Consider the following 72,089-nt stretch of genomic DNA (forward strand, 5'->3'; position numbering starts at 1 on the left):
GGATCTTAGGATGGGAAGATAACTCTGAACTACAGGAGAGGGTCTGATGGAACCACAACAGTTGAGATGAGGAGACAGGGGAGTCAGGGGTGGGAAAGAAACATGATTGAAGAAGCAGACGAGCAGGGGTGATAGGAATGTCAAAGCCGGAGCCAGAGAGCACAGGTGTCCCCTAGACACTGGAAAAAGCTAGAAAGCACATTCTCTTTTCTGGCCTCCTGGATGAGCACTGTTGTGTTTGTAAAACGATAAAGAGAGGGGATATATATTCTATGGAGGTGTGATGAGGTGTGGGGGAACCCATGTTGAGGCATCCCTTCCTCCTGAGGGAGAGAGGGAGAGAGAGAAGGAGGAGGAGGAGGAGGAGGAGGAGGAGGAGGAGGAGAGGCTAGTCCTGAGCATACAGAGAGGGGGGGAATAGTGAGAGAGCAGGGGCAAGAAGGCAAGAGCAAGAGAGGAGCAAGAGAGAAAGAGGAGGAGGCAAGCAGCCCCTTTTATAGTGTCAGGCCTACCTGGCTGTTGCCAAGTAACTGTGGGGTGGAGCTTAGACAGATTGCTAAGGAGCACAGTTCTGCCAATCCATTTGAGGCTGCTAACTCCCCAAACTGTAGAAGGATAAATTGTGTAGCTCGGGTGGCAAGACTCATGGCAGCTTGACAGATCAGCAACAGGAAACCCCCATGGTCTGTCATGAGCCTTCTTCTGGTTCACATGTACACTTCTCCTAGACTCAAGTATGTTCTCACAACCGACTGTCCCTCTCCTGGCTTTACTCCATTTCCCACGGACCTAGATAGCACGGTTTAAAACTTTAGCACCTCACTTCTCAGGGTGTTAAGGGTCTGACCGTTTGCCATTTTCTTTATCTATTATAAAAATCTCAACATGACAACATGCTCCAATCCTGTTCGCTTCTCTCCTACATTGAGGGATCTGAGGAGAGAACAAGAGAACAACATATATTAAAGCAATGACAGACTCATGACTGGTGACCTTGGCTAGTGCCTCTAAGCCTCTGTCTTTAGTGTGAATTCCATTCCTTCCTGTTTTCCAGCAACAACTCTACAGCAATCCCCGCCCCCTTGGCTCACCTTCACCATCATCAGAATTTTCTCCTTTGCCTTCTGTTTTTATTTTTGTTCCTGTTTTTGTTTCAGGCACCAGTGATTGAATTCAAGGCCTTGAAGAAGCTCAACCGAGTTCAACGGCTGAACTACAGTCCTAGGCTTGTGTCATGTATTTCTTTATTTTCTGAACAAATAAAGTTCGAGTAAGTTGTTCAGGCTGCCCTTGAGCTCACAATGTAGTCCAGACAGATCTTTCAACCCACCCGCTCAAGGCTTCCAAGTATCTTTGTAATACAGCCCACAACACCAAGCCTGCCTTATCTTCTGTTTTGATGTTATTGTTGTTTTATTTTTTTTCAAAAGAATCTGAGGCCTGCTAGGGACTTGTTCCAATATGGCCTCTTGTCACAGTGCCTTTTTTTCTCATTGTGCCTGAAAGATCATCGCCCTTCTGCTCCTATTTTTCCTAGTCTATATTTCTCTAAAATACACTCCTTTTTCTGTTTGCAAATGTAAGAGTGAGCATCTACGAACCATCCTAGTCCCTAGGTCACTGCCTATCCTTTGTGATGGTGTTTTATTGCACCGTCTTCTACTACAGGCATCATGGCAGCTCATATTAGTAAACATGACATCATGCTTAAATGCATAACTCTTTTCGTGTGTCTCTCGTTTGATTAGACTGAAAATACCTTTAGGCGAATTGGTGACTTTCGTCTTCTTTGCCGCGACACTCTAGCAGTATGCCTTTAACATTCTGAGAAATAGCAAGTGGGAAGGTGACAGAGGTCTCTTGAGAGGTCTCTTGAGAGGGGAGTGACCGGTCAGCCTCCCCTGACCACAGGCACACTATTCTATACCAGGCATGACTCTCACTTCCTCCCGATGATTAATGTTTGGCACTAAGCTCCACCCTAGGTCCCCAGGCAGAAGCTCACAGCCGTGCAGATGACAAATGCACTGGCATGTCCATCAACTGTGCTTCAGATCAGGAAGATGCTCTTGGCTACCTCTCTGCTCCAGACCATCTGGTCAGGTGGCACAATGCCCGCTTACAAGGTCAGTTCGCTGCTACCCTGCACTTTCCGTCTCCTGATGCCTGGGAACTTCTTCCTCTGAGCTGCAAAGCAAAGTCTTAAGTGGCACCAGTAGTTCCTCAGCCATTTCATCCTCTGCTGTAAGTGGGAGGCAGGGATATTTACTTCCCCAAGGCGTTACTGTCAGGTAACTGTTCCCAGGAACAACAGGACCAGGACAGACAGTTCAGGAGGACTGCAGTTCGAAGGTCTCACCTCCCTTTCAACTGGGAGGAGGGCTCCAGTGAAATGATGTTCACCATGGAAACATGGACTAGGGATTTTGAACTTCAGAGATCCCTTACCTGCTTAGTAGACACTTTGATCCTAAATTAGACTGTTAGCCTTAGACTGCTAGTTGTCAACTGCATCCACGTGTACATTATGGTTTCTTTTTTATTCAAATGAAGTCATTATCTCAACACCAGCAGTGGGGTGGAAAAGGCAGCTATAATATCTCTCTTGCTGGTACAGGGTTATTTCATTTTGCTTGTTTGGGGAGGATGTGGTTTTTATTGTTGTTGTTAGGGTTTTTTTGTTTGTTTGTTTTGCTTTGTTTTGTTTTCTGAATTTATCTAAATCCTTCAAGACTACCAGCAGAGGACAGTCTGATAAGGAATTATGCAAATCCCATTCATTTGTGCCTAAATAAAAAGGAATGCCAGGCTGAGTCCCTAAGAATCAAGGTGGAGACTTATATAGGTGTCACACAAAGAAGGCATAAATGCTTGTACACATAGCCGGTGTCGCTTCCAGATGCTGACTCTATTTGAATGGGACTCTTTTTTGAGTAGACAACTAGCAGATGTATTCAAAGCCGAACACAGGCAGAGGCATATTCCAAACCAAATGTGTTAGAGGGTGACCTAGAAACTACATCTCCAACTCTTCCTTGCATGCCTATGTACTTGGGAAGAAAGGGAAGCCAGCAGACAGAAAACTCTTCAAGATTCAGCACAAAGGGTACCTTCTTAACCGGATCCTTTTAACTATTGCGTTTCACTAAAATCATTCCCGAACACACTTAAGATTTTGCAATTCACTACAGCTTATACGGACTCGACTTTACTGAAAAGCTGAATTGCGTCAAATAAACGCATGCTGCCAATTAGCTTCAAGAGCTACGAGGACCCTTGAGGACTAAACATAGGAAATAGTCTCTAAAAACCTGCCGCCACATCATAATACTTATCTTTTACTACTCCGGAAGACAAATGAGGTGAACCGTGAATTAAGGAGAGTTGGTGGGGTTGGCGATAGGGTGGGGGTGGAGGCGGGATGTTCTGGAAGAAGCAAGGAGAATGTTAAAAATCCATCATCCATCGAGCTCCTGAAAGTATGTCTCCCAGGGAATTAAAACAAAGTTCATTACTGAAAGTTTCCCTAAAGGCTAGAGAAATTTACAAACAACACTTTATAGGGCCTGGGCGAGTTGCTCAAGACCTCCTATCCATTTGGGCGCTGGTGAGTACCGGTTCTGGGCTCTCAGGTTGGCAAAGAGGAGGGCGCACCAGCCGGCACCACTGCTCCTTACCACCAGGGGGCGCCGGTGGCGCTGATCCACCGGGCCGCTCTCCCAGAGTACCCCGCTCCCGCCGGCCGCGACCCGGAAGCTGTCGCCGGCTGCCAGCCGGCCGGCGGCTCTGTCTGCTCTGGAGTTGTGAAGTGTAGTAGCCTGGGCTGCCTGAGCTTGCTGTGGCTGCTGGCCGCGGCGGTCGGAAGGAACCCCCAATGAGTTCGTTCCCAGGGGCGCAGTCCTGGCACGCGTCCCCCGGCGACTTGTGACCCGATCTGCTGGCTGCTGCTTCGGAGTTCGTAAGTGTCCGTGGTCCACGCAGGGCTGCGAAGAGACTCTCCGCCTGGGCCATGATGAAGGCCTCAAAGTTTTCCTCATCTCGGTTGGAAGAGAATAGTTGATGGGCTCTGGTGACAGAAGCGAGCAGGAGAAGCAGGGCTTTCTCTGTCGCTTTGCAGTGCCAGCAGTGTCGAGAGTCCAGAGTTCACTCATTAGCATCCGGACTTGTTCTTTTCCGGGACGGTTCATGACACTCCTGACACCAAAATAAGATAGGAGGCTGTCACCTGTGGAAACCCACCTGTCCATGAAGGCCATGAAGGCACAAACAGTGTCCCCTACCCAGGGGAATATCCCCGAGTCCAGTTATGTCTACAGCAATCTATGGAGTAGCCGGAAGCTCATGGTCATGGGGGTCTTGCTGGGCTGGCTACTGGTCATCCACCTTCTGGTCAACATGTGGCTTCTGATCCTTCTGTGTGCATCGTTGATGGTGCTGGGAGGATGGCTGGGTTCCACTGCCATTGTAGGGGCTTCAGGTCAATTGCACCTGGAACGGTTCATTACAATTGCCACCTGTCCTCCATGTCCGGAGGCAGAAAGGCAGCTGGAACAGGAGATTAACCGCACCATACAGATGATTATCCGAGACTTCGTGTTATCCTGGTATCGCTCAGTGAGCCACGAGCCAGCATTCGAGGAAGAGATGGAGGCAGCCATGAAAGGGTTGGTTCAGGAGCTTCGAAGGCGGATGAGCATAGTGGACAGCCATGCTCTTACCCAGAGGGTTCTGACTCTCTGTGGTTGTCACCTGCAGAGCTATATTCAGGCCAAGGAGGCTACTGCAAAGGAGCAGAGCTGTCCAGTTCAGCCCTCCCAGTTGTGGGATGCTTACTGCCAGGTCACTGCTCCCCATCCTGCCATGAGCTGTCCCACCACTGAGGTCACTTATGCACGTGGCATTGTGAATTTGATCCTAACAGAGTTAGTGCCCAAGCCCCACCTGGAGACTAGGACTGGACGCCATGTTGTAGTCGAACTCATTACTTGCAATGTAATCTTACCACTGATCAGCAAGCTATCAGATCCTGATTGGATCCACCTTATACTTGTGAGTATCTTTTCCAAGTACAGACATGATGCAGCACAAGGAACTAAAGCCCCCTGCTCACCCTGTGTCCTAGAGCAGCCCTCAGTGCCCACATCTCTGCCACTGATTGTTGAAGTAGACAGTCTGCCAGCAGGAAATACATCTTCTCCATTAGTGCCTCCGGCACACTTATCCTCCAGTGAGCCAGCCCCCTCCCCAGAGATTGAAGAAGGCCACGAAGCTGTAGAGGGTGATTTACCTGGGCTGCTTGAAGAAAGAAAAGTAGGAACTAATTCATCCCATTTTCTACAGCCAGATATCCGAGGCCCCTTGTTTTTATGCGAAGACTCGGAACTGGAGTCACCACTGTCTGAACTGGGCAAAGAAACCATATTGCTAATGACCCCAGGCAACTTCCTTTCAGACAGGATTCAAGATGCTCTGTGTGCCCTCGACGATTCCCAGGTTCTGGAACCTAAGGATGGTGAGGGAGCTGAATGCACGGAAAGAGAAGAAGCTGAGGAAGCTCCGGGAGCAGAAACAGAGACAGGCATGCTGGTCTCCGTGCTCAACTGCCCAGAGATCCAGATCGACACAGCAGACAAGGAGCCAGAGCGAGGAGATGACGCCCCTCTTCCAGCCTTGCTGGAGGAACCAGAACAAACCTGTCCCCTACGACCTTCATGCTTAGACAAAGATCTCACCAGTGGTGTGTGTTCCCTTGAGCCTGCTGGGCCTCCAGTGCCGCTTTCCTCCTCCCCACCTGGCCCTCTCAACTCAGCCACCTTCAGCTTTGAGTCCCTGAGCAGTCCAGATGGCCCAGTTGTCATCCAGAACCTTCGAATCACTGGCACCATCACTGCCCGAGAGCACAGTGGTACCGGATCACACCCATACACGCTGTACACCGTGAAGGTAACAGATGAAGGCTGAGGTCGCTCGCTCCGGGGTGGGGTTTAGAAAGTGGAGTTAGAAAACAGAATGTTGCAAGAGCAGATAAGAGTCTCCCGAGTTACTTAAACAAAGATGTGAGTGGTGTGTAGCTCGCTTGGAAAGGGTAGAACCACACAAACAGCCCCAGAAGCTCAGAGTTACAGTACTGAGGGGTCAAAGTGTTCATTGGTTCTCAAACCTGCTTCCACCTCAGAATCACATGGGCTGCTTTTTAAATATACTGATTCGGACAGACAGACTCTGGATAAGAATTTCTAAGAATGCATCCCAAGGTTCTACATTTTTAGGAAATAACTTATTTATTGTTAAGTGTATATTTTGCCTGCATGTATGTAAGGGCATTGTATGCCTGATGCTTGTGGAGGCCGGAAGAGGGTTCTAGATCCTGTGAATCTGGAGTTTAAAAATGTTGTAAGCTGCCATGGGAACCAAACATTGGCTCTCTGCAGGAACATCAAGTGTTCTTAACTGCTGAGCCATTTCTCCACCCGCCCCACACACATGTGCTTTTTAAATGAAACCTTCCAGTTATTTCATCAGTCTGCAGCCTGGCCTGAGGGGAGATCTGCTACTCTAACCAATTCTCTCCTTATCGTCTCTGCGTAGTCATCCACAAGTCTGTGCGTAAACGCCTCAAGGAGTAAGGAACTTGCCACCTTCTGATGTAAATCTAAGTATTCTACCTTCCTAAAATAAAATAAAAATTTTTTAAAAAGATACTATTTTTAAAGAAATGAGGAAGAAGTTCAGAAAGAGGATTCCTTGGCAGGACCCTCTCTGTTGAATGTGCCCTACCTTGTGGAATTTCTGTGACTATCAGTCTGAAAACCATCACCAGTACAAGGCTAGGCACGCTACTCCTCCTATCCAAGTCCAAACCAAGGGGAAGTGGCCCGATGCGACTTCAAGGTGACCTGGCACTTCAAAAGTCACATGACATTTGAAGTTAAAACAGTTTTAGAGCTTGAAATCTCTCGTGAATTCTGTCTCTTTTCTGCTCAGTCCTTGTCCAGGAGACTTCTTTGCTCTCTCCTCAGCTCATAGTGACCACGTCTTCCTCTCCAGCTCTACAGATGTTCTAGCACCAGCCCCTGTAGAAGTAATAGAGTTACTAGCGGAGTTAGAAGCACCTGTGCACTCACAGGCACGCCTACACTCAGTCACATGGTCTTTATAAAACTGGCATTTTTCCAAAGCATAGACGTGGTCATGAGTAACCGGCACCTGTCAAACAGCATGAACTCGAGCAGTTTGCCTGCTTGGTGTTTGGATTCTAGGTGTCCCTCTGGTGTGCCCTGTGCTCACACATGCCAGGTTCTGGCTCTTTCATCTTCTACTTGTGATACGTTTTTCTATCTTATTACCAGAAAAATGAAGTTGTCGCTCAAGGGGCAGGGCAGACTATTCCACAGAAAGCATCCCAGCTCCCAAGTGCTCCAAGCTCAGAGCTCTCTCCCGAATTCTGCCTGTCTCTTTCCTTATCAGAGAGACATCTTTGCCTACCTCAGCACTTAGTGACTGTTTCTTCTTCTATAATTCTAGAAATGTTCAAACACTAGCTCAAGTTCTTTCAACAAGGAGATTTTTTTTTAGAGTCACTTGTTGCTTTATAATATCTCAGCCAAAGAATAACCAATTTCTGACAAGAGCAAGCACATGCAAAGTTGGTGGCAGCATCTTTGTATCTCACACTTCTTTATCAGAAGGTCTTCCCCTCCGTGGTCATCGTTTCCATGGTGTTCAGGGAGCTCACTTTTCTAGGAGTGCAGCCGGTCATCTCTCCCACATACTGACCCTTTAGGCAGCAGATTGACCTTGGAGAACGTTTCCAGTCATTATGAGACATCTAGTGATATAGATAATATATGCGTAGTACAAACAATTTCAGTTTAGTTTCCAGAGTAACAGTTAAAAAGATTAATATTCTTAAAGCAGCAACAACAACAAAGGAAGGAAGGAACAAAGAAACAAAGGGAGGGAGGGAGGGAGGGAAGAAAGAAAGAATTATTCAGGCAAAGTCATAATTTATGCTTATTTGCTGTTTGGAATTTTTCTTTTAAAAACTAGTATAGATTGTTAGTGACAAGAAGTCTTGGGAAAATGAATTTTCTCCAGATGAGCTCTCTCCTGTAATTTAGTAGTGGTCACTTTTGTACATATAATGTCTTCTGCTCTATGTCTTTAGGATTTGAAAATGTTACATAGCTACTTTTGGGGGTGGGAACTTCTGGATAGAAGCAATCATAAGAATCGGTGGAAAGTCTTTCCGACTGAGCAGGGGTAGCAGGAAGTACAGCTCATTCAGCCTTGGAGTCAGTCACAACTCAGGATGACCGTCTGACACAGTGGGTTCTGCAGCACAATTGAAACTTTCCCCTTTTTCTGTACTCTACTGTGACCATTGAACAACTCATTAACCCCAGAATAGATTCCCTAAACCTCACTGGTTCCATCAATAACTCTGTTTCTTTTCACAGTACGAGACAGCCCTTAATGGTGAGAATAGCAGTGGCCTACAGCAGCTGGCCTATCACACCGTGAACCGACGCTACCGGGAGTTCTTGAATCTGCAGACCCGCCTGGAGGAGAAACCAGATCTACGAAAGTTTATCAAAAGTCAGATGTTCCCCAAGCTCCAAATGCCAGCTTGCAAATCACATCTAGCTGCTCTAATCTGCATGCTTGGTGGCCTGTGGGTTTGTGGGGAGGAGAAAGCAGCACGGACAGTGTCCCATCCCCAAGTTTTCTTGAGAAGCCTGGGGTCTAGAGTTGGACAGCTGTGATGAAATCCCTCGTGAGGTTGTCTTGGGTGACGTGTTGCTCCAGTGTCCCCACATAGTTTACACTTAAAAAGAAATAGACACATTTCTACCTGTGCCCATAGAATAACTTGAGGAGCTAAATTAGTGTTTCCAGGTCTGTGGATTATCCATTTTAAATAATCTAGAAATCCCTGACTTTAACAATCAAGCCTCTGTGTACTGTTTGACACACCCCTAACACACAATGAAGAGTTTAAACTGTAATAAAACAAGTAAGCTAGGAACTGGTTATGTTGTTTTGGTTGTTGGTTTTAGATGGTAATGATAAATAAATGTTCAACATAAATTATGTTTTCTTACTTAATTTCATAGCTAATATTAGACAAGCTTTAAAACTGTGCCTGGTTCCCTTTTCCACACTTTACATGAGTTAGCTCTTGTAATCCTCTGAGAGCCTAGGGATATATAGCATCATTCCTTATAGAAAAGCAACAGTTACAGATCATGCTGCTTGCCTAAGGTCATTCTTATAGGAGGGACTGGAGCCCAGACTTAACCTTGGGCCATTGGTCTTATGAGGGCTTACGTAGGTAACTGCTGCACTGTGTCTTCTCTTCACATTGAGGAGAGTAGATCATTGCATCACAGCCCCAAGAACAGTTGGAAATCCTGAAGTTAACAAAAACCCAAAGCCAAAGCCTATTGAAATATAATCAGTGATTCTGTTTGTGTTCCAGGCAATGTCTGTGTGGACGCTAGGTGGATGAATTTGCTCTATTTTGTTTTGCTTTGCTTTGTAGATGTGAAGGGTCCAAAAAAGCTTTTTCCAGACCTTCCGTTTGGAAACATGGATAGTGACAGAGTAGAAGCCCGGAAGAGCCTCCTGGAGTCATTCCTGAAGGTCAGCATCTTCTCTTCCTGCTTTGCTCACATCCTCACCCCACACATCCAACCCAAGGCTCTGAGATCAGGGGCCTGGGATTTCTTCCAAAATGTTTTTCTTTTGCAGCAACTCTGTGCCATTCCTGAGATTGCCAACAGTGAGGAGGTGCAGGAGTTTCTTGCTTTGAACACAGATGCTCGGATTGCCTTTGTCAAGAAACCGTTCATGGTCTCTAGGATCGACAAGGTAACAATAGAGCCACTGTGCTCAACTTTGCTCACGTCTGCAAGTGTGAGGTGTGCCTTAGAGTGGAGACTGCTGAGGAAATCAGACGGGCTTAGTAAGAGGGAGCCCAGAGAAAGAGTCAATAGAACATGGACTAAAATTTTTAAGAACTGTTGCTAAATATTGGCTGGATCATCAACTTGCTGAATCATGGTGAGCAGCTGTTAGAAGACAATGGCCACATGATATATAGACAGAGATAGAGATAGAGATGGATAGATATAGATAGATACAAACACACACACATACACTTATCTATGTGTATATATACAACAATATGATACTGTTCTAATGGAAGCATGTAAGGCTAGAAGTGGGCCTCATCTTAGCTAGAAATTCACATGACGGGGCTGGAGAGATGACTCAGTGTTTAAGAGCACTGACTTCTCTTCCAGAGGTCCTGAGTTCAATTCCCAGCACCCACATGGTGGCTCACAACCATCTGTAATGGGATCAGATGCCCTCTTCTGGTGTGTCTGAAGAGAGTGATAGTGTACTCAAGTACATTAAATAAATATTTAAAAAATAAAACAAACAAACAAACAAAAAAGAAATTCCACATGATAAGTATTAGGACGTATCTATCCTTCATGGGGAAGAATCCAAACTAGAAAGATATTAACTAGGTAAAAGCCCCACAGTCCTGAGTAGATGTGTCCTTCCGTTCTCTCTTCGTTTTCTTATTGGGAACTTCGTTATTGCCTGGTTCTTTGCTTTTGGCTTTTTGATCTCATTAGAGCCTAGTCTGGCCTGGAAACTAACAATAGTTCCAGCTGCTCTCAAACTCATCATCATCCTCAGCCTCTCAAATGCTGGATTACAGGCAGGTGCCATTACATTCAGCTATTTTGAGCAAGGCACTGTACTAATTTCCAGTAAGGCCAATATGGAAGGCACAGACAAAGGCCCTCCCATCAATTATAATCCTTGAGGCTGGAAAGAAAGTTGTCTTACATGTGTCTGCTTGTGTGACTAGTGCATTTACCCATACATGTATGTGGAGAACATAGGACATCTTCCATTGCTCCTAGTTTTTGAGACAAGGTTTTTCACTAAACCTGAAGTTCTCTGGTATTGGCTAGACTGGCCAGCCAGCAAGCTCCTGAGATCTACTCTGGCCCCAGGAGTGTGGAAGTTACAGATGTATCACAGAGTTGCAGATGTGTGTCACAGAGTTACAGATGTGTATCACAGAGTTACAGGTCTGTATTACAGAGTTGCAGGTATATATTACAGAGTTGCATGTGTGTATCACAGAGTTATAAGTGTGTATCACAGAGTTGCAGGTGTGTATCACAGAGTTACAGATGTGTGTCACAGAGTTACAGATGTGTATCACAGAGTTACAGGTCTGTATTACAGAGTTGCAGGTATATATTTCAGAGTTGCATGTGTGTATCACAGAGTTATAAGTGTGTATCACAGAGTTGCAGATGTTTATCACATAGTTGTAGGTGTATATCACAGAGTTATAAGTGTGTATCAGAGTTGCAGGTTTGTATCACAGAGTTGCAGGTGTGTATCACAGAGTTGCAGGTGTGTATCACAGAGTTCCAGATGTGTGTCACAGAGTTGCAGGTATGTATCAGGGAGGTCTAAGTGTGTATCACAGAGTTGCAGATGTATATCACAGAGTTGCAGATGTATATCACAGAGTTGCAGGTGTGTATCACAGAGTTATAAGTGTGTATCACAGAGTTGCAGATGTATATCACAGAGTTGCAGATGTGTATCACAGAGTTGCAGGTGTGTGCCACAGTTACAGATGTGTATCACAGAGTTGCAGATGTGTATCACAGAGTTGCAGATGTGTATCACAGAGTTGCAGGTGTGTATCACAGAGTTGCAGATGTATATCACAGAGTTCTAAGTGTGTATCACGGAGTTGCAGGTGTGTATCATGGAGTTGCAGGTGTGTATCATGACACCAATTTTTGCACAGGTGCTAGGAATCACTAGGGCTTTGCCCAAGGAACCTTCTCTCTAGCCTGCAAAGTGCATGTTCTAAGCTGCATTATTTATTTTTGTGCCTTTCTGTCCTGTGTTCCCTTCCTGATTTGTTTTCCTAGTGTCCCTGTGTTCTTACTGGCTGTTCAGTGTGTCTTGGCTGTACCAGCTGTGCTCCTGAGAGGGATTACCAGCTACAGCAGGCCTGGTGCTACTCTGAACCAGCAGCCTTCATTTATATTTACCTCCATCTCCTTGAGTCTTTGATTTTGTACATTTCCCTTTATAGCAAATATATGAATACCACTTTCACGTGCTGAAAAAATATAGGTGATTCTTGTTTTTTACAGATTTTTTTTCCTTATAGCAGTTCCAGATAGCTTGATCACAGGCTGGGGGACTTTCTTTCTGCTTCTTGTCCCTTGGTGTTGTTTGTCTTACTCTGTGGAGAAGATTGTTCTAGACACAGAGGCAATGTATTGATATCATTGGCAGGTGTCTGGTTTTCTCAGAGCTACAGCTCTTTTCATCCTGTAGTAAAGCACAGAGAGAGGACTGTTCTCTCTGTCACTGCCCATCAGGGACGTGCATAACCATACTGATCCTGCACCTCCAACCCTGCAGATGGTGGTGAGTGCGATCGTGGACACCTTGAAGACAGCCTTTCCTCGCTCTGAACCCCAGAGTCCCACAGAGGAGCTGAGCGAAGCTGAGAATGAAAGCAAGCCCCAGACAGAAGGCAAGAAGGCTAGCAAGTGAGATGCCCTTCAGTGGCCCAGGGCTCAGCCAGAGCCCTTTTTTGTCCTTAAGCCCTAGAAGAGAGAAGGTGCATGCAAAGCCAGTGGCTGGGTTGCACAGTGCTCTGCCTAAGGAGTCTTGAGGTGCTGGGAAGGCAGCACTGCTGAGCACTTGCTCCACCCACGAAACCCTGGGCCAGGATCACTGGGAATTTTTGACTGGACGGGAAAACCATAGAGCCTGGATACTCTCCTTTTTGTAGAAATTGAGATGATTCTTTCCTACTAAGAACCAAGGCTTGTGATTTATGTGTTTGTCATAATTTCTGGAAATTTTGACTCAGACAGTACTTATCCAAGCACTTAAACAGGAAAGGGCTAGGACGGAAACCTGCAGACTGTATTTTAGAAACTTTGATGGCTGGCTGCTCTCTGCCACATTCACGTCCCAGCTGGCCCCTGGAAGCACTTCACACCAGCATGTGGAAGGCAAGGACAGGACATGTCCCCTTCCTGAAAATATTGTGTAAATGTGCCCGTTGAGGAGAGAGAGAGAGAGCACCATGACAGACTAACCACCATTTTACCTGACAAAAGTCCTTTCATAAGTACCCTATAGACACAGTAAAATCCGACACTGCCTTTGAAGAATTGAGAAGTATATGTAGTTTGGGGAGATTTCATCTTGTATGTAGTTCTTCTGAGCACACTAAGCCTCACTCCCACCCCAGAATAAGCTTGGATGTTTCTGTTTTAATATGTCGTCATTACTTGCCAGCCTCTTTAGGGAACAAGATTGTGAATTGCATTCTGTTCTGCCTTCATTTCTGTGTCAGGTCCAGACTGAGGTTTTCATCCAGTAAAATTGCCCCTGCACTGAGTATTTCTGAGGCACAGGACAAGATTCTATACTGCTTCCAGGAAGGCAATTCGGTAAGAGCCCAAACCCAGAGAACTACTACAATATCAGTCTGAGGTTTTGATCCTGAGGTATAGTAAGTAGAGGGCTTCTTTAAAGTCAGAAAGGAATCTGGTGCCCTGGTCCAGGATTTAGCTAATATATGGGTCTTAACATTTTATGCTAAAAGTATTTCCTCTGGGTGTTTTAGAATTTTACCGGGTGTGGATTGGCAGGTTGGCTTCTTAAGGTAATGGGTTTGAGATAATACTAATAACAGGATAAAAGGGGGAGGGGTTTCTAGATGAGGACAGATGATCTCTATAAAAGAGATTATCCCAGAGCAGGCTAGGGAGTGGTCTTTCCTGAGGTGGTCATGAGTTAGTGGGCTCTGTGCACATGGAACTTTTTCAGGTGACAGACAAATGGGAAACTCAGATGCTACCTTTATTTCAACTTCCGCATCCTTGGTGAGCTTTGCTTCTTCCTACTTCTTCAGGAGTCAGAGATTCTGTCCATGTCTGGGATGGAATCTTTCATTGAAAAGCAGACAAAGTTACTGAAAATGCAGCCAGCAGACGTCCCATATAAAGATCTCCAGCAAGTCCCCAAAGAATGTGTGGATAGTGGTTTGCTGAATAAAGCTGAAGTAGCCCAAGAGCCCAACAAGAGTGACCCAGGTGAGTGACAAGACCTTTGTCTCCAAAGCAAAGAGCTAAGGAGAAGTCCACTGGGACCCAGGGTAGGTGGACTGTGTAGTGCTGACCTCTGCTTGGCAGAGAGATCCATGTGTTGAAGTACTCCAGAGTGGAGGTGCTGTGATCCAGACATGGGGATGGCCTTTGATCCAGTCAGGCAGCAGGGAAAATCTGTATGGATATCAGTGTGTTATTGTTGGCATGGGGCTATTCTTTTTCTAGACAGCTTCCTTCGTCAACGTCTGGGGCACCACTTTCCTGATGTTTCTCTCTCCCTCTCAGCTTTTCTCTCTCTCTCATCCTCTCCATCCCCTCTCTTTGCTTCTGGCTCTCTCAGTCCCCTTGGGGTTCACTTAAATCATTCTTGAAGTATGGTTTGCGTTGTGTTCTTATTCTGGACCCTTCGAGTGCACACTTCTGGACTGTCAGCTTTGCATGTATACCAGTGCTGCCTCACTACCGAATTGCATGCCCACATCTTTACATGGATGGACCACAGAACCAGAGAAACACAGCATCATCACATGCATTCATCTTCTCCCAGATCTGCCCTGCTTTACTTTCTCCCATTGCAGATGGAGCTTTCTGGTTCCCCAGGGCAAACAGGCAGAAAAGAGGTGAATGGTCTGACTCTCACTTCTAAGCATTTTCTTCCCAAGAGAAGGTCAGATATTTCCTACAGAGGGAAGATTCTAAAATGCTTAGTGACGTAGAACTTTAAAAGAAGAAAGTTTTACTGATCCAAACAAGGGCCCGCTAAGACTAAGTGATGGCAGCATCTTGAGGGAAGATTGTGTGGGATTAAGAAAAGAAACTCATTTCACATTTATTCCCAGATGCTCAAAAGCAAATCACCTGGTCTCTGCTATATGAACCTCAATTTAAGTATGTGACACAATGGGACTTCCAGTTAGCTATAATTGTCAACATGACACAGCCTAGAGTCAGATGGAAACCTCAGTTGGTTGAGGAATCGCCTAAGTCAGATGGCCTGTAGAGATTCGGTCTTGATTACTAAAGTCTTTGTGTTGTGGAGTTTTCTTCAGAAGGACTTTGTGATTCCATTTGCTTTACTTTTACTGCAATGACTACGTGTTACCACAGGGTGGCAGCTGCAGGCATGCTAATCTGAGGAACTGGCCGCACTGAGGAGGCTGTTTCCTGAGGGAGGAGTAGCACACCTTTGAGCAAAGAACTAGAAAACGACTCATATTTTCCAGACATGGCATTCACCAATTTCTTTCCCATTTGAAAGACTTGAGGGGCTACAAATAAGCTCATGTTTATGCTGGGCTTGAACATCTATTCACTGGGAAGAAGCATCTTTTCACATGCATACATACCTATGTACGTACATACATACATACATACATACAACATAGAAAAAAATATATACTGGGCCAAGTCTGCAGTGAGATTCGGTGTTAACAGATCTATCCAATCCCAAAGTGATTTGTGTTCTAAAACACCCTTGGAAGAGGAAAGTGGTGCAGGCTGTCCAGAGAAGGCCCATTGAGCCTAGACTAGCAGAGCATTGATGATGATAATGATAACAGTAATCACAGCAGAAATGCCAGATTCACATAATCACCGTGGAACATCAGCATACTCCTGGGACACTGACATGAGGTGGCAGTCCCAGCAGTTTTAGAGAATAGACGCTTCTTTCCAGGGAATGGATGTTCAAGATCCTTCAGCCCAGCAGCAACATGAGCTCATCTGTGGCTCCTCAAGTCTTCCAAATGGGAAAGAAATCAGTAAATGTCATGGCATTTTAGCAGAGGTGTGGTGCTCTTCCTAGAACCACATGTTATCTCCAAGTCAGACTCCAGCCTCATGGGCCCCACCCCACAGCTCTGTGTAATGGAGGTGGTTCTGTAGGAGAATGAATCCCAGTTCTTTCCCTTGATCAGGCCATTCCTTTCCATTATCCACTGTGGGGGCGAGTGGAAGGCACAGGGCCTTGCCAATTCCAGTTAGTCAGCAGTTGTGAGCCCCTACTTGGAATAAAATGGAGTCAGCTTCCTGAAGAAATATAGGGGAGACCAATGCCAGATAGGTAAAATAATTATGTATAAAACCTGTTAATATGATTTTAAAAACCTGTCGTGACAGAACATCAGAAACAAAAACAGGTGTAAAAATATACAAAGCCCGTCACTGAGTGATAGATACAGCATTTCTTGATTTATATTGTGGAATGGGATCTCAAAACTCTAGGATAACTGACAAGAAGCTAGAGAAGAAGACCTGCTGCCACCAAAGCTCTGAAAGAGGAGAGGTCTCTTCCTGAGTTACCTATGATGCTTTGTCCCTAGGAACAGAGACAGAGTTAGCCGACACGGCCTTTGATTTGATCCTCCTGCTGTTAATGGAGCAGTGGAAATGGCTGGGTACTGAAGGCATGCAGAAGTTCCTCCATCTCATCTTTGGAACTCTAGTTCAGAGGTAAGATTGCTGAGCACTTTGTCACTTTGGAGCATCAATTTGCAAAGAGATTGGACTTGAAACTTGTTTCTGTACATCTACTATAGCATTTAAAGAGCCTGCGACCTCAGCATTCTAGGAATGTGGGGAAGCAGGACCTGTCAGAAACTTTTGTATAACCATGTTCTCTAGAGTTTGAATGTCTCTAATTCTCTGAGGTTTCTGACATAAGTACCACACTGAATTACAGACATTGCCTCTGTTCCTAGAGTACTTTAAGTCAGTCTGCCAACTCTAGTTACATCAATTTAACATATCAGAGTTTTCTCATACAATGCACCAAAATGTGTCAACTTAAAAACATTGGTGGTTATCTCAGTCACCATTGTGCATGGGTGTGACATTAGGAAAAAAAATCAAAGCACTTCCCCTTGGGGTCAGTTAATCAAAAGTGAGTCCAAGTCTCTCTACAGCTTATGGTTTCTGGCCTATCTGAATCTGTCTGTTTTATGTGTTTGAATCTGGATCCCTATGCTTGTCTGAATGCTGTGTCTTATCTGCGAGTCCATAACAAAAGAATTCTGCTCTGACTTGATCGAAGCAGAGAAAGCATCACTGGGGAAGGAACAAAGCTTTACAGAAACCTTTAACAGAGTTCTTCAGGGATTAAGTCACTCCAACTGACCCCCAATAATACACTAATGAGTTGTCCAGCAACACACAGAGGCTGCTTCCAGTGTTTATGGTGGATAGTTGTTTTATAAGATGGCTTTTAATCTAATTTCTGTTTTCAGCATTTGTTACCATTAACACTCATACACACATGAGCTACTTGTGGGTCAGGGCATGAAAGAATACATAAGATTAACGTTATGCATTATCTCAGGCTGTAAACCTCGATTACATGGGAAATCCAAGGCAAGTAAGTTTGGTTGTTGCATTGTTCACTTAAATACAAGTTATAAAGGTAGAGAACATATAGTTTTAAGTCTTATGTGACCTCTATTTATTAACTCAGCTGCAAGGACCAGCAAAAGTTCCAGTGTCTTAGAATGTAAGAGATAATCTCATAATAATGAGGTACCATGCTCTGAGATCAGGTTCCCACTTTTACATCCCTAAGCCCTTGTCTTTCTTTCATTTCTGAGCAGTGGACATTTCTCTTGATAGTACATAGTGCTTACAGGATGGTTAAGCAGAGAGAGAAACATGGACTTGCAGTTTAGCTTTATCTGGGTCTTAGAGATATCGTCAAAGATTCATGAATAGATGGAAGTTTCTACACCTGTTTCTTATCCATCCTTATGACCTTCCCAATTCTCATGCTTGACATAATAATAAACACTTCTTTGGACCCTAAAGACCAGATTTCATTCAGTTTTTTAATGCCATTTTCTGAATTAAGGAGGAAAGTGTGTTCCACTCACTTGTGTGGACAGTGATACTTATGTTATTAGCCAGGTTCGCCAACATTGTGATTCACAGTAGGTTCTCTTGTTCCTAGGAGACATTTAGCAACATGGGAGGAGGTTTGAGTTGTCACACAGAGAAAGGGGGTTGCAATGCCCTTGGAAGGTATCTGATGGGTAGAGATCATGGATGCTGCTTGCCTTCTTTGTTACACAGAATATCCCCTACTGTACTCCCCCACCCCACCCCACTACACACACAGTGATGACATAGTCTTCCCACAATGCCTCTAGTGCTAAGATTGAGAAATTGCTCCTTCACTGTTAGCTTAAGGACCATGAGGACCTGCATAGGTGCTGGGCCTGGTACAGCCTCTTGAAATACTTGGCCGAATAAACATTGTCCTTCTTGATATTTTTTACAGTTGTAACTCTAGTTCTGTTACCTGTGAGTGTTGCTAACTGGGCTTTTATTTCTCTTCACCCTCTACTGATCTTAATGCGTGCAAGAGTGAAAAGACCCTCAGTAATGGAATCTGAAGTCTGGTGGTGTATGGCTAAATGACATCTAGTAATATGCGAGCACTGGGGGCTCCTCTCCCATGTACTTGGTGAGTTGCCCTACAAACTCAAGAAGCTCTCCAGTAAGAACAAAACAGCATAGAAACATTAGGAGAAATTGGGGGGAAAAGGTTGAGATCCATAATTTAGAAGCTGGAAGAAGTTAAGTTGCACTGTGAACAGCCTAGAATATTAAAGGACTTGGGCCAAGCCAGACATAGAACACAGACCTTTATCTAGATCCAGGGAGACCACTAAAGAACTGGTACTTCACAGGGAAGTTTGATCCACAGGAGGCACAGCCCCAGGGATATGGACACAGAAAAGGCCAGCCTCACATCAGGATTCAAGGCAGTGCAGTACCTCAGCTGGGTAAGTAGAGGAAAAGTGATGACTGTGCTGTCTCAGCTTCCTCTTGGCTCAATGGTAGAAGTGTCTACGTCGTCTTGTGACATTCATTCAACTCTGCTTTAAATACTGTCTTACTGTCCAGCTGGGGATTGATTTCAGTCGTCTGTCTAAAGTCATTGTTTTAAATATTACTAATGGTTGGTCCATAATGTACGAAAAAGACATGGGGCGTAGTGTTTTCAGTTTCAGTGTAATGAAGATGAGCACAGAGACCCGGGCGTCGCCTTTGGTTGAAAGCCAGTGGGCAGTGGAGCCAGCATTCAGCCCAGCTGGTCTGAACCTGGTCTGCTCCTCTACAGGCTTCTCCCCATGTTTTACACTCCCAGCTTGGTTTCCTCATCTGGAGAAGGGGATTAATGCTATTTTGTCTTTATATATGCTACAAAGTATCCAGAAAATGATATTTGTTCCTCAGAGTAGGAAATGATTTTTTAAAAATGTCTTATATTTCTAATGGCTCCAAATTAGTTCCACTCTATATATTTAAGATCTCCACCTCACAGGAGTCTACAGTTGCCACCTACAGTCATCCCTTTTGTGCCTGACTGGCCACACAGATTAGTTTCCGAACAACAGAGGCTCCATGAGGCCTTTGAAGCTGATTTATGCCAGTGGGTTCTTTTGTTAAAACAGCAACCAGGAAAGTTCCAGACTTAACTCAGAAGCACAGTACCTGTGACCTGGTCCAAGACATACAAACATATACTGTACTCAGTTCAGTCATGTTTTCTAGATTTCTAGGGTAGGGAGGGCTTCTGAACCTGTTCCTGATGAAAGAGTGTGGGAGTCAAGCTACCTTGTCTTTCTGTCCCTCAACCTGGACACTTCTTTTAGCCCAGCTACCCAGGCAGACAGCTTTCTGATAATGCACAGTAGTGAATCCCATAAGTGACTCTAGCTGTAATGGAACCAGAGAGGATGCATCTCCAAGTGCCCTGAGTCCTCAGTTTTTCACTTTTTGTTCTCCAGGATTTTGTTGTTTGCTTCTGTTTTGTTTTATGAGGTGGAGACACTATTTGGAAAAGCAGGAACATTGCCATGTGTCTGATGACTGTAAATGGCCAGAACAAAAAAGTCTTGTGGCTTCCTTAGAAAAATCTGTAACTCTTCTCAGTACTGCTTGTTTGTGCCTGTGTTCCAGGCTTTGTTGTTGTCGGTGTTCTTTGGGTAGCTTCTGCCAAGAAGGTCTCCTTTACATCCACCCACTTTCTTCTTGGCCATTTTACTGTCTGTTAGAGCAAGGTTTAGAACTGTGGAGGTTGGCACTCATAGGCTGAACTGAAATGAGGACCACCTCCTTCCCTGTTCAAGATCTCTCTTTCCTTACAAATGATTTTCCCCACTTTTATAGTGTTTTTTTTTATTTGTTTCTCAGAGTACATTCTAGCTTTAAAATGGTCTGAGTGCTTTTTGAATAGGAGGAAGAAGAGGGGGAAGTCATGGTCTGTGAAGTATGAACCATTCCCCTCTATCCAAAGGCTTCATGGATTTGACTCTCATGGCCCTCAGTCTTCCATTATCCCCCACACATGTAATCACCTGAAGAAAACAGGGCTCACTTTAGAAGTTAGTATTTCAATGGATAATTGTATTGGCCTATATGACACTATGCAGCAAGTGTCTATTGAGAGATTAATTCATGCAGACATTAAATGTAACACTTTGAGCATATTTTATAGTTTAATCCTTTAAAGAACTCTTTGAAAGGAGTATTATGGTCCCCACTTCTAACATGAGGAATCTATAGTTTATAAGGAATTGGGGTTCCTAAATCAAACCATAAAGTTCATAAAGAACACATGTAGAAGCAAGACCACACTCTCCACTTTTCATTTCTACTGATTCTCTTAACTTTCAGGATCAGACCTTTGCTCCATGGCTTCAAGGGATAAGAGCCAACCTGACTATCACTGCTCTGAGTAGCAAACATTGCCTATGAGGAGATGATCACAGTCTATAGACTCCAAACTGCATGTCCTTTCCTACAAGGAGCAAGGAGAGCTCCCCTGACCTCTGATGTTAGCTTCCATGACTGTCCCATGAGCATACTGTAGTCATTATTTTTAAAAAGGTGTTTGTGTGGTAAGCAAAGAAGCTGGGAATTTGATCTCTCCAGGAGCTGCAAGATACACACACCCAACACACTTACCCTGACCCCACTACAAGGAATGTCATATAAGGTCTCAGTATCCCTATAACTGTCACCCACATTTCTGTCTGAAACCTTAAGTACTGGAGCCATATCCTTTTGCAAGGCACTCGGGCTCCTGCCCTTTATGTGCTTAAGAAACACGATGGCCGTTACTGGCCACAGATGGCTGCTGTTGCTGCTTTACTTTTCCTGAGCACTGTGCAGTCTTGGTGTCAGGAGGAGATAGCCACCTAGATGTAGGTGCTATGCCCCTTAAAATGTCCTCACTTCCCACCACCATGCAGACATGTTCACTTCTGCTGCTTCCAGCTTCCTTCCCGCCCTGCTCCCTTAAAAGACCTATATACAGAACTGCCTTGGACTCCAGGGACTCCTGCCAGATTGTAAGCACACTCTCTCTAGCTGCAAAGGCGGGGCAGGGGGAGACAGAGTAAATTCAACCTCATGACCCCTCCTTCTAAGCCAACATTGGAGGAGTTCTGGTCAGTGCCAGGCTTATAAATCTCCCTTGATTGTTGATGGTGTGGAGAGAGTGGGGGAGGGAAGCTCAAGAGAAGTTAGATGCCCAAAAAAGGCATCGTTAAGTCAAAGGCAAGTGTTGCACGCATGCGTGGCTGACCTCAAGTCAGCTTCCGTGTTGGGAACATCCAATTATGTAACAAGGAGAACTCCTTATTTGGGAGGAAAGGGGAGTGAGGCTAGCAGTCTAAGCCAGGGAACGAATGAATCCAGCTCGTGCAAACATCTTGTGTCTGAAAACAGAAGAAATTTTACAGTTCCCTGTATGCATCAGCATTGGATTTAGGAAACTGGAAAAGTACTCAGAACTAGTCTGGGTTGGAGGGAAGGTGAGATGTACTGTGCCCCATTGATGGTAGAAGGCTTGGGGCAGGAAGACCCAGCCAAGGTAAGGGGTAAAATTATTTTGGAGCCCTGATGTAGAGAGTAAAGGAATGAGAAGAAGCTGGACCAGCTCCCTGCCTAGATGCCCAGAGCCATGCCATGATAAAAATAGGAGCCAGGCCAGCCTCAGAGTACGTGAATGCCATGTCCATGGCTCTGCCCTCCCCACGGCCCCAAAGATGGCATCAGACCCTATGTCAAAAGGGCAGCAGACACATTCCTGGCATCTTTGTCTACATTTCTTAAAGTGTGAGTGAGAGAGAAAATGAGTGTGTGTTTGTGGGTTGGGGACATATGGAGATGAAATTTCCTGACATGGTAGAAAACAAAGTTTCGGTGACCTGGGAGTAGAGTAAAAATTACATAGAGTCACTAAGTATAGTGAGAGAAAAAAAGAACATGAAGGCTGAAGAAATCCAACAAGCAGTAAACCGAGGAGACACTTAAATATTAAATGGCAATTTCTAGGACCTATGCTAGGTAATGGAGTCCTTTTAAGAAAGGTATTGTTCAACAAGCTATCTCTCAAGAAAGTGGTTGCAGAGGTAGAACCACTGGAGAGTGTGGGCTGCCCAGTGAGATACCCATGTGTGTCTCCCAAGGGCAATAGCCAGTGGCTGACATGAACACTGGTGCTGTTCTTCTCTTAAGTCACTCTGGAGTCATAGGTGTTCTCTAGGAAGAACTTTGCTCCAGCTGACTCTCTTGGTGTGAGTATAACAGCCTGAGGGGCCTTTGGGATGTTGGTTACTTATTGAGGGAAACTCAAGGCCTATCACCCAAAGGTCACAAGCAGTCACAATAGGAAAGGACCAGATATTTATTACATACACTGCATGTGCTGATGTGCAGTTCTACCAGATAGGCATCCTGCTTCACTGCCTCAACAGTTCTGTCCACTCATACCATCTGCCTCCCTTCTGTACAAGCTTCCTCACAAAACACCACCTACTAAAATATGCCTCACTAAGCTTCGGGGTCTTAGTCCTGTCTAGTGTTTAGTTTTCTCCAGAATGGTCTCTGGGTCAGATGCCTCTGATGGTACTGCATACATCCGTTTCCATCAGTAGGTTCTGACTGTCTTAAGCACTCCTGGGCCAGAGGTTAGTCTTTCCCAGTGTTTCCTCTCTACGCCCTGTCCACAACTAGAGAAAGAATATCAAAACAATTCAGAGTCACCAGGAGGCAAGTTCTGTGTCTCTTTAAGACCTCATTCCTTTCCCTTGAGCTCCAGTGCCATGCTTTGTCTCACACCTGACTTCTTCCTGTGACAGCTTCTCTTGAAAGAGCCTGTGCTTTTGCTAAAGCACCAGATCCTATGATTCAAGTAAGTCTTCAGTTTCTTGTATTAGGTTATTTCTAGCCCACAAGTATCACTGACTTGGGCTGATTTTAAAAGTGCTGAAATTAGGAGTTCTGTGCAGTGATGGTTTCCTTCAAATTGTATTGTGTCTCCTTGGTTGGGGGGAATGTGCCATGCCATGCCATGCCCACTAGGCATGCCAAAGAGAAGCCCCTCTGTGGCTGGGCCAGGAAGGACCCTAGCAGTTCTGTCTACCACATAAATTGCCTTGCTTTTTGGGTGTCACTTGCTTTAAATTCATATTATGATAAAGGCACCATGCCCTATTCTATTAAATGAGAATCTCCACTTAATGTGGTGATAAATAATATTACAATGTAATATAACATTGTAATAGATGTGTGGTAACTGAGTATCTGCTGCTTATGAATTGTGTGTTTGTCCTTTTGTATATTTTATAATGTTCTTATATTTCAGTGGAAGTACAGCACTAGTCATTATAAAATGAAGTGAGAAAACCAGAATATTGGGACATTGAAACCCAAAGAGACTGTCATTTCTTAATCCACATTATTGGTACTTGTAGCCTACCTGCAACTACAAATAGGAACGTGAGAGTCTGGGGTTTTGGCAGCAGCGTTATTAGGCTGTGTAAGATTCTTGAGGGCAAAGACTCTGCTGATTCAGAGCTGTGTCCTGAATGCCTCCTCTGACACACAGAAGACACTGGCTGAAATTATGTGATCTGAGCAGATGTTCAGTATCACATGCAATTCCATTTGTCTCCGTATGTCTCCTCACTACTGAGAACTCCAAGCATCCGCAGCAGTGCCAGGGGACAAGAGGCATGCAAAGAAAACAAAATCCCCCTAGGCTTTTCCCATAGAATGTCCCAGTTGATAAAGTGGGCATCTCCAGTACCCAGAACTATGGTTGTACCTACTCACAGGCTTTCCTTTTAGGCATCTACACAACAGTACCATTTTACTTTGCAAGATAGCACAGTGTCCTTGAGCATCTTGGCCCCACTGTGAGGACCCACTGATGTTATGTTCTTTGGAAGCTGACTATGTCCACTCCCTACCCCTTCTCCACATAGAAAGAATATGGCCATTGAAATCAGACAGACCTGCCTCACTCTGTGTGACTGAGGGAGCAAGTCTTACTGAATGGAGGTTATTTAGAAGAAAGCTAATGTGGAATAAATTTTAGGAAGAAGAAGGTTATGTTTGGAGCTGGACCTTATAAGACAGGTATTGTTTAAGCTAATTAGTATTTCAAATGGTGCAGTATGTGTAAGTGGAATGCATTGCTTTTACTTTTAAATAGAAAATAACTCATTAATTTTGAATGATTTTAATCTAGTTCTCTGAATGGTACATGTCTGTGGCTTGGAAAATGAGCACCAAAGTTCTCCCTGTAAGCAGCAGGTGGCGCTGCAGGTTAAAAAGTACCATTCACCTTCTGTAAGATTTATTTCACCCCAGTGATAATGCCTAAGCGTTGCTCCATAATTCATAAGCCACTCCATGGTGCCGGTAACATAAACAGGCTGAGTGTCTTTCATCTTTCACATCTCCTGTCCTCTCTGATCTAGTGGGTCCCCATCACACTGTTCTCTAGTCAGTTTTTTCAGAGATGGCCTTTTGAGTGGCTTCCATCCCTTAAGAGGTTAGTGCTGGAAATGATGCATTCAGAACAGAATGAACTAGAGGTCTGCGGTAATAATGAGTTTGTCAGACATTTGAATTGGGAGAATTTTTGTCAGGCTCTTTGAGATGGCCTATATTTAGGCCCTTTGGACCCCAAAACCTTAGATATGCATGATGGTATATCTTTGAAAAGTAGAGACCATCAGGGCCCTGGTACCAGGAGTCTTAGGAACCGATACAGTCATGGGTAATTCCTGTTTCTTTGAGCCAGGCCTTGAGCGCCTGTGGCTCACTGCTGTTAGCCTGGTTAGAGAAGCAATCAATGTTAATGCTCACTTTTGATCCCTCCATCCCTCAGTTGCTAGGGATTAAGCCCGGGGTTCCCACATGCTAGACACGTGCTCTATCATTCTGATCCTCACTCTGTCCTTAGAGTTGCCATCAAGTGCCCTGTTATGGAGGAAAGTTTGACAGTGGAGCAGTGAAGGAGCAGGTGCTTTAGTCTCATTCCAAGGGCATGCCAGCAGCAGGGGATTGTGGTTCTCAGGGAGAGGTAGGGCTTCCTGTGCCAGAGACTTGCTGTGTAGTGCAGCATCAAGATTAGCCCCCAACAGCCCTTCCTCTCCTCCCTGTGCTTTTCCTTTCTAGTTGTATGCACTCTTTCCCTGTGCGTTCTAACTGTAGCAGATTTGCTCAGAGTGCCACCATGCAAACCCAGGAGCTGCTATAATGCTGTTCTTGTATCCTTAGATCTCCTTGGTCTTAGGATAGCCTTCAACTTGAGAAGCTTTTGAAAATCATCCTAAAGACAGGAAAGCAGAAGCCAGTGCCATTAGATAACTCCCACACCAGGTGGTTCCCCATCCTCCTCACTTTCCTTTCTCTCCTGCTTCCTGTTTCTTTCCCTTGGACATCTGTTTCTCTTGTTGACCCACTGTCTCAAGATCTTTTCCAGCCTTCTGTAGCCATTTTCACAGCCTGTCTTGAAGTCCTGTGTCTGCTTATTTAAATAACATCCCAGGTAATTCTCTTCCAAATCTTGGCTGAGCACACTCTGGTACTTCTAATACTGGTGACATTTGAAAGTAAAGCCTCTCCTGATGAAGAATTCATAATTACCTAGCTCTTTTTCCTCTGCCTCCTTTCTTCTTTTCCAGCAGTGATGACTACACCCTCATCCAAGAGAGGAGCACCCCTATGAGTTAAAGTTACCAGAAACAGTAGGGGCCCTGGTTGTCAGGACAACCACTAACTTTTGACCTCTTCCTTCCTTTGTGTCTGGCCTTTCTTCCTGGTGTTCCTGTGCTAAGGACTTCCCACCCCTCACTGCCCTTTCCCCTTGGCTGACTCAATCTTCATATGAATGGGTGGCCCTTTTAATTACCCTTCTGCCTCAGTCACCTCCCTGCCTTTGCCCTCCACTGAGAAAGGCAGGCTCAGGATTACTACCTGGAAACTGAATGAGCCAGACTTGTAGTTCACATGGGGCCAAAGATGGGGATGAGACATTGTGGGTCCTCTAGTGTCTGTAATGAAAGTGTCCTTGTTTTGTACACAGAGGATAAACTTTGGGGAGATTCTGACATAATTTTCACCTAAGCCCTAACTTAACAGGCATCTCTCTAATCTGGTTAGTTACTCTGTACCTGTGGCTTACAGTTTCTGTCTTTGTTTCCCTGAGCCTGCTGAGGGAAACTGAGGCATAAAGTGCAAAGCTCACTGTCTTCTGCTGTCCTATTCTCTGGATCTGATAGGGTTCTTTAAAAGGTACTGGTGGGGTCACTTTCTCTGTCACATGCACTAACACAGCATCTTCAAAAACCTTTTGTTTCCATTTTTCTCATTACATCTTGGTAACTTTGTGAAGATGGCATTGGAATTCTCCTGTTTTAAAACCCAGTCAGAGGTGCTTGAGGTTATACTGTGGTTAACAAACGGCCTCGGGGAAAGGCTTGACTGTCCTCAGGCAGATTTATGTAACTCATCTTCAAATTAAAATCTTAAAGTGTCACAGTGTCCAGCTCTGGAACAAATATCTTCAGACTACCTTTTAGACTCGATCTTATTTCTGCCAGAATCTACAAGTGTCTTCTTTCTGTGCTGTGTTTGTTAGAAAAGGAGCCAGCTTTTGATGTTTGTCTCTGTCCCCACCCCACCCGGCTACATTCTTTTCTTCTTTCTAATTTCACAAACTGGGTTGGAAGCCGCTTGGTGTTGCTCCATCCATCAGAAACACTTCCTAAAACACATGGGTGACTTAGTCATCGTAGATATCTCTCTGTGTTTGACTTTCAGTCCTTTCTGTCCTCGGGGCTTATTTGCCAAGAAAACCAACAGAAGGAAGCATACGCCGCTGGCAGCTGTCTGCCTTCCCCGGGATTTATAGTGTGTAGAAAGAAGCCATGGCTGGGCCACTAACCCTTGCCTTTCACCCCTTGTCCCTTCCAACAGGATGCATAAGTACATGTGACTTGCCCATTGCATGAATTTTTCATAATGAATTCTTCATTCTAGATCAGCTAATTTATTATCAACACATTTCTGACAATATCCACCATACAACTGGTATATTGGAACACATTTTGATTGATTGGTAGCTTCTAAAAAGTTTATTACTAGGAAAGTAAATCTAAGGTGCATGGCCAAACATTCATGCAAATACATACATACAAAACGTTTTTATGTTGTATACAGTCTGTTGGAGTTTTTGTTTTGTATGGGCTGGTTGGTTGGTTAGTGTTCTGTTGTTTGGGGGTTTTGTTTGCTTGCTTCTTATTCTGTTTTTCATACCAAGGGCTCACCATGTAGCCCATGCTAGCTTCAAACTCTTGATCCTTTTATCTAATCCTCCCAAATCCTGGGATTGCAAGTGAATGCCACAATGCCCATTGCTTGCTTTTTTGCTTGTTTTGAGACAGTCTCACTTTGAAGCCTAGGTTGGCCTAACTGGGGATCCTCTTGCCTCAGTCTCAAAGTGGTGGGATTGCAGGTTTACACCGCCATATTCCATTTGTCCACAGGTTTTTAAATCTAACCCTGTCCTTCACCATAAGGATGAATAATTAAAAGCTTATAACTTGTTTTCTTCTTTAAATATTGGGTATATGCTTTGTCCAGGGTTTATTTCGAACTGTGGCCAAGCTCTAAAGCCAGAGATTTCCCCACTACAACACAGAACTGCTACTGCTCAACTACTCTTTTTCAAGTGTAGCACTTAACAATACAGTAAAAAGAGCCCAAGCTCCCACAATAGGAAGTTGAATATCCCTGACTCACGCAGAGCATCATTAAGAACATAGCAGCTGTCCACCACTGGATGGGATGCAACCTACACACACACCTCATGATGACATGATCATGTTGCCAGTTTGAAAAAAAAATCACCTCAACAGTGCTGTAGACAATGGGGAGAGGCAAAGTTGCAGCAAGGAGACAAATTAGGAAAGAGTTAAACTGAAAGAGGTGAAAGTTGAGAAACTCAGCTTGGACCACTCCAGCAGGATGCTACAGGTGATAGGTTCGAGAGATGTTGAGGTAGTAAGTTGTAATGCTGGATTGGGGTCAAGGACAAGAAGAAATTGAGATTGAGTTCTATAGAGATTCTGCCTTATGGGTTGAGAACTGTAACTGGTAGAGTAACAGATTTTCTGAACAGTGTATCCAGATGATGATTGAGAGGCCACCACTGCCCAAATCAATAGCCTTGCCTAGAGTACAAACAGATACACATAAAGAAGCATCTACTCTGCCTCTAACAGTTACTAGATTCTTTATAGAGAATGTATTTACTTGTATATCTGTCTTTAGTGTGGGTGTTTGTTTGTTTGTTTTGTGGATCATTTGCTTGTCTGAGATAGGGCTTCATGTATTCCAAACTGACCTCAGATTCAGTACATAGCTGAGGATACCCTTGAAGGTCTGTCTGATCCTGTTGCCTCCAGGTCTTGAGTGCTGGGATGACAAGTATGTGTCACCACACCAGGTTTATGCTCAGTGTCATAGTCTGCAGTAACTCATGATGGATTCACAGACACCAGAAAGTATAGAAAAAAAGTTTGCTGGAGACCATCATTCAAGGACAAGAGAGAAGTTAAAGACCATGAAGTAAAACCTGGAAAAGCATTGCTTCACATGGAAAATCAGTGTAAATAAGTGTCTTAGGGTTCTACTGCTGTGAACAGACACCATGACCAATGCAAGTTTTATAAAGAACAGCATTTAATTGGGGCAGGCTTAAGGTTCAGAGGTTCAGTCCAGTATCATCAAGGCAGGAGAAGGGCAGCATCCAGGCAGGCATGGAGCAGGAGGAGCTGAGAGCTCTAAATCTTCATCTGAAGGAAGCCAGGAACATACTGACTATCCTCAGGCAGCTAGGAGGAGGGTCTCCAAGCCTACACCCAGAGTGACAACTTCCTCCAACAAGGCCACACCTTCTAATCATGCCACTCCCTGGATCAAGCATATGCAAACTATCACAATAAGCGATACTAGGATTCACAGAAAAACAAAACAGAATTCAAGCCATACTGTTTTATATAACCAATGGAATTGAAATATCAGCACCAGAAATATTCATGAAAGTTCTAGAACAGAACTGAGGTAGATATTAGACAGAGTACTGTGTGTTTGTCACTGCTAGGCTAAATGTTCTAGTGAGTAAGTCAGACTCCTGTCCTCCACGTGTAAGTCTAATTGTTGCACTTATAAAACGCTGTACCAGTCAGAGGTCCGGTGGAAACAAACTGTGCACACAAGTCTAATGAGGGAAAACAGAAGAGTAGCATCCAGTGAGATCAAGGTTGATATTGATCAGATTGTAGATGAACACTGAGAAATAGATATAGACTGAATAATGCAGCTCAAGTAGTAATGGAGCTGATGTGAGCAGTGGCCAGCACACTACCACACAGGAGATAAGGCTAGGTTCAAGTTAGGAAAGAATGACTTTTTAAAGAGCCAGTAATCGATGTTGAAGTCATGCTGATTGGAATAGGTGCTGGACTGCTTGCCTACGAAAGCATTCATTCACTCACAACAAACAAATGCTGTGTATTCTGGGTTGAATCATTTCTATTTTGGTTTCTTTGGGAAAAAAAAAAAAAAAACTGCCTAATAAGAATGAACAAACATGATGAAGGTAGAATTGAAGTCCACAGTAAAAAGGGAAATATTAATAGTAGAGAATTTAAAGTACTTCATGTGCTTTGTTTTTGTACTAAGACTTGAACCCAGGCCACACCTGTGATGTATAAGCATCTTCCCTAGAGCTATGCTTGCAGGCTGGAGATTCAGCTCAGCTAATGTGGAACTCATGATCCCCCACTGAGCCTTCTCAGCAATCCCTCCCTCCATGTACCATCACAACTGACTTTATGTATCCATGTACCTAACACATAGAAATCGAGTCCATGAAATTAGATGAATTTATATTTGCCACCAGAGATCCATCAAAAAATATCATTTGTGATCATTCAGAGATGGATTACAAATGGACTAATGTCTTGCCTTTAAAAAAAAAAAAAAGAATAAAGGTTATGGGTCCTAACATCGATCTCTGGAAGTTTCTGAAGCACATTATGAAATAGATGTTATCTGAACACTCAGGAAAGAAAACAGTGAGTCCAAGACAGTGGGATAGACTCTGTATGGAACATGTCCTGCCTGGTTATGGTAGCTTTGACAGGATTATGAAAGGAAATCGTGATGATTACATGTGTCTGAATTTCAACAGCTGGTTGTTTGTTATGCTATGTCTATAGAAAAGATGGATGTACTGCACGCGCACACACACACACACAGAGAGAGAGAGAGAGAGAGACAGAGAGAGAGAGAGAGAGAGAGAGAGAGAGAGAGAGAGAGAGAGAGAGATAGAGAGATATGGGGGGAGGGGGATTAATGCTGTCCCAGGAAGCAATTTCAAGTTCCTGCCATTCCCTTGCTCTGTTTTTTTTTTTTTTTCATAACTAACTTTTCAAGCTACTCAACCCTAGAGGAATGACAAAGTGAGTATTGCCGGTTTAACTAAAGGCTATGAGTGTTTTAAATGTACATATGTGGAGGTTGAATTCAATATCAGTGCTTTGTGTGTGCCTGCCTGTCAGTCTGTCTGTGTCTGTCTGTTTGTGTGTGTGTCTGTCTGTCTGTGTGCGTGTCTGTGTCTGTGTGTGTGTCTCTGTGTGTCTGTGTGCCCAAAAGTCATGAATTTCTGACAGAAAGCGTCATTGAGATCAAAGAAGGTTCTGTTCCCTACACACTGCTAAGCAGGTTACTTCTCAGGCATGTTTGGTTCTGGGCCCTCTAGTTAAGAAAGGAATCATGAAGCAAAACAAATCCAGAGGATGGAGTCCTCTTTTTCTTCATCACACAAGGCATCATTAGGTGGCTGATAGATGTCAAGCTTTGAAGTTAAAAGTATGTATAGCTGATAGAAGAAATGTAAGAGAGGAATAAAACTGTAACGTACCATCTTTAGAGATAGATTTACCCTGATACTTGTTAACCCAGAGGCTAGTACCAAATCAAGCAACTAAAATTCACAGAGGCAATATTTTAAAGGCACTTCTAATATTCTAAAATTATTCTTTTAATTGAGCTTCCTTATGGTCATATTGCTAATAGATGGCAGAGGTAAAATAAAAGCCTATTTCTAGATTCAAAAGACAAGACAACCTGTGTTTGTGCCTTGCACTTATAGAGAGGGTTCTGCTTCGAAAGGAGTTTGAATAGGAGTGAGTGTCCTTCAATTCTTAAGTTGTTTGTTCCTCTAAACCTCCTATTGTAAAGGCTTCTCTTTGTTCTCAGCATGGACACGGGTACAGTTGCTGAGATCTCATTGTCCTCAGCTTGGATCCTCAAATTATTACTGCACAGCAACTTAGCAGCTCTAGTTTATAGATTTCTAATGAAAGAAAAATGATTGTTGGGGATAGAGAGATAGCTCCAAGGTTAAGAGTATTTGCTGCTCTTCTAGAAGTCCTGGGTTTGATTCCCAGCACCCACATAATGGTAGTGCCAGTTCCAAGGGATATGACACCCTCTTCTGGCCCCTGTAGGTACAGCCACACTTGTGGTACATAAACATACATGGAGATAATAACCTATACACATAAAATAAGTTTTAAAATATATATTTCTTATGATTCTCAAAAAATTATTAAAAACATTTCTAAAATCGTTGCCTGTTGGCCCTAGATATAAAACTGAGAAACCGGATTCTTAAGTTGTAGTGTTAAGGTCTTGTTTTGGTGGGCAAGTCTTAGAGATGTGGAAGCATGAAGCACGAATCTAAACACAAAAGCGAACGTCACAGAGGCTTGTACATACTCAGCAAACCATTTTAGACTTTACAATAGGCACAAGGAGAAAGACGCTAGGTTTCTCACCCTCAGAGTTCATTTCCTCCTCATTCTTCTCCAATAGAGGACAGGAAAGGACTGTGACCTAAATCCACAGTCAGAGGGCAGCAATGTTGAACTTTCTCAGACACAGCTGAGGAACTTGGGTCTGGCTGGGTTATCAGACTGAAAAGAGTTAAGCTGTGGACTGATTCAGGGCTTTCAAATAAACACAAGAAGGGGCCATGGCAGGAAGACGGGCTGAGAGAGGAAGCAGAGGGAAAGATGCTGCTTTATCAAGTGTGAAATCCACCAAAGCAACTTACTTAACGGAAAGGCCCTGAGTCTACACTGTGCCCCTTCCCCCCCAGGGCCTGCTTCCTCTCCCACTCTATAGATTGGTGCTACTGAGCAGTGAGCCAGTGCTTGTGCGCTAAGTATGTATGTACTTTGCAAGTACCCTGCAGTGGCTGATGTTTCTAGGAAATTAGAAATGGCTTGGGGTATCTCGGAATTATACTCTATTATTGCATTAAAACTTTTCTGAAAGCTTCTGTCTACAGTAAAAACAAATTTTATATTGGAACTGAATGCACATGTATACAGACACACAAACAGATATACATGAATATTTAATATATACATACTTAGGCACATACATGGATGAGAAACAAAAGTATCCTTATATCTATATATATACCTATATATATAGATACACATATACATATACATATATATGAATATATAATGTACTTCTATTATATATTATATATAATGCACTTATACATATTCTATTCAATTCCTACTAAATTTCTTAAAATGTTGATATAAGCAATAACACCTATTCTCTAATGCTATCCAATCACAATTTGAAACATATTGTGCTAAACTGCCTAGCTTTTAAAGCCACCATGAAAGTAGCCTGATATATTGGATATAAAAGACCCTAAGTCTAAGGTGGTGATTCTCAGCCAGAGCCATTTTATTCTTAGGGGACAAGTAGCAATGTCTGGAGATACTTTTGGTTGTCTGGTTACTATCTAGTTAAGTTAGAGGGTCAACTCAGTACTTCCTAATATGTAGAGTAGCCCCTCAGAGTGAAGAATTAGCAGTCAAGCGATCAGAAAGTATTATGATTGAAAACCTTGCTATATAAGGTGAGTGACCAGTTTTAATCTACTGCAGGTCTATTTCAAATGGTAGGAAATGTCCATAAATAGAAGAACAGGCCATTAAAGGTCAGCTTTAACCTGTCCCCTTTTCTGCTCTTTTTCTTTGGACCAGTAAATAGTTAAGGGATCTGTTATTTTCTGTCATTTACAATACAGTAGGAATTTTGTTAGAATATTATGATTACACATATTTTCTATTTCATGACTTCACAGTAATTTCTCATGTGTTCAAACCTTATCAATCCAGAACCTTTCTCACTGAGCCTAAAGCTCTCTTAGACAAGAAAAGAGAAGCAACTTAACTACCTCCATTTGACACAGGCTCCAACAATATCTTCTTCCCCCTCCTTCCCTCTCTCTCTCTCTCTCTCTCTCTCTCTCTCTCTCTCTCTCTCTCTCTCTCTCTCACACACACACACACACACACACACACAACTTGATTCTGCTGTTTGGATAGGAAGTGACCTTCTATTCACCTTGAAGTGCCATCCTAAGCCTTGGTATTAAACTGTCTCCATTTTAGGCCCTGCTCCATTTTTCTATTTTAGACCAGGTTCTCCTAAATGTGGAGTAACCTGCATTCCTCTATAACTGCAAGTCCTAATTTTCACATCTTTCATTTCATACCTGGCATAGCAGAGGCCTTCCAATGTTCCAGATGTCCCAGAACAACCTATTTGTTCTTTTTTGTTGTTATTGCTTTGTTTTGTTTTGAATTGTTGTCATATTTACTATTTTGGAGTCTCCCAATAAGGCTTCCATTCAGAGGTGGCTTGACAGCCTAAGCTTATGAGTGACAGTTGTGGTTGAAGTGATAAAGGTGGCATGACAGAAAAAGACCTCTCTAAATCAAATATCAGACCTGGAATAGTGATGGTAAATAAAGTTGGTGCTGTGGGAGGCTATTCTCTACCGTTTATTTCAGTGTGTTTACTTCATGCGTCTTGTGTTACACAAACAATGGTGTTTGTGTTAATAAATGATGCAGCAGAAGTGACTTCTGATAACCCGTGAAGAGATGTGTGTGTTTATAGCCACCTTGAAACTTTAGATTTAGGTTAGGCAAAGGGTAAGTGAGCTGGTAATGGTGGAACATGCTCATCATCCCAGTATCTAAGGGTAAAGGTAGAAAGATGACAGGTTCAGGGCCAGTCTGGGTTATATGAGGCTAGAAACACTACTACTGTACAACAGTCCCATCCCTTTAAGGGAGCTGTAGCGATACAGATGTCTTTTTGACCTGTCCATTCTGCTGGTCAGACTAGAATAAGACAGGGCTGGAAAGGTGGCTCAACAGTTAAGACAGTGTAATGCTCTTACAGAGGACCAGGGTAGGTGGCTCACAACATCCTGTAACTCTAACAACCTCCTGTACTTCTAGCTCCAGTGGAGCTAAAGTCTTCTTACCTCCCTGTACACCAACATGCATTTACATAGACACAGACACATATGTAAACATAATGTATAATAAAATGTTTTAAAGAAATAAATTTTAAAAGATGGGATAACATATGGACTAGAGAGATGGAATGAACAAATAAGGAAGGGTCACAAGGTCATGTGCTCTTGAATACTCCTCCATGTTTTTCTTCCCCATGGTAGGTAGCTCAATTTCTGACTGAGCCCAGTAGGATTCAGAAGTTAAAGTTTGATAAAGAAATGAAAGTGTGGAGCTGGAGAGATGGTTCAGGGGTTAAGAGCATTGGCAGCTCTTAAAAAGGACATGGGTTAAATTCCCAGCACCACATGGTGGCTGGCAGTGGTCTATAACTACAGCCCTAGGGGCTTCAATCCCCTCTTCTGACCTGCACAGGCCCTGTACACACATGGTGCACAGACATACGTGCATGTAAAATACCCATACACATAAAATAAACAATGTCTAAATAAGTTTTTAAATGAATGGGTGTATAAAACTTTAGAGAAAAAATACAGAACAAAGGAACCTTGGGATAGAGAATCTCATCCCTCTTTGACTTCATGAATCTCCTGGTGTTTGCTTCTATCTAGACACCAAGAAAGGCAGGTTTTACCAAATATCTGAATCTACAGACTTGGAGATACATCTTATGGAATACTGAATGAAACACGTCTTAGAGACTGGATTAAATGACAGTCTAGACACTGAAGCAGCAGTAGTGCATGGGGAACATGACCTTAAGGCAGGAGTAGTTATGGTGGCAATCTTGTTAGTTTGCACTTCCTGTTTCTCTCTGCTGGACTGTTGTATCCATTGGTCATGATGAGGTACCACACTACCCTTTGGCTCAGAGGACAAGATTTGTTGGCTAGGACCAAGAAGTGAGACAGAGCTTGGAAAAGCAGGATTACAGGAAAAACCTGGGAAGAGAAGAATTCTGGGAAGAACAAGTATTTAAATCACATGTGATCCTGTGAGTGGATCCTGTGAGATCTCCCTTTGCAGACCTGAATTCTTCTCTTTCTGCCAGTTTGCCACAGGCTTGCTTCAGGCATTCCTAAGGTTGACTTTGGGGCCTTCAGCTATCAGCTCTGTGCTCCAACTTTGCCCTGCCTTCCAGTGACTGTGCTTCACTAGCGTGGAGGCTCCAGTCCTCGCAGACAGTTCTGCTCGGCCCTGCCTCCCCATATTTAACTTAACCAACTCAGACGCATAACCACGAGCTGAATTTTACCTGTGTGGACTTTGATTCTTTTTCCCTACATTCCTAGGATTTGAAGAATGGTAGTTAGACATATATATATAATGTTTATGCTTTGTGACATAACCAAAGCTGTTTGCACCCCACATCTGTGCATGAAGATGCTAAATTCCCGTGGAAGAAAGCAAAGGGGACATTCTTGCCATAATGAAATTTAGGTCCTATCCTCACTGGATAAATTAATATAGACTCAAATGTACCCAAGCCCTGTCCTCTGAGACATGAGACAGACTTGAGGTACCTAGTTGCTCTCTTGTGTGAGAAAAGGTTACATGGATGCAGAGGTTGCTTGGAAGTTTGAATTCTTGTATTACTAGCCCCAGAAGACAGAAATAGAAGCAAACTGCCTTATTTCATGCCTATGTCAACACAAAGCTGCTCTAAGATTCTCCAGTCTCCTGGAAGTTAGCAAGACTTTGCCCCTTCCCTCCAGTCTTTGATGAGAGCTAGTGCATGTGGTTCACCGTAGTGAAAAGTGTAAACATGTCTGTGGTTTTCAGTGAAGAGGGAGTCCTGAACCACTCTGGCCCTGCAGAGAACCTCATCAGGTCACTGCAGCCACCTCCCTCGGGTACTGCTCTTCTATAAACAGGAACAGGAATTCTTCTTGCCACTAGATCCCTCTTGTCAGGCGGCTTAGGAGAGCTGAATGAAAAGCGCCCCGTGGAAAGGAGCTGCAGCCCTAATAATAACAGACTCGATCCTGTTGGCTATTCTGGGCAGGAGCGGCTTTGTGCCGCTCTTGATCTCTATCGAGGCTTGCCGTTCTTGCCCTGCTGTTACCTTTGGATTTCCTATTCTTAGAATAGGTTGTGAGCCCTGGGCTTGGGGGATTGCAGCCCCCAGGACTGGAATGCCCAGCTTGAGTGGAATGCAGACAGTCTGACAGAATGGAGGTTAAATAAAGTTTGTCCTGTCAGCCCCTCTTCTCTTGGCTATAAGAGCAATGGCATGAGCTGCCACGTAGTATGGGTTCAAACAACCCTCTGGACATAAGTAGAAGTGGCTGGTGATCCGTCCATGACCAGCAGAGCTATGCCAGTCCCCCAGGAGATACATAGTCAAGGGGCCTCCACAATGACTATGTGTCACTATGAAAGAAATACAGAAACAAAAGGAATAATGTTGACACACCTTCTACATTTTTGGCTGAGCTTCAGAATTGGCTTATCTGCTCCTCAGAGTTACTGATTCATGTTTGAAATTAAAACAAAGGGGAACTCTTCATAACCATGAAAATAGATGTTAATCAATAATTGTACCTTGAGCCACGAGGTACTCTGGGAGATTTTTCAAGTAGTCTAAGACATGGTACTGATAGTCTGGTTAAAAAGCAAAGCTATAAACACATAATAAAGGAATTCATATTCCAGAGTGAAATATTAGCTACAAATCTTTGCCACAGCATCAAGTGCCAAAGGAGGCATCGGGAGCAGAGCTCTTCTAGCTGGGCCTCTTGAGGGGGATTTCCTGCACCAGTGTTCAGATACAGAGAAGAAAGGCTGGAAGCAGTGTGTGGGTGTAGAACGTCCTGAAGACTTTGCAGGTCCCCTGACCATACTAAAATGGCTAGAAGAAAAAGTCAGAGGGTGTGTGAAAATCTCCAAAGCCTTAACTTTAGGCAGTGTCTACAGCAGATTACTGAGGCCACAGTGGTTTTCACTAGAGGAGAGATAAAGTTGGGAGCAGCCCTGCTCCAACATGGGGTCCTTTAGCATCTTCTCTGCAGTGCCTAGTATATTGTTATCATAGTTGCTTATCTTGAAATGATGTGATCCCTGTGTTGAGCTGGCTTGGGTTCCATTATGAAGGCTCATGCTGGTACTGAGAGTCTTTCAGGATGACTGTAAGAAAATACAGTGAAAACTATAAACTTGTAAGTAGCAGAAATCCACTTCTCACCCTTGAGGCTGGGTGAGGACCCAAGCACTGACAGATTCAGTTATATATTTTGATTCACAGACTCTATCTCCTGCCAATGTCCTTACATGGTAAAGGGTGCAGTGTCTGGAGGTTTGGATCTTTTTAGAAAGGGCACTATATTCACATTCACAAGGGCTATGGTCCATGCCCTAATTACCTCAGAGGCCGTGTGCACAAATACTGTCCTTCACTGTTGAGATTTTAAAATATGAATCTGAGAAAAAAGGTTGACATGAAGCCCATTTCCTTGAGAATACTGGGTTTTCTGAGCTGTCCTCTCTTCTACCACAGGTGGCTAGAAGTACAGGTGGCTAATCTAACATGTCCCCAGCGCTGGGCACAATACCTCCACCTTCTTCAGGAATCTATCTGGCCTGGTGGAGTGCTGCCCAAGTTTCCACGGCCTGGAAGGACTCAGGCACAGAAAGCAGCTACTGAGAAGCAGGCTTTGCAGAGCCTGATGGGTCTCCTTCCAGGTAATGGGACCAGTGAAATGGTGATCATGGTATAGTCTTCCTACCAGCCGGTTCTGCCACCACTGCCTGACATCCTTTCCCATCTCCAGAAGGGCAGTCAAAGTCCAAATGAGCCATTTCTCCAACTTATGGAAAGGTGGTCTTGGCTGTGATTCTTCTATCTCTCACTCAAGTGATAGCAAGGAGTGGAAGGGCACTTTGGTCACAGACACTGCAGACATGTGAGTTTTTTTTTTTTTTTTAAAAAGAAGCTGTTACTGCAGTGGCAGTCATCAGCACCTTCCTACCGCACAAATATGTTGAGTTTTATGCTAACGTGGTATTTGGGGACCAGAGAACGTGAGTCTCCTGCAGAGCTCACACTTGATGAACTGTAAAGACACAGCCTGAGGAGTGTTGTTCTTCTCTTGAGTTGTTTTTCAAGTCAGGGAAAGCAGTTTGTTGCCTGTGGCTGATATAAAGGGAAGAGTAATGAACTCAGCCCTGGACAATCAGCTTGAGTTAATGTTTTCCAACTTAAACAGTGACATCAAAAACACCACTGCTCCTTTGTGGCAGATTGTAAAGCCCTTTTGGGACTCATTCTTAGTTATACACTCAAAAAGTATATTTTTTCATGACCTTCCTCTGTTCTATGGGGTTTCATTTGGCTGTATAGCTTAGGGCTATGCCAGGAGTAGCCAACCTGTGAGATGGCAAAGGTTTAGAAGATGCTCTTCTTTGATTCTAAGGCTGAAGTGGAAACACAGATGTCTTATTTGTTTTTTTATTTCTTCCTTTAGATTTTTTAGTAGAAATCCTGGGGGTGAACAAGTGTCGGCTGAGCTGGAGTCTCGTCTTGGAATCATTCCAGCAGCCCCTCATCAATAGGTAGGCTGGCACGTGCATACCTAACAAGCACAGGTAAAGCTGTCTACAGTCGTGGGTGGTTAGCACAGAGCCCATGATCAGAACAGGACTGCACTTGACGTGCTGACCTCCAGATTCTGCATGCACTCAGTGGAAGCCAGGTTGCCAGCTTTGGAGTGGCTTCATGATGGTAAGCAACTGTATGAACAGCCACTACTTCTTGGAAAACCTCATGCAAACCCAGCATGAGCTACTGAAAATACCCTCCTAACCACCTTGTATCTAAATGCCTAAAATGCCATTGTTTTAAAGCAATTACATTAGCACTTAAGCACTGTGCTGAAGAAGTGTGAGCAATGGTTTTCCCAACATCTGCGAGTCCCTGTGGCAGGGACCTACCCTGGCCTTGCAGTTCAGGTTACGGGATGACTTTCAGCACAGGTTCCCAGCTTCACCGAAAAGCTGTGGTTAGTATTGAGATCAGAAATTGTTATTGTTTAAGGGGATAGTAAGGGCAGAATCATATAAAGGGACTAGAACCTAGAAATTTTCAGAAAAGAGAACTGGGAGGCTTTGGGGAAGTATCAAGTGCCCTTGCTGCTACCCTTCCAAGCCTACACCAGAGTGTCTAATCTCTCAGCTCTCAGTCCTTGAGGGTTGAGTTCATGAAGAGTAAATCCACAGGGATGCATCCTCACAAGCAGGCATCAACTGCAATCTGACATCACAGCAGTTCTTCAGTTCTCCAGAGTAGTACTAGCATGCTGGCATAACTAGACAATGGCATCTCATGTAGTCTGGTCTTAATTTTTGTCCTAGACGTGGTGACCTGTGGCTTTTGGTAGTGCATTTGTGGCAGCTGCCTTATAGACTCTGTGGCTTCTGGTGAGGTCAAGGCCTCCTAGATGAGAGCTGTACAGTATCGCTATAAGGCAGGCTTTCTTCTCAATTGGTTGTTCTGTGCATTCATTTCAGACATTTGATTTACTGCCTTGGAGACATCATCCTGGAGTTCCTGGACCTCAGTGCCTCTGTGGAAGACTGTACCCCAACCACCTCTGCCTCAGATTCCCCAGGCAGCCTCAAGAAGACAGCTGTCTCCACTTAGCCAGGAGTTATTCATACCATCTCCAAAGGCTTGAAAAGGAGAGCCGTTTACCCTCCAGAGACAGCTAAGATGCCTGTGCACTCTGGAGCTGGGCTAGCTTAGCTCACCTCCATCTCAGGGGCTCAGTTTCCCTACCAGGTCTCCCTTAGTAAGCATGTCAGAGCTACATAGCCTATTTGCATGTGTACCTGTCTCCATGGTTTTTTGGCATGTGGATGGCTGTAGGGAGAAGGTCTTGTTTCCTTGGGAACAGAAGTTGTAAAGAAGAGGCTTTTCCTTTGCCTTCTCACCATCATGGTTTGCCAGCAGCATAGCCCTGCGCATGCATGTACCTAATCCACAAATGTACAAGTGGTGGGTAATACAGAAGAAAAACTAAAGCCAAATTTACTGGGAGGAGAAACAGTCTCCTGAGCTCTCTTTTCCTACCTGGAAACTAAGCATTCATTCAGGATCACTCCCTCACCCTGCCTAGTTTCCCAACAATTCCAGAAGAAGAGGGAAGGAAAGTATGTCTTTGGGGACTTGCTCTTAGGCTATTTTCTGACACAGTGGATTTCTAAAGGATGTCAGGAGTGCTGCTTCCTTGGGTGGCTATACTTTTCCTGTCCAGAAGGCTTCAAAGCATGCTGTCAAGCTTCTGGTAAATCTACCCCACCCTTCACACCCTTTCCTGCGAGGGCTTACACAGCAGATTTTCTTAACTTTCTTCCCAGCCCCTACCCAAGAGCAAAGGCGTTTTGGATTTGTAACTTTCCCTCTATCAACAGAATTTCATGGCAAGTTACATATTTTGCCTCAGTATTTCCAAAAAGAAGGGAAAGTACTTGTTCCATGGCTGAGGGTGTACAAAGAATAGAAGTCAGGGGATATGTGGGGATCCTTCCACAAGACTCTGGCAAGAATAATATAGCAAACTTGCAGGAAACAGATTTTACTTTCTGTTCCTTAAAGATTGAATTAGTCTTCAGGAGTCCAGCAATAAAAGCAGAACACTCTGTGTCCACTGGAAAGATGGAGCAACTGAGAGTAGCTGTTTTAAAAAAGGGAGTTGGGGGGAAAGTCACAAAGGAAGTGCTGCTGCCCAGTAAATGCATATGAGTAGCTGGGGTCCCTGGAGTACCCAGGGGAGACCATAGCCAACCCTCAGCTCAGTAGGTCTATGTCGCTCTTGCCTTGCTATGCTAAACTACGGGATCCACATGGGTGGGGGTCATGGAGAAAGCCTGGTGAGAATGAGGAAGGCATCGAGAGCCAGCAAGCATCACAGTTTTCAAAGACTCTGAAGTATGTGATGAGCTCACAATTAAAGTTGTTCATAGAAAAATGGTTGTGAAACTGTTATTCTCCAGTGCTGAGAGGCTTGTAACTGTACATTACACTCTGATGTGACTGGGAGGCTTGCCATGCTAGTCTGGCTTAAAAAAAGAAAACAGTGAATGGGAGAGTTTCCTGGCCTCTTCTGGTCTTGAAGCTTGGCTTGATGGCTCCTAAGGTCTTGAAGTATCCCCTTCCCTAGGCCCTTAGAGGCAAAGGTAACAGAACATGTCCTCTGAGTGCCTACTAGGATTATGGTTTCAGAGGACACCTTAGAGCTGATCCTGTGGTTCCTGGGGTAAAGGCTACTTTATTCTACATCGGTGGAATGAGCAACCCTGATTTCTGAAACACTTCTCTCCCAACACCCACCCCTTCACATGGCCATAGCCACCTGCTACCAGTTTGGTGCACACATGTGCACTATTATTAATAATCCAGCACACCATGAGTTCCTAGCAGTGAAGTCTAAGGGATCTCTTCATGTCTGCAGCCCAGAGAACTTCCTTATATATATAAGAGGACCCACTTTTACTCCACCAGCCCTCAAAAGATGAGCTATCCTCTAGAGGGAAATAATAAACATAACAAAGGATATATAACAAAACCCATCTGGCTTTGAAGACCTGCTAAGTTTGGTAGCAGGGACAGGCAACAAGTTCACCAGCATATGGGAGAAAGCCGCAGGTCTTGGAATGGTGCTTCCAACTGGAAGTGAACAAGAACTGAGCTCACACTGGTCCACTTCATTTCTTTCCTATTTGTTTGTCCTCTTTAGGACTCATTTTACTCATTTAATTCAGAATATTAATACCTGAAGTATGACCAACACCCATTCTGTTTTGATTGCACATTTGTAAACAGATAAGGGATGGGTGGATACCGAGCTCTTTCTGGCAATTTCTAAATGCCATCCTTGCTGTTATTTATTGAAGCTCAAGAAAGCTGTATGGAATTATATAATTTTATATAAATATACAGTAGCCCACAATTTTTATTCCCAAACTTCTGAATTAGGTTTCGTAGAACCTAGAAGGAAAACGCTCTCCTAAATCTAAAGCATAGGAAATATGAAAATTTAATGTTTAATGCAAGTTTCTAACACACAACATAATCTTTTGTTATAAAGGTGCCATGAAGTGTTTTCTATAAACATTCTTGTACACCACATTTTTAGAAGATATCTATCGTGGATAACTTTATACTCAGTGAACAGCAAGCTCCCCTGTCCCCTGGAGGGTGGTGGTGGATTTGACAATCACCATTCCACATTCTGTATATGTGCTTCTATTCACTACAATGGCTGGAGTTGTATAGTGTGTGCCCTGTAACAGGCTTATTTCATTTGACATAATGACCTCTGGTTCATCTGTACTTCAGCATGTAAAAAGTTCTTTCTTAGACTCAACAATGTTCTGTCATGGATATGCCCCGTTTTCTTCATTTATTTATCCAGTGGCGGACATTTAGGCTACTCTCATTTCTTGGCTATTATGAATGCAATGAAAAGGGGACTGAAAGTATTTCTGTGGATCTCCGAATTCAAGACTTTTTTTTAGATGTATCTGTATTAGTACAGGTTCTCTAGAGTACAGAACTTATGGGTAGTCTCTATATAGTAAGAGAATTTGTTGATGGCTTACAGTCTATAGTCTAACTCCCCAACAGTGGTCATCAGCAACTGTGAATGGAAGTCCAAAGATCTAGCAGTTGCTCAATCCCACAAGGCAGGCAGGTGAAGAAGAATCTTTCTTCTTCCAATGTCCTTATGTAGGTCTCCAGCAGAAGGTGTATCCCAGATTAAAGGTGTGTGCCACTATGCCTGGATCTGGGACTTGCTTTGTCCCAGATGACCTTGAGCTCAGAGATCTCCTTGCCTTAGACCCATGGGCTTCATAACCACTATGCCTCAAGATCTCCATGCCAAGATCCAGGTCAGAAACTTGTATCTCCTAGCCTCAAGATCAGGATCACAGGTGAGCCTTCCAATTCTGGATTGTAGTTTATTCCAGATATAGTCAAGTTGACAGCAGGAAGAGCCACTGTACAGTACCCCAAAGGAAGATTGCTAGAAGATATAGTGGTATTTGAATATTTGAAGCACCTTCACACTGTTCTGTGTAGCAGCTACATTTCTACCAAGAGTGCCTAGAGGTGTCTGCGCAGTCACACAATAATGCCCCCCTCACACATGTGGGGTACCGCTCCACTGTGGTCTTCATCTGTATAACCCAGATCTTCTTGAGTTCTCCATTGTTTTACTCAGTCCATTCATTTCCAAAGACCAATATATTTTATATAAATATAAATTTATAATAATAATATATATAATATAAATAATAAAAATATGAAACTATATAATTGCATACAACTTTCTTAAACTTTAATAGATAACCACAAGGATGACATTTACTCAGTCCATTCCTTTCCAAAGGCCAAAGACTTTGGAGCAAAGATTTGCTCCAAAGAGCAAATCATCTTTTGGTCTTAGCACCTAACAGCTGTTAGGTACTAGATGGGTGACAATGTAAACACACTCCTTGGCTGTGTGAGTTAGGGTGTTCTTGACAGGAATGAAGGTGCTGGGAACATTGTGTTTTCTCCCATAAAGTCAGTGCACATAAGTTAATGAGTCCCCAGGGGCTCACCGACTCGAGTCAACAACTCTGGGACCACCCAAGAGCTCTGTTTGTTTTTCTGCTGTCCCATCTTAAACAGTTGAGGTCTGTCCCGAGACTCCATGACCCATGCTCACTATGCTTCCTGACAACGCATCCAGACCTACTGACTGAGAGGATAGAGCATCTTTTTCAAAGGATGAGGGAGACCCATTCATGAGCTGTTCCCAGGAATCTTACTTATTACCCCACCCTCAATGCCAGCCCATGCACATGAACATGGTTGACTTGCAGTGTACTTTACTCCCAAGGACACGGGCATGTGCTAATGAATGTCAGACAGATAAGAGCTTATCAAGAAAGAAGCAATGGATAGGCATTGCCTAACTCAGGAGTCATCCTACCCATAAGTCTCCATGGAAGTTGGAGAGCTGGCATTTGTTGAGGTCATTACTTGAAGCACTGCATATATTTTTGTTTACCCAGAAGTCAACCCTGTGAGATTAAGTCCTGCCATCCATTTTATAGATGTGGAGCATGACACCTATGTTGACACATGACATACCAGTTTCTTGCAAGGAGGTGAGAGCCGAGATACATATCTCATCAGTCCCTCTCCAGACACACTTACTTAACCACTGCACTAAGCTGCCTTTTTGTCTTACAAAGCAAGAACCAACCAGGTCCTTATTTTCTGAGGCCTCTCGAGCCTAAAACAGTAGCCAGAAGGCTTCTGTAGAGGATCAGAAAGCAAAGGTTTCAGGCATTGTGACTGCATCCTAAGCTGTAACCACTCAGTTCTTCCATGGTAGCATGAAAACAGCCACCAACAATTCATAACTAAGTGAACGGTGTTCCAGTAAAGTGTGAATTAACACAGGCGGCTGGCCAGACCTAATCCATAAGCAGTAGTTTGCAGATCCCATCCGGGGTGTTAGAAGAGTGCTTCTCAAACTGTTACGCCTGTCGTTCACCTGGAACCTTGCTTCTTTTTTTAAATGCAAAATTTGACTTGGTCATCTGGGATGAGACCCAGGAAAAATACAAATGTCATGCTATAAGATGTTGATGACACACTTCCCACCCCTCGACAGGGGAGGCGGGTGAAAGGCTTCCTTCAGAGACCCCAGTAGCACCTGTCATGTGCCCTTCCTCCCACAGCAATGACTTTCCCCAGCTGAAGGCTAGTCTGTCCTGGGTAGGAAAGGATGGGCACAGGGGAAGGGCTGGTCATTATCAAAGCGGGAAACTATGATGTGTCTATTGTCAAAGGTCTACCTGGATGAGCTCTGCCATAATTTGGCCTGTTTCCTCTCTCACTGGAAATGCCAGAACTCACAGGATAGTTGCTCTTACTACCGTGGTGGAAAAGAGAATGGAACCACTGAAGGGTGAAGTTCGGCTAGCAAGCCTTGTGGGGGGGTGGGGGAGCATGGATTTCTCAGGAAAGCATCAGGAGGTAGTTCTGCATTGTTGCAAATGTCATTTCACATCCTGACTCTCACCTGATCATTCCCATTGCACTGACAGCACTGACAGTCTTTAAATAGGCCCGGGTTGCTGGAGAGATGGCTCAGTGATCGACCACAGTCCTGCAAAGAACCAGAGATAGCTCCCAGCACCCATGGCAGGCAGCTCACAAACAGCCTGTCACTCTAGCACCAGGAGAGTCAACATCATCTTCAGACTCTGATGCCACCTGCACTGCACTCACACATGCACGTCCTCCTGTGCAGATATCCACATATCACATCATTTAAAAATCCAAACCCAATAGGAAGTTCTAGCACTATGAAAGAAATAAATGAAACTGGTTAGGATCCGTTCCTGAAGCAGGGTGGGTATAACAAATTAGCATATTCTGCTCGGAGGTGGCAGAGATGGTGTGGATACCAGGTCACCTGGCGCGTCCACAGAACTGCTCTTGCTCTAACTGAGGCTTCTGGCTGCCTCCTCAGCATGACTCACCTGACCAAAGGCCCATGGCCACTCTGCCTCTCTGGAAGCTGAACAAAATTGTAGGAGAACGAGAACAGCTTCTGATGACTCCTCACCAATGTGGCATTGAATTTATTTAAATACTTCCTGCGTTCTGCCTTTACCTGCAGACATGTCTATAGAAGTAAGGTTTTAAAGTATAGGTTTTGAAGTGTGAACAGTTGGGGACTGGGAGGCAGAATAAATGGGAAAGAAGGAGGAACTGAATCAAGGTCTAAATGTAGAGAACATGGCTTGCTTCTTGAGACAGGTCTCAATGTAACCCAGGCTAATCTTGAATTTATGATTCTTCCTCCTCTTTATCTCCAAAGTGCTGTGCTTATAAACCATCTCCTTAAGTAAGATTATCTACTTAACCCAAGGTAGCCCCTGTGGTCAACAATGCTTGTTTAGGAAATAGAAGCTAATTTTAGTATTAAAGTTTTACTGTGGTAGCCAATACAGCTACATGTGGATAACCCACACTGGGGCCTTTGGGGCCAGCTCCATTACTTCCTGTCTCTTTGTTGTTACATGCAAGGGAGAATTGGCTAAGATTACCACCAGAAACTTTAATTCATGAGGGGGAAAATCAAGCGCAGACATCTGAGAACAAATAAATGGACTAATGTGGAACTGAAGAAATGACTCGGGGGTTAAGAGTCATTTGTTGATCTTCCAGAAGACCGAGTTTGGTTCCCAGTGCTCTGATTGGGCAGCTGACAACCACGTAGAACTATAGACCCAACAGATCTGATGACCTCTTCTGGACTCTGAGATAACTGTACTCACTCACTCACACACACACACACACACACACACACACACACACACACACACACACACACACACACATGCAGACCACACACAGAGAGACATACATATACATAATTAAGATAAAATGTTGAAAAGAGAGAGACTTTTAACAGAAGCTATGACTTACCCATGAAGTTCAGCTGAGTTTGAACCAGTTGAACTGGTACCAGTCCACTGACTCCCTTTCCTGTACCCCTTATTGTAGATTCGCTCCGTCTTTATGGCTACTAGAAAGATTAGCCTTGAGGCTGTATATAAAGTGCTTGTATGTCATATCTTACCACCAGGAGAAATCGACCTTGCTTAAGGAGGGAAATCTCTTCCCCAGTTCACATTCTTTATTAGTGCCACTGCTGTGAACTCCAATTGCAGCAACATGAGACCAGGCTAGCTCCTTTTCATCTTCACATGCTCGTGGTGAAACAACCTACCCTTGGTTCTTGGGTCCTATGCTGGAGCACACTTGCATAAGGCGTCTGTCTGCTGTTCCTTGTTCCAGAGCACATTTGCACAGCACATGATGGGAAATCGTATGCAGCCAGTTGATTCTGTATCCACCCTTGGGGCAGGTTGGTCATTCTCCAGTGTAAACCTCCTTGGGATTAACCACTTATTCCAATGGAGAGCACTGGCTAATTAATACCAGACCTGGCCCAGCCCACACTGAATGTCTTACATATGGGTGAGGACCCATAAAGTTTCCTCAGCCTATTTGGAGGAGGCAGAATTATCTGCTGTGGTAACGTGTGAGAGGGGAGTGTGTCAGTTATAGAGATGGCCCCGTGTGTGGTGCCCATGCATTCACAAGGCAGATCAGAGGGCAGTAACACGCATGTGCCAACCCAGCAGTGAGGGCAGCGAGCTTTCTGCTTGCTAGCAACAGAACTGGATCCTTCGTTTTAGCATTCTGGAGACACAAGGGCTTGTGTTTCTATAACTCCATACCTTATATCTTGAGGAATGAAGGATAAGTCGAGTTCTGTGTGAGGTTGGAGATTTCTGTGGTCCCCCCCAAAAGAAATGATAGGAATTTTTCCGATTTAGTTCCCTTCCTAGTAGCCAGCCTTGAGCTGATGGTTCACTCTGTGTAGTTCCTCTCTAGGTTCATTTCTGGAGTAGTGTTCTTAAGAACTAGGCGCACAGCAACAGATGGGGGAAATGTACAAGTTCTTCCCCCTCTCTGTCATGTCTCCTTACCTTGTACAACCCCCAAATTAAATTTTTCCCAGTATATCTCCTCTTCATGGTTGATTTGAACACCATGGTAGTTTTTGATAGTTTACATAGCCATCCAGTTATGGATATGCCCTTTTCCTCAGCTGATAGTCTTTGGGGAGAAGATGTGCCCAGTGAAATCAAAAGCCCTGCCAAGGTGAAGAGAAAGTGTTTCTCAATGAACTGTCTCCGCCACGCACACCATTCACAAGGCTGCAGTTTAGCGTCCTTTGATTCTTACTGCAGATGCCAAAGCTTAGGAGCTTTAATGACTTGCTGAGCACTCTGCTATGAGAACTGTTTTGATGCTGGACTGGGTACCACAGCCTTTAGAAACACCGATGAAGTTGCTTCCCATCCCTGCATTTCACCCCAGTTATTAATAATACAGGTTGGGTCTCTTAAGAGAAACTGTCCAAAGATATGAGAACAATGCTGAATAGTTAGGACTCAGGTAAAACACAGTGGCTTGTGAAAGCAAAAATGCCTGTATTTGCCCACCTCTCTGCTCTGCATCCCTCCTGTGTGCACCTGCTGATGGGCAGAGTTTCTCTTCAGGTACCTGCTTGAAACACACACAGATGTTTTCACTGAGCGGTACCCAGCTGGTGGAGTTCCTTTCAAGTCTGCCTTCAGACTGTCTACAATGTCTGTCTTCCCTCCTGGGCTGCTCACGAGCAGACTGATGTACAGTCTCTCCAGCACTGAACAATATGCCTGGTTTCCAGGCCCCCCGTGTATATTCTGACATGTAACAAATTCTCAGACTCAGTCAGTCCTCTGCCCTCACTTAGGCTAGTGACGTCAGTGACCCACTTCATGTAATATAGCTTGATGCATACATGTCATCTGGCAAAGAACATCTTTCTTTCCTTCTGGTGGACTTAGAAGGCTCAGTGCCATTTGGAAGTTTTCTTCCCAGCTTCTTACAGATATAAGAGCCCCTGTGTACCTATGGCCCCTTCTACTAACTATATACAGCAAGAACACCCTGTTCTGAGCAAGAAAAGGGGGATGTATCAGGGTTTGCTTACCCTAGAACTCCCTTCTGCTCTGAAATGGTATCAGGGGAGGAGAAGTCACTTCACCTTTCTCTCAGAAGCAGGGAGTTACTTCTCTCTGAAACTTTCTGAGCTCCTGAGCTGTTGCCACACTAACCGACTAGCCACTGTCTCCAATGCTTTTGAGTCACCCTGTCTGATCCGAGGTGGAAATGATCTCAGGTTGACAGCTCTTCCCTCTGGTCACCTCATAAGCATATATCTAGCTGCAAAATCTCTCAGCTGCTAGGGTAAAAAGACCTCGATTCCATGGGGGGGGGGGCTACAGAGGGGCTCAAAGGAGGTACAGAGTTTTTCTCAGTTCCAGACTGACCCCAACCCCTTGATCAAAGTGCTTTCTAAAACTTATTTTATTTTGTAATAAGGCTTTCTGGTATATTTGTTGCCACCTAATAGCTACAAGTAGTTCTTCCTGCTCACAGGAGCACCCAGCACAGTAAGTGGGTACTGTTGTTCAAACCTGAAGGGAAACATACCCTTGCCAAAGGAAGACATGATTAACAGTACCCATGAGACTCCTATAGATTATCCACATTCACCTCTCAGGCAATACAAAGATTTGAGAGATGAACTGAAAAGCAAACCCCTGTATTGTGCTTTGTGGCTAATGTAGGGCACATCATGGATCTTTAATAAATTCCTACTTACCCCAGTCCTTCTAGGAAGGGAAGCAATGGTCCCAGAAGTAAGACACAGACTCAAAATATATTTACAAATACCTTGGCCATAGAACTAGGCTCTTCTCTATCCCACATTCTGCCACGTGGCTGGTTACCTATGCTCAGGTACCATGCATCCATCTCCACATTTTTCTGGAGAATCTCCCATCTCCTTTTCTCCCAGAATTCTTTCTCCTCCCAATGTCCCACCTTCTATTTCCTGCCTAAGTCATAGGGCATAGGCTTTTTCATTGATAGGTTTATATCCATATAATACACAAGATGTTCTCTCAAAGGAGAAATTTGTTTTCCTGTTGTCAGAATGGCTGAGTTCACTGTGGACGGACTGTGGACCAGTAGCCTCACCATCCAGTCTTTGATTTCTTACATACAAAGAAGTTGAGTGGTACCATGGCAGCCTTTGTCCCACCTGACAACTTCATTAGAGTTGTACCCAGCCCAGTCTGTAGACCAATGATGGTAGTCTCTGAACTATGTCATAGGATGAATGGATGGTGACTGAGTTCAGCTTGGTTTTTACTTGAGGTTTTCTTCAAATTCATGTGGGTCTCGACCCAGGGAAGGAAGAAACAGAAGTGCAACAAAAGATGAAGGATAGAAAGGCCATCTTACAAAGGAGTGTGCTTGACTTGGCTCTTCTAGCCTCCCCAAAGGAAAGGTTATTTCCTGCACTTTACTTCTCTGAACCCTGCACAGTCCTGGTGATTTGGGATGACACGGTAGTCTGAAGAAGCCACACACTCAAATGTTCATGAAGTGCAGGGACCTTACCTCCAACTCACCTTTCCCAGGAGAGACACTGTGTGGATCCATAGGGCCTATACCAGCATTTTGTACAATTACTCATATCATGTTATTGTTTGATTGTTCTTCTGAGATATATACTCCACATGTGTGTAGGGTTTTCTAGTTCACAAAGTATTTCCTGTGTACCATCCAACATCTTACCAACAGTTCTCGGGTAATTTAAGAGTTATCCATGTCTTCTTTTGACTAAAAAAAAAAAAAAAATCTGAAAGGCAATTTATCATTGGCACAAACTTTCTAGCCCATTGGACAGGGGTTGGAGACTTGAAAGGGTTATGCCACCAGACAGCCAAGAAGCACACTAACTCTGCCAATGGCTAGCCCCGGGTGCATGGGCAAATGGTGTAGAAACTCTGCAGCTTAGATTCCCTTTCACATCTGTGAAAAGGGACCAAGCATGATGCTCTCTCACAGAGACAGGCTGGAAAGAGATCTAAGTGGGTTGGTGCACATAAGGACAACACCTGGTAATGGTGTGTAGTGCACATCCATTATTGTCATTGGCAAACTAAGCCTGGAACCTGAGCCTTCCATGTCCCAATGCAATGATGGATGTTCCTGCTGTCCTACACCAGTGTTAGCTGTAACAAGTAGATGCCAGTCTCAGCCTCCACCTTCCAGAGAAGAGCAATTCTTGCTTCTTGCTCCATTGGTCCAGTAGCAAGGGCAGCACTTGGGTAAGCCACTTTGCAGTTTATGTCTCTGCACAGGTATGACCTTCTTCTGGTGTTTAGATCACAGGCTAGACACTCTCTTCCCATATGACTGTCAGCTGAACACAGACTGTCCAAATTCTCTGGGGAGAGGATCTTCTACCCTTACAGCCTTGTAACTCACTGTACAGTTGTATGCTAGCTGTTGGCCACTGTTCCTTGGCCTTTTCTCGGGTCGTATTTCCATTGCGGTGACCGACAGCAGCAGACCACTTGAATTTTGGAGGATTTGTGCTTTCCTGCATAGGTTTCTTGTTTCCATGTGCTCTCCATGAGCATGTAGGTTACATGGAGTGCAGAAGGTCTACTCTCTAGTGCATGGTGAATAGCAGGCACACAATAGTTTCTGCTTTACGAGTTGGCTGATGGGATAACAGAGACCTCTCAAAGACAGTAAAAGGGTTCCTGTCTCTGTGTTACAAGTGCACAGTGGTCAAAGACCGTGCCCAGATGCATCCAATAGCAGAGTGCCTAGGCTCAGGGAGGGGCTTCAGGACCTGGACATGGAGAAGAGGTTCATTCTTCCTACATCCCAGAATTGATGCAAAATCCTAGACTGCGACCATGCCCATTGTCAGCTGCACACTGAACACAGACAACCAGGCCAGACCCAGGGCTCCTGCTCCCTACGGTGTCTGTACACCTCATAGTATGTCACCAGCAAGCACAGCCTTATTCTCCAATTCAAAACAAGTAAAAGTCATCTGCCAGGGTCACCTGGCACCAAGGCACTGTGATGGAAGGGGCTCTGGTGAAAGGGCAGCTCGAATCCAGGTTAAAATAACCCAAATGGTGATGTTTTCTGATCAGCTTCCTTTCCTTGTCCGGTTTGTGGTTCTTGAGCCCGAGAATGTCCTTGTCAGCTCAGGTTTCTCTGCTGTCACACGAGTCTCCAGGCTGGAATGTGAGCACTGGCCATTGACATCTGATGTGACTATGTCACCATCCCGAAATGGAGAGACATTATCTCATAGATGGAAGCAGCAGGCAGACACCAGAGTGCTGTTGGCAGCCATGGCCTAGGACTCAACCATGAGCACCTTCCATATCCTCAGCTCTTAGGGACCGTGCCTCATACCGTCTGCTCCGGTGAGCTGGAGACTTACACATCCCTAGGAGTGGAAAATGCAGGGCTAGTATTGGGGCATCCTCATTTTTTGGTATCCATATTTATTGTCAGATGATCCCTGGTCGTAAGACCCAGAATCACCTGAAGTCCTGGATAGAGTGCAAAGACAGCCATTCACATGGTAAAAGACATGCGCTCAGGGCAGTGCTAAGCCTCCATCCTTTCCCAGCCAGCCCCAAGGGACAGGACCGCCTGATTCAAGGGCAAGTGGGTCCGATGACCTATGAGGTAACCATCCCTTTCGGCATTTGGAAAGGATGAAGCTCTGGGGAGCCCATTAACCTCTCTTCAAATAATAGCATCAGAGTTCTGGTCACTTTGACCCCGGATGAGACTTTGGATTAAGGAGCAAAGTTTATCTATCATTGGAAAGAGGGGACCTTCGTGCTTCTTTCCTCCTTAGTCTACTCCCTGACTTTGGGTCCCATTACTCTGTTATGAGACAGGTTGGCTCATTTATCAGCTAAGCCATACCTACTCTTCTCGTCCACTGCCCATTCTTTCTTAACTAGATGGGCGTTCATCTCAAGGTCCAATTTAAACTGTTCCTGCTTATCCCGATGAGTTTGAGTATGCCCCCCATCTTATACTCATCTCTAGAACCCCTTCAGACTAACTCTCATGCCACACTCTCCACTTGTAACAAGATCTCACAGGTGCTAGACAAATGCTGCCTCTGAGTTGTATGCCCCAGCATACATTAGCATTTGATACGTAGCCCACACATCCAATCACCATATACTTCTGTCTTTTATATAGATTGGCGCATGTCTTTAGAGCATTCTCCAGTAGAGACGGGTTCCTAGGATGCTTTTGTATCACAGTAACCCTAGTTGCTTCTTAGAATCAAAGCCTGAGACCGATGCCTGGATATGGTCTCACCTCCAAGCTCTCCCTAGTTTCCTCATGGTCTTCAAGCACGCCAGGCACCCCCCTGAATCAGTCCTTGCTAGGGATGATCTTCCTGAGATGTCCAATGGCTCATTCCTCACTATTCTTTCTGTCTCACCACCACCTTCTCAGAGGCCACTGTACTGACTATTATGTCTGAAGGAAGCATCCTTCATAACTATAATATACTGACCTGCCTAATTTTCCTTCACAATACTTACCAGCAGTGGATTTGTACAATAGCATTTTATATTAGAATATATTAATCATGCTAAATATTTTAATTGACATTTTAAAAATAGTGTTTTAAGAGACAAAGCATTACATTATGATATGTATGAATTGGGAACTGGATAAATTATAGTATTTAAAATATATACATTATTGTCAGTACTGTCTTTGTAATGAGAACCTTTAAAATGTATATTCTGCGTCCTTTCCAAATGTATAACATGCTTTTATTTCTGAGGTCACCATGTTATGTGATTGATCCTGTAAGGTAATGTGAAATTCTGGGTCATGAGGCCCTCAGCCTCTAACAACCGTCATCTACTCTGTTCCTGTGGTTTGACTTTTAAAATTCTCCCTTTCAAAATGTTAAAATGAGAAAGGTGTTTAAAACTAGACAAACTCCCTAACACTCCGGAAGGGGGGAAACAACAGAAAGAAATGTTTGGAGATTTGTTGTCTTCCATATCTAACAGTAACCCCTCCCCTACTGGATGGTCTGAAGTAGCAATTTGTCTGGCCATAGTTTGAATCATCGGTGTTTTCCAGAAGAACAGATTTTACTATTAACAAGATCAAATTAAATAAGGAAATGATGGTGACAGAATAAAACATTGCCTGCTTTGCCTTCCCAGAGGTTTGGAGAAGCGTTCTGGAAAGGGAGCCACCATGGTTATTTGTACCAGTGTCCCTGCATCAGTTCCATGGTGAACAAACACTGTTTCCCATTCTTTCTTACCCCTCTGCTAGGCTGGACCCTGCAGCTCTGTGTGCATTTGGAATAAAGGATAGAGCCAAGCACATGATCAAAGCAAAGCTGTACTTATGGCCAGAAGTCTCCATTTGGTCTCCCCAGAGACCCGTGAGATACTGATGGGGGTCCTGTAGGTAGCAGGAGCCTGGTAAGGGACCGAAAGGATGATCGGCTCAGCTACACTCTCAACAAGCATCCTAAAGAGTTTCTGCTGTTTTTATTCCCCCAAGGGGGTCCAGGGAAGTCTTACAAAGGCAAAAGCCTTCTCTTCCAGCAGGCCTTCAAGGCCACTGCCTAGGACTTTCCTGGGAAGATTGTGTTTGACAGCAATGAAAACCAACAGTTTAACAGCAGTAATTTCTTGGCAGGACAGATTGGTATGAGACTTGTCCCCAAACAAAATAAGCCTTTCAGGGAAGTGTATTTCAAGCCTAGCTCACGTTCCCAAGACACTGAGATTCTTATATGGCTGACACAGGAGCCGAGGTTGAGCCCCAGCCAGGGACAGCTAATTATTGCCAATAACACAGAGGGCCCATCAGTTCAAACGGGACTGAACATGCCATGGAATTCCTCCTGGGGAAAGGCCGGCTCTTCTGCACTGGTCTTGTTGGTGGCTCCAGGATGGGACAGAACAACACCCCTTCTCTTTCCCTCTACCTTGCTTCTATCTCTGCTCCTTCCCACCATGTTTCATTGTTCCTTCCTCTCCATCAACACCATCTCCACTGTATCTGCCATCTAGAGGAAATTTCTGGGCATTTTGTCACCAGAAAATATAAGATCTCGTGTGGGTCTGGAAACTCAGTAGAGCTATGCATCTGGCCCTCTGCACCTAAGTTATTGCAAAGCCTTAGTTTCTAGGCTTTCTTCTACACCAGCCAACAAAATCAGACACCATGTGGGCAGTTCTCCAGACCAAGCCTTTCACAAGTCCACAAGAGGGCGCGCAAGAGCACCCAGGAGCACCCACTATCACCACAGCTTTGGCACTAACACCAGGAGGTGGCGCTGCTGCCTCAGCCATGGAGTAAGCCCCAGCTGTGACAGCTCCTCTGAGGGCAGAGCTTTTGTCTGTGGAGAGTCATGGGAAAGTGAAGCCAGGATAGGCTGCACCTGTCCCAAACTAATGTCACCAACTACCCCAAAAAGCAACAAGTCCCAAACGCTGGGTGTGAAAAAGAAGATATCCAAACAGCGTTTGAGGAGGCCCAGCTCTTGTGGGCTCATATTCTGGCTGTGAGAGACAGAAATTGGGAGTCCTTATACCCTGTTTCCACACAGTGTCCTCCCCCTTCTCTGCATCCAACATACATATATAGTGCCAGGTGGTCGGGAGTCGGAAATAGAAAAGGCTACAGTCCTGCTTTGGTGAATTCATCCTGGGGACAAGAGTGAGGATGCTGGGGGCCTGGGATGAGGAATCAGGGTGTCAGGTCACCTCCTGGCACTTCTGAGAAAGACCTCACTGGAGCATCTGGGAGCTGCAGAGGGCAGAGTTGGACAGTACAGGCTCCCTTGGGAAGGATTTAGAAAGGGCTTCTTAGACATGTATACGAGGAGATGAAGAGCACAAAAGGTGGGGTTCTAGCATAAAAGAACACCACTAAGGAATAAATAGGAACCAAGAACCAGTGGGGTGAGGGCAGCAGGTGGTGTGCAGGCTTCCCTGACTGACTTCCTGCCCACATGCTTTGTACAATTACATATAGCAACAGTGGTCCCTAGTGCATGCATCCATTGACAAGTATGCAGAGGGATGCTCTTGTGCAGACACACGAGTATAGGAAGGAAACCTGGAGAGGACACTGCAGCTGTGTCCACTCTGAGCTGTGGTTGACCTTGATTTGATGTGAACACAAGGAACTACTCTTCTCTTTCCCTCACGTCCCCTCCCCTCTCTTTCCTTTTCTTTCTCTTCTCTTCTCTTCCTTCCCCTACCAAGAAATACAATGAACATCCCGTGATATCAATCTATTACTATCCAGACTTAAAGCTCTGTCATCTGTTGACTCATATCAATATGCACCTTTTTATTACAAGATAGTCACCATAAGTAAGTCAAAAAAAGAAGGCACACGTTGCCTTTTGTTCATCAAACCGTAGGCTTCAGTTTTGAGGAGAGGCTGAGATCTGCTGGGTTTTGATGGCTTTCTAACGTCATTGGTGAGAGTCGGTGTTGGTTCTCATCCAAGCTATCTTCCCAGTGGCTCACTGACCCGACACCCATGACATGGAAGCCCACTCCGGTTCACCCAGGAGCTTGCCACCCTGATGGGGAAGAAAAGCTATCACTAGCGATCAGCACATTCTGTGCAGGACACCATGTTGCCCTACCCACAGGTGTAGAGACAAGAACCCATATCCACATAGAGGCACTAAGTGGCTAGTGTCACTTTCTTTCCTATACCCTACTGCCATGCCAGTGTGAGCAATGAGTGGTTATCCTCACAGATGTGGCAGACATTGTCCTATCAAGACTAATGTCATGGAAATTCAAAAGTTCATCCTCACCGTTCCAGAAACTGCTAGTCAAGCTCAAAGTACTGGGGATTCTGCATTTGGTGAGGACCCGTTTCCTTGTGAACAGCGGTCTTCTCACTGTGTCGTCATGTGGCAAAGGGGACAAACAAACTTCCTCTCTGGCCTCTTCTATGAGGGCACTAATCCCAATCTTGAGGGCCCCACCTTCATGATCTAACCTTTTCCCAAAGGTCCCCACCTACCAATACCATCACTCTGAGGGGTTTAAATGTCAACAGGTAAATTTGAGGAAGATACAGGCATTCAGTTCAGTTTGGGAAGGTTGACAAAGGCACTGCTTTACAAGGTCACTTACTGATGCATTATGACATCTATAACAGTGTGGCAGGGAGGGTCATCTGGAAATGTCTGTGAGTTGGTACAGCCAGAGTTAAAGTGGCTTCTTTCCCAAATGTTTGCTCTCTACACAAAGAGGCCTGTAATTTCATTCTTGGGAGTTTCTGTGGCAAAGTTCCCTTGCCAGTGTGTTGAAGTTTATGGAGAGAATGTTTTTAATCAGTGAAGTGTATCAAAGTGGTGCACAAAGTTCCAGAAAAGAACAAAACCCACCAGTGAGGCAAAGAAAAGTCTCGAAGAGACAAAGGATCCCATGCTAAACCTCACTGGGAAAAAGAGAAACCCCGTAAGAAAACTGCTGGGGGCAGATCATGAGGAATACCATAGAACAAACATCCAGTAGTCCACAGCATCACATGTGCACTAGCTTTGGATTTCCTCAAATAATTTTGGAGGGAGAAGAGCCTAGGAACCTTCTTTCCATTGATAATGACACTGAATTAGAGAGAGGAAATGCCCTCTCTGACAGGAGCAGCTAACATCCAAAAGGTTTTATACAGTATGTCAAGCTGTTCTTGATAGTACACTCTCCAAGACTGCTTTAACTGTGAAGTTTTCAGCCATATTTATACTCTTATAGATGGGGATATAGATGTTTCAAACTAAAGGAACTTGCACATTTCAGTAAGGAAGGGGCAAGACAGGGACTCAAACCCAGGCCAATGAGTTCTCCAGCACACCTACATAGACACTTTGCTATACTGCCAGATCCAAGGACAACAGGGAACCAACAAGAGAACGAGGGTCGACCTCCAATGTCTCATCTCCTAGTCTTCCCACCATTTTACTCTTACTAAAACTCAAGCTCCACAAAGGCCAACACCTTCATCTTCTTCACCTGAGAACTTAGCACATATAGATATTCAGCTAATAAATGAGTCAACAAACCAATAAACAAATGGGCAGATACTGAAAGCATCCATGTATGGAAGAACTAGAAACACTGTACTGGGTGATAAAATCCCCCCTGGCTGCTTCTTACTGAAGCACTTGGATGTTCCAACCATTCCATGTGGCTCCTCCTCCATGAAACCCCCTTAGCCTTTCCAGCCCCTGGCTAGGATGCCATCCTTGAGTTTAACATCGTGTACTGTGAATCTTCTCTTAAAGATTAGGGTTAGGGACCTCTGAAAGGGAGGCATAATACATCAATAACTAACTAGCCAGCAACACTCTTAAATATATTAAAATAATACCTATACACTTGCTTTATGGATAACAGATCTGAACTAAAGTGTAGCTAGCATGAAGTGAGTGCAGAGAGTGTTGCCAGCCGTGGTGCTAAGTGCTTTACGTGCTGCATAAAATTCCAGACATCTCCAGCTCTGCTTTCCTGGCTCCAATGAGAAATGCATCATCCAGACCTATGTGGTTGGATGACTAGTTACATGACTAGTTCTACTTAACCAGCAGTAGGTGGACTTGTTACCACCTAGGGTGCTAAGGAGATAAGCCTTCAGAGCTCTTCTCCTTCTGGCTCATCCAGCTGGAAACTTTGCAGACAGTGTCTGTCCCATCAGCCTAAGTCCCCAGTGATAGTGATGAGCATGTCCCCAGTCTCATTCATGTCCCCAGCTGAACTGCACAGTACCTTGCTCCACAAAGCAACAAGCTCTAAGATGTGAAACAAGCTAGCCAGGTTGCACAGCTCTACGTGACAAGAGCAGGAACTAGATCCCAGGAGTTAGATGCTAGAACACAGAACTCATGTCTTCTCGCCCTTTCATCCAAATCCTCTTGAGTAGAAATAATATCCAAACACATAAAGATAAAACATCCTTTGTAGAAAGCAGAAGGGTTTTTCAGGGCACCGTGGGGAATCATGAGAGTCAAGAGGAGACAAGAGGATGCCAGGATGCTTGGAAAGTGTTATGTCCACCATGGGTTGTGCCTGTGAGCCACTGGCAGTGCTGGGAAGTCCACAGCTACTCAGTGCTTTGCTTGTTGAAGAGGAATGTTCTCAATCTTGAGTTTGCTCATCTCACAGCTGCCAGCAGAAAGATCACACCCAACGATGCAGTGACTATTAGAATAGAGGGCTGCAGCGAAGGCCTCTCAATGATGCCAGCACCCAGAACCTCTGCTCTTAGAGGCTCACAGACTATCAGTAGGCCATTCTCCTCATCCTTTTTTTTTTTTTTTTTTTTTTTAAGCATATGGGCGTCACCTATAAGATAACAGGCAGCTGTGTGCTCTTTAGGTTGCTGGTCAGGGGTTTCCAGGAAGAGGACCTAATAGCAAATAAATCCCAGCTTTACCGCATACACATTAAAACCATTTGGCACTTTTACACATCCGCATGGTTGCAATTCTCTTTGAATCTGCAGTTGTTAGGTAGAAGTAGAGTCTGGAAAATACTCCGGAAAATACAATGTTTAGGTGTGCTTTAATTATTTCAATTTGTACTCACACATACATGTGGCGAGGTGGTGGTAGTGGTGGTGTGTGTAAGAGAGTGTGTGCGTGCGTGCGTGCATGCGTGCTTGTGTGTGTTGGGAAATATGTGTGCAGTTCTCATAGAAGCCAGATGGCTCCAGATTCCCTGTACTTGCTACAGATGGTTGTGAGCCACTCAACAGGAGCAAACCCTGGTGCTCTGAAGGAGCAGCAAGTGCTTTAAAATGCTGAGCCAGCTCTCTAGCCCCCATGATGTGTTGTTGGAATTAAAAGACTCAGCCTCCTAGTATCTGCAGATATGAAGACTCCTGCTTGAAATCAAGCAGAACTTCCAGTGGAAGGAAAGGGACACCAACCCACCCACAAAGCCTTTGACCTAAAATGTGTCCCGCCGACATGATGTACAGGGATGGAGATGGAGCAGAGAGAGGGGGAATGGCCAACCAATGACTAGCCCAACTTGAGACCCATCCCACAGGAGAGCGCCAACCCCTGACACTATTACAGACTCTCTGCTATGCCTGCAGACAGAAACCTAGCCTAACTATCTCTTGAAAAACTTAATCCAGCAGCTGATGGAAACAGATGCAGAGACCCACAGCCAAACTCCCTAGGTGTATCCCGGGGAGTCTTGTGGAAGAGTGGGGAAAGGATTGAGGGACCAGGAGGGGTCAAGGACACCACAAAAAGACATACAAAGTCAACTAGCCTGCACCACAGGGGCTCACAGAGTCTGAACCACCAACCAAAGAGCTGGACCTAGGTTCCCTTCACATTTGTAGCGTATGTGCAACTTGGTCTTCATGTGGGTCCCTAACAATTGTGTGGCAGCTGTCTCTGACTAAGTTGCCTGCCTTTGGATTCTCTTTTCCTTGCTGAGCTGCCACGTTTGGCCTCGTGGGAGAGGATTGCTTAGTCCTGCTGTGACTTGATGTGCCAGGGCAGGTTGCTACCCATGGGGGGTTCTCCTTCTCTATGGAAAAGTTAAGGATATGAGGGAGGGGCTTGTGAGAGTGGGACTTGGAGGAGTGGAAGAAAGGCTGTGATTGGGATGTAAAGTGAATTAATTAATTAATAAAAAGGAGATCTCATCTGTATTTTTAAATTTAAATTTTAACATAAGAAGGGACTGGAGGGATTGCTCACACATGAAGGTCACTAGCTGCTCTTTCAGAGGACCTGGGTTAGACTCCCAGGACCTACATGATGGCTCACAACCACATGTAACTCCAGTTCCATGTAATCCAACACCCTCTTCAGGCCTCTGTAGGCACTGGGCTTGTATGTGGTACACAGGCAGGCAGACAAGCAAAACAGCCATACACATAAAATAAAAATATTTTTAAGAAGAGAGAAAAATATACTTTCCACAGATATTGAGACTCATTTAAATAAGAGATGGGGTCCTGGAAATAGAAGTTGCTATCAATACCAAAACACGACTGAATTGCTGTGGCGTGATAAGGTTTGAAAACTAGCTTCAGGCAGGATGAACTTGCATCTGGTTTCTATAGCAGATTAGCTAATGTGGGTGAAGCTCTTGGACACTTGTGAAGAAAGCAAAATAGTGCTGTGATTGTTGTTATTACACTGTTAGATGCTCCCCTGAGATGCTCACTGACCTTTAATGGCTGCTTGGCCCATTGCTGCATCTCTGCTTCCAGAATCCACAAAGTGGCTAATCTGCTGCCTCCTGAGAAGAATAGGATTAGCAGGTATTTGGTTCTGAAGAAAGACAGAGACTGGGAAGAAGGAGGAAGCCAGAAGAGAGATGCTAGCGGGGAGAAGGAGGCAGTGAAAAGGAGAGTTAATGACGCTCTCAGGTCTTCACTTGACTTGAAGACTCATCCAAGCTGGTATTTGTTTTGAAGAGCAAATGAGGTCTAATTTGTTCCAGAGAGTACATCTTCAAATTTTCACTCTAAACAGTCGGTCCATAGTTAAACAAACTAATTGGCCAGTTAGGAAGCAATGTAACTTAAAAAGAAAATGATATTTTCTAAGTGAAGCAGGTGTGCAGAACCTATATAGCCCATGGGAAACGTGTCCCAGAAGAGCTGTAAATGAAGCCCCCCACCCCAATTGTAAACTTACCTAAATCATCAAGAGGTCTTTTTGGTCATTATTTTTCATAACTGAATTGTGTCATTCTCAAGCATGAGCTCTATAGATGACACCACAATGCAGTGCCATACAAAATAAACACGAGGATGCTCTGGGCGATTCATTTTCATGTGTGGCTCCAGCCTCACCGTGGCCTGTGACGCTGGCTTTCCATTCATTGGCTTTCAAGCACAGGAACTGACTTGACTCTGTCAAACATCCCGTGTGTTCCTGATGACCTGGGAAGTGAAACACAGTGTTTATCAATCGTGTGCTGTTAACTTACCACGAAAGGTATTTAAAAAATGGGTTTTGATTTGGTTGTGCATGTTTGTGATGTTTTATTGTGTACGTGTTCACATGTGTGCCCATGTATGTGCCGGCTCACTTTGTTTGTGCAGGTGGAGGCCAGACGACAGCGGCCAGTGCCTTCCTCGACTGTTCTCTGGTTTGCATCTATGAGATTGGATTAAGCTTTCAGTGAACCCAAATCTCACGGATTCCGCTGGACTGCTTGGCCACCTAATCCATACAACTTTTTGCAAAGCTGTCAGGGACCCAGACTGAGGTCCCCCTTTACCTGCTGATTCATCTCACCAGCCCACTCCAATTTGATTAGGAAGGGCACCTCCCCGTGCCTCAGGCATCAGCTGCTCTGCTCGGCTATGGTGGGCTCTCTGCTTCACAGGGCACTGGCAGCTGGGCTATGGGAGACCTAACCTTCCCTTTTCTGTCAATTCATTTCTTTTTCTTTACAATCAAAGGAATGAGAGCCTCTTTTCTGTTATGCTTTTCCAAGTCTCAAGATGGCTTGCAACGTTTCAAAAGAAAGGAGTACAGATTAAAGATTAGCTAAAGTGTGGAGAAATGGCTACATTTCATGGAGACAAGAAGTCAAATTTGTAGGGAATTCGTGCAAGTCTTCAAAGACTGTAATTTGAAGAGGCAGAATATTCAAAGTCACGCCACCAAATCCACTATCTGTCAAGGATGGCCGTAAGAACACAACAGTGTCACTGGGGGTATGTCTTCTCGAAGGTCTTTGTTTGTTATGTCTTATGTTAGAGATCAGATGGATTCTATTGAAAAACCTAGTTGCAAAGCAATTACAGAATCTATCAACAGAAGCTTGGGGAGTCGAACTGCACATTTTAAACTGTCCGCATTGGGTGATGGGTAAGAGTGCTAATCTGAAAATATGGCCCAGCCTGACACGTTTATTAGACATGCTGATGCTAAATGTCATTTCTTTTAAGGAACAGCTCCATTGAGACATGAAAAGTTGGAGCTAAATCAAAAGCTAGATGTGAAATCTTAAAAGCCATGTTAAAGTAATTTTCTTCATCCACTGTCAGTACACCTGTTATTTAGCATTATCAATGGTACCCTGCTAATGATTAGTGTATTAATTACTTTGGGTTGATGAGGGAGGCAGCAAAATACCCTGACCAAAAGCAACCTGAAGGGGCAAAGGTTTTACCTGGCTTACAATTCAAAGATATATTCTATCCTTAAGGGAAGTCAGGGCAAAACCCAAACAGGAACTTGAAGACAGGAACTACAGCAGAGACCATGGAGACATTCTGCTTCCTGGCTTGCTTTTGGTTTAGCTCAGCCTGCTTTCTTATACAGCAGGGGATCATGTACCCACACTGGACCAGGTCCCACTACGTCAATTACTAATCAAGAAAATGCCGCACATATATGTCCACAGACCAATCCGGTGGAGGTGATGCTTTTCAGTTCCAGCTCCCTCTTCTCAGGTATGTCAAGTTGATAAGCAAGAATAGGCATCGCAGAGGTAAAGGCTGGGGATTTGTGAGATTAAAAATGATGCAACTGGTGTGTCTGACTCACATTCGATCAAGTACTGCTATGTAGTATGTCAAGAAAATTTATTCACAAAAGCATTGAATATGGTAACGTCATGCACATCAGCACTAAGGCTGTGAACATCACAGGGACCAGGGGATTAAATCATCACCCACTCTAGGGAGTGCTGAGAAGTGTGGATGCTAACTATGGCGACATCATTTATTTTTTCAGAGGTAAGATGGCCAAACTGAGACCAAATGTGGAAATAAAATTAGGTGAAGATATTTTATGATTGCAAAATGGTCATTTGACTTGCTACCAAGTTCTTTATGGTCTCTCTCTCTCTCTCTCTCTCTCTCTCTCTCTCTCTCTCTCTCTCTCTCTCACACACACACACACACACACACACACACACACACACACACACACAAATGCATGCCAGAACTTGACGAGGAAAACTGACCTATAGATTACTATTGTCAATAAATTTAACTCATCATTTAAGTGAGTTAAATATGTACCTTCAGGAGGAAAACCAGCTTATCCATTCAATGTTTCAAATCATGACAGCTCACCAAAACAAAGCTGAAACAGGGCAAGTTCAAATGAAATGGACAGTGGATACTATCTAACCCCACATTTTCCTTTGCTATAGTATGAAAACAGACCCCATTATTTTTTCTGCCAGACTCCTACCACCATGGGTCCTCTGGCTGCTTCCAGGAAGGGCCTGCTCCAGCACGTGCTGCCCTCCAGATATAACAGAAGCTCCACCTGGCTAAAGTTGATGTCGGAAGAAACAGATACACAGACTGGCCAAGAAAGGGACTCTCCCAAATAAGTGTGGTCCTGAGGGACTCACATGGTGCACCGCAGCTTGTTTAGTGACTAGCAATAAAACCTTGGATTCTTTAAGTCAAAGGCCTTGCCCCATATCTCCCTGGGGATCTCTACCATTTGATTTAAAACTCAGTAGCTGTCTGCAAGTACCTTCAGGGGAACAGAGAAGAGAAGGATGCTAAATTCCATCTGATTCTGACAGTGCAACGAATTCACAGACTGGCTTCTCATTGTAAAACTAAGCAGACCCTCCTGCCCAGTTGGAAATGTGAGCTGTTCACAGACTATTCTAGTCGCATATATTCTCTTACATGTGCGAGTAATAGAATCACTTTAAATTATGTAAAGGCTCATAGGCTCTTGGTCTTTGATACTATTTTGTCTCTTAAGTCCTGTAATATTTTCATTTAATTTTTTTGAGATTTCATTTATTCATTTTAATTTCATGTATTTGGATGTTTATGTATATGGATGTCATACATGCAGGCCTTTTCCTGCAGGGGCTGGAAGACAGCATAGAATCTGCTGTTGCTGGAGTTACATATCATTGTAATCTTCCATGTGGGTACTAGGAATCAAATTAATATGTTTAAATATATGAACATATAAATTATATACAATAGCTACACACACACACATAGATATGCAAAGATCTCAGGATTTTTAGGGAAAAATTTTTGGTGTACTTTTGAATCTATTATTAAAGGTTTATTTTATTTTTATTTACATGTCTCTGCATGTATGTAAACATGCAGGAGGGAATGAAGGAAGCCAGAAGAGAGTATCAGGTCCCCTAGATCTGGAGTTACAGGCAGTTTTGAAGTTCCAAAGATGGATGCTAGGAACCCGGTCCTCTCTAAGAGCAGTAAGCACTTTTAAGTACTGAGCCATCCCTTCAGCCCCTGGACTCCATTTTCAGTTGGCATGAATGTTACCTGCCAGTCTTCAGACAGAAAGCATAGAGCTGCAGCCTGGCTTTAACTTCAACAAAATTTTGATTATGACTCTTTTGTAGACTATGCTAAGTTCTGTCTTCCAGAGACCAACATCCCTTGCTTCACAGTCATGCCTTATCCAGGCCATCACCTTTGGGAAGCACCTACATTTGTGAGTACCTATTTTTAAGAACAAAGTACACTAAAAACGAGAACCAAAGTTTCAGATGCCATTATATACAAACTATGTCATTTTTGCTCATAAACATTGATATGTGGCCCGGGATAATATTTCCTTATCCAATGTAACCCAGAGGAGTCAAAGATTGGACACCCTGCTATAAAACATGTCATTATTATAAACATGGTAAGGGTCAATCAGTTCTCAAGGTCCCCATGCGTTTATTCTTCTCTAGGGGACTAGTCTGTCTTCGTTTGCCTGGGACACTGAAACTGTTGGATTCTCTTAGATCGTTCAGCCCTAGTCAAACTAACATGGTATGTCACCTGACTGCACCCCAAACACCCACCTGCCATGCTTCGCCTTTGACTTGATCTGTCTGCAAAGTCGCCATGCTGCTGCCTGAAACAATAGCCTCCACAAAGCTGTCTGTGCATCTGCAAGCAGAGCCTGCTCTTGTGCCTGTACTGCTGTGGCACTTTCCACATAAAGAACAGTAGCGTAAGTGGCGGTGCTGCTCAAACACATGGCTGCGCAGTACACTCTACAAGCCTGGAAGACTGTGTTCATCACTTCTGTATGTTTGAATCTGTAGTCCCCAATGTTGGGATTCTGTAAACCCCACCCCACAGTTACCTGGCAACAGCCAAGTATATACTCCACCCCAGTTACCTGACGCTACAAAAGGGGCTGCTTACTCTCCTCTCTCTCTTGTCCCCAGGCCTCGCCACACCTTAATGGAGCATATTCCTCCTACTCTCTTCATCCTTTTTCTAATATTGGTGCACCGTGAGAGGAGGTTAGATTTCTTCATGACCAGACATCTCTTTTCTTTCATTGGTGCTGTGACTCACTCAGACATCTCTTTTCTTTCACCCAAGTAAAGAAATATTTGCTGATTATATGTTGAATAAAGAATGAAGAAAGTTGGATAAAGACTTCCTTTACTTCTAAACGTAAAAAATAAAAAAACAAATAAAAAATCACTTCAATCTGCTTGGACATGACAGAAAATTCAGGAGTATTGTATCACCCCATAGACAAAACAAGTCTGTTTGGCTAGTGGGGGGCTTTCCATACAAAATATTTCTTCTACTGCTAATATGCTATGTAAATTTTCTACCTTAAAAAAAAATCTGTTCTTTAGCTTAAAATAAATGCCTTTGACTGCACAAGACTGACCCAGAATCTTGTATAAAATTGTATTGTGCTCTTTATCTAAGTGACTGACCTAAGAAATCGCTGCAATTGCTAATATAGAGACATTGCTCAAATGGCCCAAAATGCCTGGCAGGCTGTGTCTTTAGATGACAAACACTGTATTGTTAGGATCAGAATAACCCTTGGGGCATTATTCTCTTTAGAAGTGGGTTGTTCCCAAATGAACTCAAGCAGAAATTCTGTTATTATTGGGCTTTGTGGAGGCCAGTGTCCAGCGTCTCCCCCACCAATCCAAACTGGTGACCACATGTTCTTATTCTTTGCAGGACTCGGATGACCTTCTGCTGGTTTCACACAGACCTGGGGACAAAATGATGATCTCCCTGAACTGGAACTTAAATAGTTCTGTAAAAATGGCCTTTTCTTCTGGGAGCCAGGAGAGGCAGCATGGCGGAAACTGAGCCAGGCACATCAAGGAAGAGTGACAGAGGCCCAGAGTTGCATCCTTGTTGGAAGATAGCCTTCCATGCATGAATACGAACTTAGGCTCAGTTCACCACCCTACGCAGACCAATACAACAGACAACAGAGCAGCGAAGAGCACAAGAGACCTGCTATAGATCTTTAGAAATATCAGCAATGGAAAGAACAGTGCAGTCTGGGAGAAGTTTCAAAGATCAGAAGGAAAATGGTTTCATTGTGGAGAAAGAAGGTAAAAAGATAAAGACAAATGTCCAGAATCAGGAGACAACACAATGTTCCTGAACTTAGAGGGGGTGGGGGTGGGGTAAGGCAAAAAAGTGATGTAGACTTATCCTTAAAATTGTGTAGCTTGATATGAGGGAAGGTGACTAGTCTTACTGCAGCTTGATATGCCATGGTCAATTGGCATCCACAGGAGGCCCTTTTCTGAAGAGAAATGGAGGAGTGGAGGGGAGGGACAGGGAAAAGAGGGGGATGAGGAGACTCTTTTTGGTATCTTATTCATTTACAAAGGTCAACAAATTGATATGGTATATATTTTTAATCATTTTCTAGTTCTAATAAAAACTGTAAAAAGCAAAAGCTGTTAAAAGCAAGCTCCTTATAAAAAGTGTCATACTATACAGTGATTTGTGAACTTCTGACTTTTGTACTATTTCCTGAGATTATTTAGAAACTATTAAAATATTGCTCTTTTAAAGAAAAAAATTGGTGTAACTTGAGATTTAGGTTGTTTTTTTGTTTTGTTTTGTTTTGTTTTTTAATATTTCTGCCCTTTGCTCTCTCTGACTTTTTAACCAAAGACCATCATATGAAAACGTTTGAGACTCGATTGGTGTTGAACATGAAATGTAACTGAAAGTGAACAAGAGCTGTTTCATGGATTTGAATGAGAAATCAAAATCATTCAGGAAATTCATAGCTAGAGCAATAAGATCAAAGGGTGGGGGAAATGTCAAAGCTCACCTTGTTTGGAGGCCTGTGGTGCCAAGGAGTGGGAAACTTAAGTAAAGAAAAGGGTATGGGCGGATCTCCAAGTCAGCCACAGGGAGATTTCAATGGATATGAGCCATATATACCTAGCCTTAGCCAGGTGGTAGAAAGTCCCAGAGGAATTACAGATCTCTATTCCTTATGTGTTTATAACTTGTCTGGCCACAAAGTGAGAGCCAGAAGAGCCAAATTTTCTCTGTGGTGTTGTATTGGTTTGAATGAAAATGGCCCCCATAGGCTCATATATTTGAATGTTTGGTACCCAATTGGTGGAACTGTTTGGGAAGTATTAGAAGACATGATGTTGGAGGAGGTGTGCTACTGAGGGTGTGCTTTGAGGTTTTAGAAACCCACACCATTCCCAGTTAACCCTCTGCCTTATGCTTTGGATCAGATGTAAACTCTCAGCTTCTACTCTAGTACCATGCCCCTTACTTGCTGTCATGCTCCCTGTGACAATGGTCATCCACTCTAGCTGAAAGTCCCAATAAATTCTTTCATCTATAAGTTGCTTTGGGCATAGTGTCTCTTTACATCAATAGAAAAGTTACTAAGACAGAAGCTGGTGCCAGGAGTAAATTGTTGCTATGTATGACAGGCCTGAACATGCTATGTATGTTGCTTGTTTGTTTATTGTTTTTAAAGGAATATGGAAAATATTTTGGGCTAGGAAAACAGTTGAATGCTGTAAGCAGGTCATAACAGGCCAGTCTAGCAAGAGCCTGGAAGTCAGTGGTGCTGAGAACAATGTGCACTATGGAGGACCAGCTCAAGAGGTTTCAGAGGCAAGCAATATTAGGAACTGGATTAGAGACTATTTTTGTGATATTTTGGCAGAGTGTGTGGCTACTTTTTACCTCCTGTCCTAAGAATGTGTCTGAGTCTAAACTGAAGAGTTTTGGACAAATCTTGTTAGTAGAAGAGATTCCAAGATAGCTGACTGTTGACTCTGTTACACTGCTGTTAGTGGCCACTCTTATACAGATCTACAGTAAAAAAAAAAACTGTGTGGGACAAGAGGAAATACAAAGAGGACAGTTTGGGGAGAAAAAGAGGACCAGGAAATTTAATGTTGGAGCCATGGTTTGTGCTGAAAGAGATTAAGAAAAACAGAATGAAGAGGGAGGTGCCCTCATGTGAGGCCTCACCCCTATCTTGCAGCTTGTGAATAAAATGCCTGAAGAGTTAAAAAACTGTTTCTTCCTAAAAGAAAGCAAGAAAAGAAAACTGTCTGCAAACGTAACCAGAGGAGAGGGTGAGGTTCCACCCCAAGCAGGCAACAGAACTTGGCAGCATCAGCCAGGGTTCTGGTTTTAGGGTCATGAAATATCCAGGTTGTAGAATCTTCCTCCAAATTTAAAGAAAGCTGCTGAGGCCAGGCATGTAGAGTCCCTGCATGGAGGCCTGGAGAGGCTATTGTACAAAGATATCAAAGTGAAGCCTGGATTGCATTGGACCCATTGAAGGTGTCAGAACAGTTGGATGTCTGCCAGAAAGAGCAGTATACAAAGATGGAACCAGCCCAAGAGAGAAAAGTGATTGTCAGCCAATGATTTTGGAGGTCTGGAGCTGTATAAGTCCTTTGATATCAGGCATGGAATTACAGAATTTGGAGTTTGCCCTGCTGGGGTATGATCTTTCTTTGGTCCAATATTTCCTCACTATGCCCCCTATTCCTCCCTTTTGAAATGGTAATGTATACTCTGTGCCATAGTATGTTAGAAATATGTACTTTGCTTTTTTGTTTTATAGGATATTGCCATTAAAATGCTTTGAGTCTCAGAAGAGACCCTAGACTTTGGACTTTTAAACGGTCTCCAGACAAAAGGATTTGAAGTTGAACTAAATGCATTTTGCATTATGATATGGCCCACAATCCTATAGGAGTCAGGAGTGGAATGTGATGGTTTGAATGATAATGGGTCCCATAGGTTCATTTATTTGAATGTTTGGTCTCCAGCAACAATGCTTGGCAGAAGTGTTTGGAAATTGTTAGGAAGTATGGCCTTGTTGGAGGAGGTGTGTCCCTGGGGGCGAGTTCTGAGATTTCAAAAGCTCATGACATTCAGTTAGCCCCCTGCCTCATGCTTATGTAAGCTCTTAGCTCCTGCTCCAGTCTCATGCCTACCTGTCTACTGCCATGCTTTCTGCCATGATGGTCAAGGACTTGCCTTCTGGAACTGGAAGTCCCAATAAACTCTTTCATCTGTAAGTGACACTTTAGTCATGGTGTCTCTTTACCACAGTAGAACAGTAAGAAAGACAGATATAGATTTCCAGATGCTCTGTAAGTTACTTCTCTGTGATAGGAACAACTCCTCTACTTTAGAGAGCCTTAGGTAGCTACACACGCAAGGATGGCCATTGACACCATATGCAGTTTCATAAGCTGTCAACAAACAAGACTAGAACATCTAGCATGGAGTCCAATGATGGCAGGTGTACGTGTCAGTTCCTTTCTTGTGAAGACGAAAGTTGCCTTTGGAAAGATGGTGGACCATCTTCTAGTGCATTGCCCATGGGGGCCACCATCCTCTCTGGTGTCTTTTGGTTAATCTGACTCCCTGACTAGAGCCAGAGCCTGCCTGCTGTATAGTGACTTTAATAGATTAGCTGCCCAGTAGCCAGCATGCTAGTACTGGATCCTAAATGCCATTTCAGATTTCTGCTGGGCACCCTTCAAGGTTGGTCCCTATCCCCTGCCGATTAGTCAGGATTCTCTGGAATTATAGAATTTATGGAATGTCTCTATATAATAAGGGTATTTATTGTAATGACTTAGTCTGTAGTCCAACTAAACCAACAGCTGTGACTAGGAAGTCCAAAAGTCTAGTAGTTTTTCAGTCCATGAGTTGTTTTACCTTGTCTTCTGTATAAGCTGGAATCCTGAAGAAGTAGGTCCTAACAGATGTGCTGGCAAGTAGTTGTAATTTGGCAAAGAATAGTAAGTCTTTCTTCTTCCAATGACCTTATGTAGACCTCCATCAGATGGTGTGGTCCAGATTAAAAATGTGTACCACCATTCCTGGATTTGAAACTTGTTTTGTTCCAGACTGGTCTTAAACCAAGAGATCTGCTTGCCTCAATCTCCTGAGATTAAAGGAATACACTACCTACACTTTTCATGGACAGTATGCCTCAAGATTTCCATGTCAAGATCTGGGTCAGAAGCCTGTGTCTTCTAGCCTCAAGATCTGGATCACAGGTGTACCCTCCATTTCTGGATTATAGTTCATTCCACATGTAGTCAAGTTGACCACTAGGAATAGCCATCACATCCTGTGCCCTTAATGGGGGCATCTCTCCTCTATTTATCTCTTCTTTTTATATTTAATTCATGCTCCCCCACATACACACAAGCGGGCACTGGGCTTATGTTTCCAGAAGGGACTCTGCCTTTGAATAGTTTGTCCCATGTTCTGCCTGAATGGCTCCCACAATTACTCATCCAAATGCCTTCTCTTTATACAAGTGACCCCCTTCCAAACCTTTGGATTCTATTGAACCCTGGGGCAGAGCAGGTGTTGCCATTTTGTGTTCCT

The 72,089-nt window shown here is 44.0% G+C and overlaps 1 protein-coding gene across 1 annotated transcript; it reads left to right on the forward strand.

Moving 5' to 3' along the window:
- The first annotated feature begins 3,786 nt into the window (after window positions 1-3,786).
- On the forward strand, window positions 3,787-41,881 carry SNX19 (sorting nexin 19). The gene is made up of 11 exons (XM_080930124.1): window positions 3,787-5,943; window positions 8,460-8,598; window positions 9,545-9,645; window positions 9,754-9,873; window positions 12,484-12,614; window positions 13,433-13,529; window positions 13,994-14,174; window positions 16,511-16,640; window positions 38,412-38,596; window positions 39,379-39,466; window positions 40,421-41,881. The coding sequence occupies exons 1-11, from the start codon at window positions 4,246-4,248 to the stop codon at window positions 40,551-40,553; spliced, it is 3,003 nt and encodes a 1,000-aa protein (XP_080786250.1). The 5' UTR covers window positions 3,787-4,245; the 3' UTR covers window positions 40,554-41,881.
- Window positions 41,882-72,089: the final 30,208 nt, after the last annotated feature.

This window comes from Micromys minutus, assembly GCF_963924665.1.
Source record: "Micromys minutus genome assembly, chromosome: 16".
Taxonomy (NCBI): Eukaryota; Metazoa; Chordata; class Mammalia; order Rodentia; family Muridae; genus Micromys; species Micromys minutus.

What these genes read in the sequence shown, in the direction of transcription:
- SNX19 (XM_080930124.1), top strand. Translation starts at nt 4,246, where the DNA reads ATGAAGGCCATGAAGGCACAAACAGTGTCCCCTACCCAGGGGAATATC. An exon ending in TCTACGAAAGTTTATCAAAA is followed by an intron (nt 8,599 to 9,544) that starts GTCAGATGTTCC and finishes TTTGCTTTGTAG; the next exon opens with ATGTGAAGGGTCCAAAAAAG. An exon ending in TCCTGGAGTCATTCCTGAAG is followed by an intron (nt 9,646 to 9,753) that starts GTCAGCATCTTC and finishes TTTCTTTTGCAG; the next exon opens with CAACTCTGTGCCATTCCTGA.